General features: G+C 32.9%; 1 protein-coding gene across 2 annotated transcripts; it reads left to right on the top strand.

Annotated features, from left to right (window-relative positions):
- Positions 1-27,990: 27,990 nt before the first annotated feature.
- LOC148163795 (transcription factor BTF3-like) lies at positions 27,991-35,889 on the top strand. Of its 2 annotated transcripts, none has more exons than XM_088025655.1 (2): positions 27,991-27,999; positions 35,404-35,889. In XM_088025655.1, the coding sequence occupies exon 2, from the start codon at positions 35,404-35,406 to the stop codon at positions 35,887-35,889; it is 486 nt and encodes a 161-aa protein (XP_087881781.1). In that variant the 5' UTR covers positions 27,991-27,999. The 2 variants fall into 2 exon arrangements, with proteins under 2 accessions (XP_087881781.1, XP_087881780.1); XM_088025654.1 differs by lacking the exon at positions 27,991-27,999 and having other exon boundaries at positions 35,404-35,785; positions 35,843-35,889.
- Positions 35,890-72,089: the final 36,200 nt, after the last annotated feature.

Raw genomic sequence — 72,089 nt, 5'->3', positions numbered from 1 at the left:
TAATAATATGACATGAGACAATAAAGATTATAGTATGTGCACGTATTTCCCTATTATTCTTTCCTATCTACTTTAAGCTTGTTATACAAGCCATTACCAAAATGTGGAAGAATCCACCAGGGACAAATTACTATGTCATTATTATTTCCATTTATTAGTGGTTTCCTTGAGCATAATGTATGGTAGAGGAGAGTAATAGTTCTTAAAAGAACAAAAACTAGAATCCTCAAGTGAGTTTGAACATTTTCAGAAAATCTTTCATTTCAAATTTTCTGCTTTCCTCAATTAAGATTTCTTCCTTGTTAAAAAAAAAAGATTTCTTCCTTGTAGTTTATAAAATCCATGCTTATATATGTGACATTAACATCTGGCTTACCCGAAGTAAATAATAAAACACAATTGATTTATTTTATTTTAATATGTGACCAGCTTCTATTCAAGATGACAAAATTAAACAAACTATCATCTGCTAACAACTAAGTGAATTAAAACAATATCACGATGGATACCTGAATTATATACTTCAATTTTTCCACCAAAGCCCCTCCAATGCATTCTCCATACTGCTACTTAAGTGATGGTTCCAAAACACATGTCTAACATTTTGTTTTATTATTTTAAATATTGAATTGCTACCATAAATAGGACAAAATCTTAACTTTTTAGTGTTGTGTACAGATGCCTTCAGGACTTGCTGGTTTCTGCTTATCTTTCCTGCCTTAATGCAGGAGGCTTGTAGGAGGTTTACATGAGTCAGTGTGGCCGGTACATAATAGAGATGCATACACCTAAATTCCCTTTCATTGTAGACACTAGCCAATTTACAGCCTGGGGATGGGTACAGGAGGGGTCGTGGAAGGACTGCAGAGACCTTGAGGCTTAAGCCAACATATTCAGACGGGTCCATTCTTTTGGAGCTGCCGGATTCCTCACTACCATCCTGTACTGCTTCCTCAATCTCTCCTCCCAACCATATCCATCTATACTGACATTTTATTTTCCAGAGTTACTTCTTCCATTTTGAGCAGTAATATAAACATAGCATATTCTTTTGTGACATTTCCTCCATTCAAAATACTCCTTCTCCTTTGGATTCCTTTGCAAATCTCCTATTCAGTCTTCAAAACCTCCCTCTGATTTCATGGTGTTTCTAAAGTCTTCCCTCACGTCTTTCTTGCACACTAGGGTCACTCTGCTGCCATACATTGAACTTTATTCAATCATTCTTTTTATATCACCCCATTATTGAATTATGTTCTAGGTCTGTCTTTCTACTAGTCTGTGAACAACTTGGGGACAGGATAATGTCTTATTTATATATATTTTTTTCTTTGATATATATATAAATAATGTCTTATTTATATATATTTTAACACTTAATGTAGTAAAGCTAAGTGCATAAATCTAGTTGTTGAAGCTGAATTTAGAGGTGTATGTGTGTGTAGAATTAGTTAGGTATAAAAACTGAGGGGTCGGAAGGAGTGATGGTGGTGAACCAGTATGATTTATCAAATTTTCAATGAAAATAAAACAGAAAAGATAGAATAAAGACAATACTAAGTTAGCTGACAATAGTGTATGTTCTTGTGAATTAAAAATTTAGATAATTCAGACATTTAGTTGATCAAAGTACAGTGTTTTATTTTCCTAATTGCAATAACTATATTTGAGTAGTGATATATCTTGATACTTCAGTAAACCTGAATAAGGGAATGGCTAAAGAGTTAGGAAGATCTGACTCATGTTCCAAAATCTGTTTAGATGGATTATGCCAAATAAAAATCAAGGAAAAGTTTAAAACTCTTATGATGGAACATTTCCAGTCTTCCAATCTCAGACTAAACCTAGCTTTGTATTTAACACCTCTGTTCTTTGCTCAGTGTCAACCTATTTCTGGCAATCACTTATTCTGTCTTACTGAATTCTCTCTTCAAATATGAAATGCTTCCATGCACTCTTTTATTGCCATTCTATTACCTATGTTATCTTCTCAATTTGTATAATTGAACAGTATTCTTCCAATTTGCTTACTCAAAACTCCCTTAAAGAATGTGAAAAGCAATGTATATACTCACATAGTTTAAAGATGAAATTGTTCATCTCGTTTCAACAATTCTGAATTATAAAGATTGATATTTTAAAATCAAAACTGCTGCAACACAACTTAAATGTACGCAGTGAACTGCAAATACTATAACCACTTAACATCTACCACCATTTATTTAAATATCCATGTAAATACCTTCTTAGAAAATTAGAAATTTCAAATTGCTGGTTGAAATCATAGTTGTAGGTTTTGTATTTCTATTTTACTTTTCCAGAGAATTTTATCCTAATATATTTTTATACTTTAAAGTAAAAACTATGACACTACATCAAAAATTCATGATGTAATGTATGGTGACTAACATAACATAATAAAATAAAACTTAAAAAATTTTTCAAAAAAATTAAAAAATAAAAACTATGTACATTTAAAACAAACTATTTCTTGAGAGCATAAGTTCTTCATATGTTTGTGTGTATGTATATTCTTTGCACAGTTGTACTCATGTAGTCATCGTATAAGTAGCCTTTCAGTTAAACAGGCTATTCACTTAACTTTTCCACATTTGGCAACTTAATTGTGGAAAGGGGAAAGAGCATTCTGTAAATGATTGCCCTGTGATGAATAGCCACATGCTTTCCTTTGGCAGAAACCCTCAGCCTCATATTGTGCAGCATACTCTGGCACTCACATATACACACAGACATACAAGCTCAACACACACTAGAATCAATGTCTTTAAAAAAAAAAATCACTTCCTTCTGCAGTCTTCAGAGAATTCTACAAAGCCATATGTTCAGTTATGCACTGTGATAAGAGCTGTGGAAAGATTGAAAAAGCATGCCAAAATGTTAAATAGTAATCAGTTTAGTGATTCCATTTGTGATTTTGTTTTGAATAAATCTAAATTTAAAGCATTTTATTGGTAAAACAGACATGTCACTACAATTAAACAATATTCTTTAACATTGAGTATTTTAAACAGCAGGTGCATTATCACTTGCCTAAGCAGATTAGAAGTAATTTTTTTCACTTTAAAAGTTAAAATCATCTAAATGAATTCTAATAACTGATGTCAAATACAGAAAAAAAGTATCAGGAAAGGTAGTAGAATAAAATTATACTTTAATCTTATTAATAAAATGGATAAATGATTTCTAAATAACTGGAATTAGAGTCTATGTGGGATACGGAGTCTGTCTTCTTTGTTTTGCCTATGTATAACTTAATTTTTATACATATAAAAAAGTATAGGACTTTTAGAAAATGTAAAAATTCTAATATTACATTTAAATATACATTAATTTTCATAAATGGAAACAGACATGGTCTCTAATAATTTGAAAATAAGAAAAATGAGGTTGGTCTTTGACCAATATTATAAAGTCATTCCATAATTAATCAAAGCAGAACTATATAAAATCACTTTAAACAACAGGAATGACACACAGACCATAGATACCTATGAGAACAAGAGTGAATAAAATAGTAGCATCAATTAAAATATGTTAATCCACTGAGTGTACTGTTCCTGCTTGTATATATGAAGACAGTAACTGAGGCAAGGGGTTTCCAAATCTAGTCTACTAGAAATACCTCTTAGCTTAAAGAATGTGACAGACTTGTCCAAATAGTTCACAAAGCCATCTTATAAAAATGAAGGACTTTAACCAACAGTAGGATTGTAAAAATGTTTTTGTTCCTCACCTTGCCACTGTGATGCAAGCAATCATATCTATTTTAATTTTGATTTACAATGAGATTGAGTAGACTTTCATATATTTATTAATCTATTTGTTCTTTATATATCTTCAGCACATTCTTCTAAATTATTATTCTGAAATTATGTTTCCTTTAATTCTATTAGGTTTTTTTTAGATTTTATTTATTTCAGAGAGAGAGACAGAGATAGTGAGAGAGAGAGCACAAGTGGGGAGGAGAGGGAGAAGCAGGCTCCCCACAGAGCAGGGAGCCCGATGCAGGACTCCATCCCAGGACGCTGGAATCATGACCTGAGCCGAAGGCAGACGCTTAACCGACTGAGCCACCCAGGTGCCCTAATTCTATTAGTTTTGCCTTCTTTTTGATTTGTGAGAATGCTTTATATTGTCCCTGTATCAATCCATTGTGTGTTACATATTAGGAAAATATTTTTTTTTTCAATCTACCTTGTGCCTTTTAACTTCATTTATATTGTCTATTTCACAGGGAATATTTTTACTCCTTGAGGGTCTTATTCTTACTCAACAAAAAAAATCACCAAACAAATTTCTGATTATAATTTGGCTTTCCCATGTTGTTTTGTAATAAGAAGCATTTGACAGATGATACAAATATATTTCCTTCAGCAAATATTTTTTTTTCTTTAAATTAATACACTGCAATTCTGGTTTATATAAAATAAGCTAAGTTTGAACGTGGCTATTATGTGCATTCACCCTGGACAGAAGGAGCTATTGTGCCTGGGCATAAAAGTCATGATTCTAATTCTAAAACTTAGATGTTTACTCATTGGATTAAGGTGAAGTACTTAAAATCATATTGTGAGATCATATTGTGTAAAATCATATTGTGAGATCTCTTGATGAATGACTTTTCCTTGGCAACAACCCTCTGCTCATATTGTACACTACACTGTTCTTTAAAATCTTCTATAAACATTAATATGTTTAATAGGCATTCAGTGAATATTTACTCAATAAATTGTATTCAGATATGCTACTAAAATGCAAATCTAAGCTGAATAAGTATCTTTTCAAACATATGCAAAAAAGTCAAGGAATTATTTTATACTTTCATTCATCCATTTATTCATCCTTTGTAATCGTGCTGTCCGGTTTCAAATGTAATATAAACTTTCTTATCAAAGAATGACAACTAAGATTGCCTAGATATATAGTGATAAAGCAATGTAAAATTACAATGCACTAAAACAATATAGAACTGGATTAAAAAGACCCCATATAATTGCCAAATTGATCTCTGAACTTTCTAGAAACCATGGCAGGAAAAATCATAAATTCACTGGGTTATTACAAGCTTTCTTGGACTATTTTGGACACTGCTTATTGGCAAGAGCTCTGATTTAAGTATCAGAAAACCAGAAACAATATTTTAATTCTCATATTGTCAAACGATAAAATTCAACTCACTTTCATTAAGATTCAATTTGCTCAACTTTGTGGATAAATACACATAAAGTTGTCATGGAGATCAAATGAGCCAATACATCAAAAAGAGCTTTAGAGTCATAGGTAATTCTATTATTTCTGTCATGTGAGCTCTAAAAAGGTCTTCGAAATGTTTAACATAGTGTTTTAGACCAGAAGTTTGCCTTTAAATTGAGCTCAACTGCCTTTGTTTTATATGGTATGAAACAAAGGCTTAGAAACAGTATTGAAAGCTATAGTTTGGGTTATTTTCATTCACTTCATTTCCCCTCTAAATTATAATAGTGTCCTTAAATGAGACTCTGCATATTAAAACATAAAATTAAACCATATAAATCAAATTCATATCTATTAAACTACTTTCCATATTTTAAGTATTTTTCACTCCTTGTCATTATTAAGCGATCAAACAAAATCAGACCAATATGCACAGCAAGTTGTTAAATTAAAAATATGTGTAACTGTGAAACAGGTGACATATTACTTCCAAAACTGAAAATGCAGAAAGTTGATCAAAATAACCACAGATCAATTTTTAGATGTTTGCTTCATATTATAGAGAAAAAAGTTCTTTTCCAGTGCTATAAAATAACTGAAATTGCTGAATCTTTTGCTTTATTTCACAGCTAATTATTTTTTAATAATAGAATTCACTTGACATCTCCACCTCTCATCTCCTATTTCAACCTTATTAATGTGGCTTCTCATCACTCTGGCAAACTGCTACCTGGATAATTTACAATGACCTTGTAATTGGTAAATCAATTTGCATCTTCTCTGTCTTTATCGCTCTTGACTTCTATACAGTATTGGTCAGCATAGCCCTTGTCCTCTGTGACATTTTCCAGTCCAGGGATCTATAATGTTACAATTTTACACTCCTACACACACACACACAAAAAAAAAAAAAAAAAAAAAAAACCTCAGCATTTTCATTCCAAACTTTCATTTCAAAGTTTTTCTTCCTTTTTCTTTTTTCATAATGGAATCACAATCCAGGTCAGACAGCCTCAAAACACTGGAGACATCATCTGCTATTCATTCTACCTCATATGATCCATTTTTGATAAGACTTGACTACGATTTTATATACACTAACTAAAATCTATCTCTTTCCTACTTAATGTCCACCAATTCCAATTAAAAACAGACCAGAATTTTTTATGGTGGCTTACAAACTTCTACTCTACCTTGTTTCACTTTCTTTTGCCATTCTATCCCTTGCCATTCAAGCTGCAAGCATAGAAAGCTTCTGTCATTTGAAAGCACCAAGCTTCTGCATTTCTTCCTCAGTAAGGCTTTAGTAATGGTACCCTCTACCTGGAATGCTCTTTCCTTTTATTGTTGCATAACTGGCTGCTTATTTACCATCACATTCCATCTTCAATGTCATCTTCCTAGAGAACCTTTCCCTGACCAGTACAATTTAAAACACAAGATCCCCAAGAGTAGGAAACTTCTCTTTTTTAAAAAAAATCTCTCTGTTATTAGGTCCTAGGACAGCGCATGGCATGTATTTGGCATTAAATACTTTTTTTAAACAGTCAATGAATATTCTAATTCAGAAATATCTTCATTCATTGTTCCTCTCAACATACAGTAGCTCAGAGTATTGTTGCCATTTCCCTTGGAACACTAACTACCCTGGACTGCATTCTTCCAGATATGACCCCTCTGGTCATGGCCCTTCCATTGTAAGCAATCTGCATTGACTCTCCTCTTCTCAAAGAATGAGGTTCATATATGGCATTCCATGATTAGACTCATGCTTGTCTCTCTGGTGCAGTGTACCTTATAAATCCCCAGTCCTCTTCCCTGAAACCAAACTATCATAGATAGCTTGATAGATGGGACTTGTCTGTCTCTTGAACATATACTATATGTTTTGTCCTCCATGATTTTTATGTCTTACTTTCTAAATTCAGACTATTTCCAAACTCTTGCCAGCTAAAATCATACAGATGCTAGTGAGGCTCAGTTCAAATCCTATCCCTTTAAAAAAATATATTGCTCAATTTGAGTAGAATTAATGTCTCTCCTCTGTGAAAAACACAAAAATATTTTCCAAAAAGTATAAAATGAATGTCTTATATCAGTTGCCCACTTTCTTACCCCTACACAAGACTGCCAGCTTCATTAGTGAAGGAATAAACTCTCAGGACATATTTTTAATCCCTCTTTCATCTAACATAAGGTCTTTAACTGAAAGGTACTCAATGAATATACATTGCATAGATATTTGCATGTTTTAAATTTCATAATACTAGTATACTCTAAAATTTCAATTTATTAATTTTAGAAATTATTTCATAACTTATACAAATTGCCGAATAGAGAATAATTACTTAAAATTTTATCTGCCCTTTTATTTTTTTTTTTTTTTAATTTTTGAGAGAGAGCAGGGGTGACTGGCAGAGGAAGAGGGACAGAGAACCTTAAGCAGGATACACACTTAGCATGGAGCCCAACTCAGGGCTCCTTCTTATGACCCTGAGATTATGACCTGAGCTGAAATCAAGAGCTGGATGCTTCACTGACTGAGCCACCTAAGTGCCCCAGTTTGTTTGTTTTAATTATTCTCCTTAGGAAACAGAGCTGATTGAACTTGTCCACCTAAGTTCTTTGTGTTTCAATTAAAATTATAACTCTCTTTTGAAAGTATTTCTGTCTTTACTAGCTCTGAATATCCTGATGCTACTGAGATATAAACTGCCAAAAACACCACCAATTCATCAGTAATTCAGTATTTGTTATCCATAGGACAGTATCCTTATGCTTACCTTGGGATCCATAAAATTCAATTCTAAAAATGAGTGAAGAAAAAGTATACTTCTATCTCAAAAAAATTAAAATATCACATTGCACACACAGCAACTCATTGGGTCTGATATTGAACACTTTAAAATACTTTATTGTAAATACATACACATAATTATTTTATTTAAATTTTTAAATACAGTAATGCAAATTATGCAATCTTGAATAAATACATAGGTCATGCTTGGCAGTAATTCTAACAAAGGCTTTTTGTAGTGATTCAGACCCTAGTGTACAAAATACTTCTTTTCTTAAAAAAATAATTCAATTTTTCTGGTTATTGTCTATTTGAGAAGCTTTGGTTGGTTGCAGTTTTAGGATGTGTCATTCCTTAAATGAGATTTAAAAGTTTTATATATTGAGAGAACTACAAAGCATTCAGTATCTAATTTCTTCATCTCATCACTCTGAAATGTATTACCTGATGTCACATCTCTAACCAGTCACAACGAAATGTGACAAAGCAAGCACTGTTTAATGGTTCCATTTACAACAAGACTTTTATATCTATTCTATTTTTCTGTAATTTCATATGCCAAATGTCTTCTGTAGAATAAATTAGGTATTGAGCAAATGATCAGACACTTTAAAATGTACAATCTATTTTAAGATACTCTGAAGTCTTTTAGGGCAACAATTCTTTAAAAATTATAAAATAAAAGTTCATTTTCACTCTTGTCTCCCTTGCCTTTGGAGACATGTCTTGAAAGAAGTTGCTGTGGCCGATATCAAAGAGGTTATTGCCTATGTTCTCCTCTAGGATATTAATGGATTCCTGTCTCACATTGAGGTCTTTCATCCATTTTGAGTTTATCTTTGTGTATGGTGTAAAAGAATGGTTGAGTTTCTTTCTTCTGTATATAGCTGTCTAATTTTCCCAGCACCATTTATTGAAGAGACTGTCTTTTTTCCATTGCAAACTTTTTCCTGCTTTGTCGAAGATCATTTGACCATAGAGTTGAGGGTCCATATATGGGCTCTCTATTCTGTTCCATTGGTCTATGTGTCTGTTTTTGTCCCAGTACTATGCTGTCATGGTGATCACGACTTTGCAATATAGCTTGAAATCAGGCAACGTGAAATCAGGCAGCTTTGTTTTTCTTTTTCACAATTTCCTTGGTGATTCGGGGTCTTTTCTGGTTCCATACAAATTTTAGGATTGTTTGTTCCAGCACTTTGAAAAATGGCATTGGTATTTTGATCTGGATGGCGTTGAGGTGTAGATTGCTCTAGGCAGCACAGCCATTTTAACAATTTTAATTCTTCTGATCCATGAGTATGGAATGTTTTTCCATCTTTTTGTGTCTTCTTCAATTTCTTTCATAAGTGTTCTGTAGTTCCTAGAGTATAAATCCTTCACCTCTTTGGTTAGGTTTATTCCAAGGTATCTTATGGTTTTTGGTGCTGTTGTAAATGGAATTGATTCCCTAATTTCTCTTTCTACAATTACATTGTTAGTGTATAGGAAAGATAAAAAGCTTCTGCACAGCAAAGGAAACAGTCAACAAAACAAAGAGGCAACCCGCAGAATGGGAGAAGATATTTGCAAATGACACTACAGACGAAGCGCTGATTTCCAAGATCTGTAAAGAACTTCTCAAACTCAACATCCAAAAAACAAATAATCAAGTCAAAAAATGGGCAGAAGACATGAACAGACACTTCTCTGAAGAAGACATACAAATAGCTAACAGACACATGAAAAAATGTTCATCATCATTAGCCATCAGGGAAATTCAAATCGAAACCACATGGAGATACCACCTTACACCAGTTAGAATGGCAAAAATTGACAAGAAAAGAAGCAACAAATATTGGAGAGGTTGTGGAGAAAGGGGAACCCTCTTACACTGTTGGTGGGAATGCAAGTTGACACAGCCACTTTGCAAAACAGTGTGGAGGTTCCTCAAAAAATTAAAAATAGAGCTACCCTATGACCCAGCAATTGCACTCCTGGGCATTTACCCCAAAGATACAGATGTAGTGAAAAGAAGGACCACATGCACCCTAATGTTCATATGAGCAATGTCCACAATACCCAAACTGTGGAAAGAGCTGAGATGCTCTTCAATAGAGGATTGGATAAAGATGTGGTCCCATATATTCAATGGAATATTACTCAGCCATAAGAAAGGATGAATACCCAACTTTTGCATCCACTTGGATGGACCTGGAGGAGATCATGCTAAGTGAAGTAAGTCAAGCAGAGAAAGTCAATTATCATATGGTTTCACTTATTTGTGGAACATAAGGAAAAGCATGGAGGACATTAGGAGAAGGAAGGGAAAAATGAAATCAGAAAGGGAGATGAACCATGAGAGACTATGGACTCTGGGACAAACTGTGGGTTTCAGAGGGAAGGGGGCTGGAGGGATGGGTTGGCCCAGTGATGGGTATTAAGGAGAGCACATATTACATGGAGCACTGGGTGTTATACATAAACAATGAATCATGGAACATTACATCAAAAACTAATGATGTACTGTATGGTGACTAACATAATAAAAAAAAAAGAAAAGATAAAATGTTAATAAAAGAATGCTCTTTCAGATTATCTATGAAGGTTTTTTCTAATTGGAAAAATACAGGTTGTGAAACTAAGTCTTCTTCATTTTCTGTCCTTAAACAGAAAATGTCTTTATTTTTAGAATATTATGTACTGTTTATAGGACAAATTCAAAGGTAAAGCATAATAGAAATAAAATTTTGATTTTTTTAATGGGCACACCAATACAGCCACTACTATGAGGATAAGTACTGAGCCAAGTCCTGGGCTAATTACTTTTCATTCCTTGCTTTATTTAATACTTAAAATAACCCTGGAATAGAAATGTAGAGAAATTTAGTGTTTTACACAAATTCTGAAAATAAGTTGCAAAATATATACTTTAATATCTAAGACAGAGCTAATATGAACTCTTAACTCCTATAAAATTCTGCTTCTTCCTCCTTCAAACCAATATTCATATATGAATGTATTTCTCACACATTGCATCAACTTTTATACACATGCACACATACAACACACACACACACGATTCAATGTGGAAAACTTTACTTTTAAAAAATTGGGAAACCTACCAGTATGTGGAAGGGCTCTGTAAATTTTCAAAGATTTAAATTCACATATCTCTGAAAGAATAGTGATCTTTTTTCTTACACTATTCAGTACCAGATATCAGAAGAAATATTGATGATTTATGACCAAATTAACTCATACTTCATTCTCAACTCCTTTTAGAAAGCCATAGAAGAGTCAAGAATTAAGTGCTATCACTGTCAATATCCACCTATCCAAGTCAATATTTATTTGCTATGTTTTTGTTATTGAATATGCAGCATGCCAAAATGGTGTTTCAGGGAAATTTACTCTGGCTAAAGAAATTTATAATTTATTTAGGACGCAGATGTTTTGTTTTGTTTTTTTCCCCTTAATATGCATTGGTTACCCAAAATCTGTTTTTTTCTCATCTTTGCTTCTTAGTGTTTGAAATATTTATACTGGAAAGGAAATATACAAGTTGTACATATGTATTTTTTTAGGATATTAGTTGTTTTGTATAAGGTTTTAAACTTCTTCCTAGTTTTCCTTTTTACTACATGCATTGTGTAAGTAGTAAATGCAGTATTTGCTAAAGTGATACACATACACACACACATTTGTAAACATATTTACAGTTTTTCATCCTCATAGTTTAAACATTGGCAAGACAATACCAACTGAACAAGCTAATTCTCATTCACAGATCTGAAATTTAGTTAGAAAAAATATCCCCTATAATTATTAGGAGAAGAGATTTATTTTAACATAAAATGCTTGATATTTTATTACCTCTGAAAAGTCATAACCCCCCCGAATCTGACTTCAATGTTGACAATCCAATCATATTAAATTTTTAATGTGTATAGGTAAGGAAGCAAGGGACATATAGGTAAAGAATTTGCAAATTTAAATGTCCATTTAACAAATAATTTTTTAGTTGGTACTAGGAGTTACAATTGAAATAGAGAGCAAGATAGATGTGGTCTTTACCTCTGAGCACTTACAGTATAAAACAGAAAGCAAGCAATTGAAATATAAGTACAAAAAAAAAATGTGGAAATGATGTCAAAGTCAGAACAAGCTTAACGGAGGTGCTGTAGATTACAAAGGCCGGGTAAGGAAGATCAGACCTTCTCCCCAGATTTGCCTCCCTGTGAGGCTGAACTGAGCCAAGGATGTGAGCAGACAATGGGAAGAACTGTGACAGGAAAAAAACAAATAAACAAACTTTTTTTTTTTTTTTTGGAATGGCAAGTCATTACTCATCGACATAGACCATGTGGGTCTATGTACAGAATGCAGGAGAGAAAGGAAACATTTAGGAGTTCTTGTATCATTCAACATAAAATGACAGACTTATTTGCTGTTATCCGTTCCTCTTGCCTCATATTTTGCCTTAATGTATATGCACAGCTGTTGTTTCTGACCCGAGAGACTTTATATTCAGCCAATTAGTCTACGGTTTTTAAGGGGATTTTTTTTTCATAGTTGTCATTTGCCAAGCTTTTAAAGTAATAAGTTTAGTTGGAAACACATGTTGCTATTCCTCCTGGGATAATTTCTCAGGTAAATTAATATTGTATTGCAAAACAGTCTAAGATCTCTAATATAGCATTTAATAATCAAAATCTTTAGGTCGTTTGAAAATCATTACCTATTTCTTAATAATGTATTTTTAAATCTTATATAGGATTTTGCCTAGAATTTTAAAAATAAGTGACAGAGGAGAATTTTATTTTGCAAACTGCCACAAACTGTGTTATACTGGCATTTAGTATTTAATAAAAATGATTGCTTGGATTATTGGGGCTTTGGCTTAATTGTTAAATATTTCCTGCAGCTTTCACGAAATATCAGAAAATTATAATCAGAGGAAGGACCTGTGAATGAAGATTTTGGGGCCTAGAAAGTGTGCCACCTCACGAGGCAGTTTCTCACATGATTCTCTTACTTCCCAGCCTTCCTGCACACCTCTCTCCAGCCAAATTCCCACTACATGCCAATTTTAGTCATATCAGATATATACCTATACTAAAAATTGGAGGAAATATTATGAAAGGTTTAAAAGTTCAAGCTTAACTCATAATAGCATGAGTTTGATTTTATGTTCAAATTCTCATTTATCAGCACTCTGATTTTGTACAGTTTACTTAAAATTTTTAAGTTTAATTTTATTCAACTTTAAAGAATAATTTATAAAACTTACCTTAAAGTAAGGTTGATAATTAAAGGTACTAATTTAATGAGCTAGGATACATAAAAGCCTTAGTTCCTACTTCATACATGGTAAATTATCAAGAAACAATAATATTAACTGTTTTATTAACTGCTAGGGTATCTTTTGCCCCTACTAATTTCACTTTAAAAAATGCATCTGGGAAACTGAATCTCTTAAGTAGAAATAGGTGGTAATAAGTTATTCAAAAATTGAACTCTTACAATTCAGTAACAAAAAGACAAAAATACCCCAGTTAAATAATGGACAAGAAATCTGATAGACATTTCTCAAAAAAAATTCAAGTGGACAATAAGCACCTGAAAAGAAGTTCGACATCATTAGCCAACAAGGAAAAACGAATTGAAACCACAACGAGATACTACTTTATTCACATCCATCAGGATGACTACAGTCAAAATGACATGAAATGAAGGTTGTTGGCGAGGATGGAGAGTAGTTGGAACCATCATGCGCTGCTGGTAGGAATGTAAAATAATGTAACCCCTTTGATACAGTCTGGCAGGTCCTCAAAAGGTTCAACACAGAGTTACAGTTTTACCTAGATATTCCATTATCAAACAAACTAAAACATGTCCACACATAAACTTGTAAATGAAGTTCCAAAGGAGTATTAGAAGACTTTAGGGGTTCTTCGTGATCTTGTACTCAAACTGCACTTAATATTAGAGAACAGTAAACAGCCCTAGGGCAAAATAAAGGCTAACCAGGAGAAACTGCAATGCATGGAACTAGCACATGTACCCAACAGACTGAAGAGTCCTAGAAGATGCTACTCCTTTTCCCCTTCTCACTGGGTGTGTGTCTGCAAAGCAAAGTGATCTGGCTTTATGCAAATACTGGGGGCAATTAAATTGTGTTCTGAAGGATATTTTCTGACTTGAAACTGGTATTGTGTGAATTGGTAAATATGTCATTACCTGAAATTATAATGCCAAAATATCACTTCTAAAAACATTTTTTGAAGGTTTTGTTTTGTTTTGTTCTGTTTGTTTTGCCGACCCCCAAAATTGCTCTCAGAAACCATCAACCTCCTGACCAGAGTTGGCATTCCTATTCATAGGGGGTTGCAGGAAGTCTGAGGAGGAATGCAGAGGATTGTTGATAGTTAGATAAATGTTTACTTCCTGGGTCAGCCCTTTTCTTGAATTGGATTAGCTTCTAAATGGATTACTGAAAGACAGAAATTCATGGGAAAGTGATATTGACCTCCAAATATACAGAAACAGAATTCTATCTCCTGTTGCCAAATGTTTTTTTCCTTAAACAAAGATAAATCTATGTAGATGAATTTGTTTTCTCTATTTCAAACTCATTACATACTAGGTTATTTTAAATTAAAGACAACTATAGTCTATGGAACATTCAACACCTGTCGTTTCATACTGGCTGCTAGTACCACACTCTCCTTCTCAGCTTTATTCCAAAAGATTGTTTTAATTGGAGTGTATCCTTTGCTCCATTGGATCAAAATGTAAACAATGGAAAAAAAAAAAACAAAACTGTTGGCACTGGTTATGTTTCTCATTTCCCTCTAGTAAAAGCTATCTTTCCTTACATGATTGTGTGTTGACATCTGTTCTTTGGTGCTAAACAAGATAAATAATTATTTTCATGTGTTTGGTGAACATCCAGTATTTCCAGTAGTTTCATGATCATAACCTAAGTAATGTGAAAGAGGTACAACCTCAAACTGCAGTTTGTTGAAACTCCAAGCTTAATTAACTTTTTAAATAAAGAATTTCTACTTCCCCTTATAGATTCACAGTACTCCTTGTAGATTCCCAGTTATTTTAAAATCACTTTAGATTTGAAGAATTACCTAGAAAAATTAGTTTACTCATAAAATTGTTGCACTGATGATGAAATCTATTCCCTTATGTTTCCTAAATAACACAAAGCTGGTGTGAGAGTTACTGTTTTTCTGCTCTGTCTTGGGCTTCTGTGCTTTCTTCTCACTAAGCATCCAACCGAAGCTGTTTCTGTGCAAATCAACACATTTGGAGGAAATGTGTCTAGGCACATGAGCTTTTGTATTAATTCTATTTTTTCACCTAGTCTTTCATAAAGAGTCATGAAGGCCCCAACAGTGTATCCCAAATTTGAGATGAACTCAGCTCCACAAATTTAGGAAACTTTATAAAATGTAATGGACAGGTGTGGTTATTATTCAGGTCAAATGGAAGAATGTTCCAGAAGCAGTAGGACACTTGCCTCTCTTCCTCAATAAGTTTCTCAGCACCCTGAAATGATGCTGATATATTTTTGTCAAATTCCTGATAAAATGTGAGCCAATCAGGATCATAGTAACACATTAAGTACGAAAAATCACATTTCTACAGTTCATTCTTTTTTTTCCAAGTATATAAATGAAAATAGATGAGTTTTACATAGATTTGTTCTGAGACTACAATCTTAAAAGTATACACTTGATAGCATATAATTTACAAAGGAAGAAATGGTATATAGATCCTTTAAGGACTCTAAATCCTTGATTATAATAAGATAGACTGAAGTTGAAAGAAGCAAAGAAATAGGCTACCCATATTAGGGAAACTTAACCTTTTCTGATTGTCTTTATACTACACAAATGCTACCTAAGTATGTATGTTCTCTCCTCCCCTACCCTATTCCCTTTCTCCAAAGGATGGAGGCTGCTTATCCCCAGGCTCCAAAGTCCACCTATTTCCTCTTCTCTAGCCTCTAGTCAGTTTGCCAGTACATAAAATCCAAGTTTACCCACTACACAAAAATCACCAAGGTACTCTTTACCTATTGAAAAAGAAGTTAAGTTCTTCATTTTAATACTGCTTTATTCAGATCATTATATTACGTTTTATCTAATTCTATGACTAAAATAAGAGTCTCTACATCAATTTCAGGACTCTTCCTTGAGAGTGTGAGTGTGTGTGTATGTGTGTGTGTGTGTGTGTGCAAGCTTTGTTTTTTAAATTTTGATTTGTCTTGTAGTCCATCCTGTTTTCACAATTATTCATATAACCTGTGTTACTTGAGAAGTAAAACTAGAACATGCTTATGATCTGTGAAAATAATAATTAGAGTAGAGCTTCCACTTAAAATATAGTATTATTTTCATGTATCATTTTTTGTAACGATTTTCTATTTTCAAATTATTTATGATTTCTGCTCTGAGAAAGACAGAAAGATAGTATAACAACAAAATAAAATGTCAAAATACTTCCAGAATTACATATAGAATAAAATAATTAAATATTTCCATTAAAGCTTTTAGCATGAACAGGTCACAAATGGGCCAGAGCACTGAAAGCAAGATCTTTCTAGCTTCATTGGACTAATTAACAATATTTTATAGAAAGGAGCCTTTGTAATGACCCAAATGTGCAAATATGAAATTTGTTTCATCTGAATAAAAGTATAGGAGATGAAGTCTTTCTTTAAACTTTGCTTTATTAAATTCCTATTAAAGTTATATAATTTATGAATAACTCAGTATCTGCACATAAATTTGAATTTTTAAAATTTATATTTCTTTTTGGATGCCATTATCTTCACATAGGTTTTCACTTGATCTCAGTTTGAACTGGAAGCAAACATAGTGTCATTAACATTGTGAAAATGTTGGATGTTTTGAAGTATTTCCATTTCTGACCTCCATCTTTCTCTTCATTTTAAATTGACTCTTCTTCTCCAACTGGGTCATATAAAAAGGTCATCAAGTGTTTGTGGCTGGGGCAAAAAGGCTTTATGGCACCGAACAACTCAGGCCACAAAAGATAAAACCAGTGGATGGCAGAGAGAAGGAGCTCCTTTAAAGTCAACATTGAGGAGGAACTTGCCACTGCCCCTGTTTTAGCATTCCTATTGCTACTGGAACAAATTGTCACAAATTTAAGAACTTAAATCAACACAAATTTATTGTCTTATAGGTGTATAGGTTAGAAGAATTGCATGTATCCCACTGGACTAACATCAAAGTGTTGGGAAAGTATATTCCTTCCTGGAGACTCTAGGGAGGATTCTGTGTCCTTGCCTTTCAGCTTCAAGAGCTTGTCCAAGAGCTTGTCAGGAGTATGTCCTTGCCCATGGAATTCTTCCTCCAGAAGAAAGCCAACAAAGTTGAAAGCCCTCTCATGTTGCCATCTCTCTGGCTCTTTCACGGTTCCTTTTTCTACCTTTTTTTGGTGCAAAATGGTGGTTTTTTTTAAAGCATGGGGACAGGACCGGTGGGCAGGAAGAGTGGCTGCACCAGGGTGTTGAGGAGTGATGGTTTTATATACTCTGGAGTTGGGGGAAGTAAGGAAAAGACAGGTTTCAAAAGAACTTTCATACGCTGAAGAGGACTGACCTACAAGATAACTACAAGATACCAGAGGTCTTGCCATTGTCAAGTTAAGGCTGTTTTTCCCCTCTAGCAAGGTATTAACATTAAGACAGTTGGGAGATTCCTGGAAGAACGTCACGCATGTCCCACCCAGGAGCGGGGGGTGGGGGGAGGTTGCAGGGTGTCAGCTTATGCTTTGTCTTCAGCTAGCCTTCTGCTCCCTCATCATTTCCCCCCTGAACAATTTCGACCCTTAGATCTTTAAGGTTGTTGAAGGTGGAAGGTTACATCTTCTATAACTTCTTCCTGCTAAGTAGGGGCGTAGAGATGTCCCTACCTATGGGTCAATACTGGTCATTTGGGGAACATACAGGGGAGTTACAAGAGGGGAGATAGCTGAATCCAACGTGGTCAACATATATGAACCTCCTCGAGTAGAAGGGATCATCTGTTGTTGTGAAGTCACTGTAGGGATGGAGTCTCAGCACCAAGAGGAGAGATATTGAAAAAGACAATGCATTAAGATTAGCATGGCTATAAGAATGAGAAGTCCAATAAAGAGATCCTTAATAGTTTACTATAATTCTCCTCCAGTCCAGGAGTTTAAAGCAATCACTAAAGGAAAGAGAGATCAATTAAAGTCCCAGTTTGAGTATTAATGTCAGTTAGAAACCCATTAGTATTTTGTGATAATCTGGACTGCATACACAGCATTCTGTTTTTATGCTAATACAAGTTTCACCTCGTATAGCCGTTAAAACATCTAATGCCATTCTATTAAGTAAAACCACTTCACACATTTGTGTTACTTTAGTATTTAAGTCTATTTTGAGTATAATTTAGGGCTCTGACCACGTATGTATTAAGAGCTTCCATGTGCCAAACAGTATCCTCCAGTCTCAAAGAGGGAACAAAGATAGATGCTAGGTGGTTATACTAATGAGACACAGAATATGTTCACCATTGTTTTAAATTTGGAAGTTTAGCTGGGTTGGCAACAGTTTTAATAATGCGTCTGAGCATTCAGGCAAAACCCAAAGTACAGCAGCCTATCCAGCCTGGGGGAAGCTATGGACAAGTTAGAGTCACATAGCCATTAGGTCGCAATGGCTATCCTCTTTCTATTTTTAAAAACCTTTCTGATTACATTGGGCCCACCCAGACAATCCAGGATAATCTTCCCATCTGAAGATCAGCTGACTAACAATCTTAATTTCATCAACAAACTTACTCCCTTTTTGGCCCTGCAATTACCATATTTACTGGTTCTGAAGATTAGCACATAGTCATTGCTGGGGTCATTATTCCATCCATCATAGAACCTTTCCCATCAACCTCATGTTAAACTCTAATATTGGCTACAGTGATGGTGAAGGAAGGGATGAGGATGTTGATTAAGTTATTCACAAATTTTGGCTCTTATTGGGTAAGCCAATGATGTTCTAGGCAATAGAGATTCCAAAAAATGAAAATACACCCTGCTCTTGAGAGTTTGTGCTGTAGCCAAAGAAACGGTAATACAAACAATTGATTATAAAATAATTCACTAATTCAAGTATGCATTTTAATTGTGAATCAGAAGAGGTGTGAAGATGTTTTTAGAAAACCAAACAAAAATGAAATCTTAATTAAAGCAAACTTTGTAAAAAGCCTTACATTTAGAGAATGGCTTTGAAGTGAATTATATAACCATATTGTTTTGTCAGTTTACTAACAAGTTAATACCATTTGTTACTGAAGTTGCCCTTGATTTTCTTCACAGATCTTTCAAAGAGCATAGATTCACTTGATTATCATTTGGAGCTGTATCTGAAAAAATTATGATCTGACCACTCTCTTTACAGTTGGAATTTAAATAGAGCATGAAAGAATTATCTGCAATAATAGAAGTCTACTCACTAACCTCCCCATATAAAATAATACTGAGACATATATATGATAGAAGTAAAAGATGTTTAACTTATTTAGGGGGATAAAGAAGTTAATATAGTTAATATCTAAACGAGCATATTCTTCAACTTTCTCTGCCTACACCTACCTGAAGGTGCTTGGCAAGTGGGGTCTTAACAAGAGTAAAAGGGCAAAGCAGCCATCAGTAATTGTGAAGTGACACTCAGGTAGGGTCTGGATCATTGAGTACTGAAAGCCTTCACAGTATAAGAGTAACAGACAGTACATATTTCTGGAGGGAATTTACAAGTTCATATAAGAGAAGAAACAGAAAATCTAATGCTTATCTTTATAAGAAAAGAGGAGGAATTCTTAAGTAAAGTATATCTAATTACTAATTCTTATAGAGGTCAGGATGTCTTCTGATGAAGACAATTACCAAACCACAATTCACACTGGCTTCACAATATTATAAAAATATATGAATACACCGTATAGCTGGAGAGTTTAGAGACAAGGGGACATCTGTATTGGTTGATTCAACAATGTCATCATGTTTCTAATTATTCCTTTTGTACTGCCCCCTTCTCAGCCATCTACAGTGTCAAGAGTAGAATGTAGGGAGAGGGGCTATATACTATTTTTTTTCATGAGTAGCAGATAATAGAGTATAAATTTGCTCTACAAGGAACAAATGCCCTTGGTTTAATTCTGATTGACCTTGCCTTTATTGATTCCAGAGAAATGCAGAACACTGATAAGCCTTTTTTGTAATTGCATCCTTGAACAGAACTCTGTGTCAGGATTGATGGGATTACCTAGATTGGCTCAGATCATTGAACCTTATCCATGGAGCATGGTGTCAGTCCTGTTAAGGCCCATGAAACTTGCAGAGAACTCATCCACCAAATCAGAGTACCAAAAGCAAAAATAGAGCTAAAGCTGCTCAGAAATCAACTAGCAAATACTATCTACATTTTAAACCTTAAATATAATTTTTAACTGTATCCAGAAAGTAAAAATGTATAGTCTGTACCCTTATTGTAAAATGAGAAAATTAAACAGATCTAGGCCAGTGTGAAATATACTTGGTGACATTCATAGATAAAATGTACACATAAAAGTGAATGACATTGAGGGACTGAACTAAATACACTATGAGATGAAAACTAACTACAGGTGTTGAACACTTCTGGAGAATTCTACTCACATATTAGGAAACATCAATCTAAGACGCCTTTGCAAATAGAATAGCAATAGAGGAAAAACAGTATCACTTCATATAGATTTGTCAAAATCCTAAATTAAGTAATCTATGCTTAAAATTGAAAGGGTTATTGAGGTTATATTTCAGAAGAAGGCATATTCTCTCACTGCTTTAAAAGGTAATTATTAAAAATAATTGAATTCTGGTTTTAATTTTATTTAATGCATTTTATGTGATTATATATATTCTCAGTGCATATTTCAAGTTGAGATATATGAACTTCCATACTAACTGGACTATAATAGTATAAAAAGTAGAAAAGAAGATTTAGTTTCCCTAAGAATATTAATTTGAAGAAGCTTAAGATTGCAATTGGTAGCATAAACTAATATCAATATAGAAAAGTGAAAAATTAATAGAGATTTTTAAATGATTCCTGAAACTGAATTTCCTGAGATTCAATTTTCTATAATCTGATGCTATTGCTAAAGCTCAGTTCTACTGTCATCCAGATGGCAGTTGTCCCAAACATACACACATGTGAACACACACACACACACACACACACACACACACATACATATTTCTCTTTCTGTCTTCAAACTTTATCCTATTCAATTTTTCTGTTCAACTCTTGTCTGTTGTCTCTATAATAATGCTATATATCCCTGGGGCTTTGGAGCATGCTTCTGATAAAAGAATGGCAGATAGACAAAACTAACATGTCAAAAAGCCATCATTAGATCCAACATGAATACTTAATTTATTGGAAATATTCAGCATTTTCAAAAATTAATTCTGATAAAAGACCAAAAACTAAAAGGACTCTGTCAGCATTGTATTACAGTTCTTAGTCCTTGAATTACTGAAAATGTAAAATTTAGTATACAGAAATAGTATATTTCTTATCATTGAATTGCTTTAAAATGATATAAATAACAGACCTATCTCAAATTTCTACAAATTCAAATTTCCTCTCCCTCTCCCTCATTTTCCCTCTATCTCTGTCCCTCTTAGACATTATTCTGTCAGTCAATTAGGTTTTTCAATTCATTTATTCCAAAAATATTTAGGGAACATTCACTATGTTCCAAGACTATTCCATATTCTTGAGATAATAAAAATGACAATGGGCTTGATTCATGCTGAACATCTAGTTTCAAAAACAAGTAACTAAAATAAAATGTAATGGAACAAACCCAGAGTGCTATGGAAATAAATAGTAAAGGCCCCTGATGTAGTCTATAAGTGAGAAGATGTTTTTCACATAAGATGTAATCATTAAGATTAAAGAAAAGTTATTATTTGACTTCATGAAGTAAACAAACAAATAACTCTGAAGTGAGATTGCAGAGGATATAAATTTTGTGCAAGTTACTTATTTTATATCTCCACCTTTGTAATGAAGAGAGTGACATTACCAACTCCACAGAATTCTTGTAGGGACTAAATATGCTAATGAATGCATAGCACAAAGAAGTATGCTTGACATAGTAAGTGTCTAATAAACTTTAACCAGTATATTAATGTTATTATTAGTGTATTTAGCTACATATCCCTTTTAAGCTAGATGGACAAAGATCTAGGGAAACACATCTACACTACAATCCAAATTCTATGAGAGTGAACAAAGACAGGAAATTCTTTCATTCCATATATAGGAAAATTGTCCATGGTGGAAGAATTTACAGATAAAGAAGTACATTTCCAGAAGGAGAACAGAAGTGAATACTTTGCTTAGAGAGGTAATGGATAGGAAATTCTGATGTGATGTTCAATACATACTTCCTTCCAAATCTTCCCCCCAGGGCATTAGTCTGACAACCTTTCCCTAAATTTCAGCTTCACTCAGAATCTAGCATATAGACACAAGTGACTTGGGCCAAATCCCAACCATATTCTGGGACTCCCTATTGCTGTATTCTGTCTTTTTTCTCCCTTGAACTGATTCTCACCTCCTACCAACTAGGACATATGTTTCCTGATAGAAGGGGTTTTATGAGCTGTTTTAATGCTGTATCTAGTGTATCTGAAACAGTACCTGGCATATAGTACTTGTTCAATAAATATTTTTGAGTGAACTAAATATTACAGAATAGAACAAGGACATAGCAGGAGCTCAGTCATTAAAGTCCTCATCTATTTCCCACTATAGCATCTAAGACAGGACAATTAGGATTATTATATTTGGACATTGCAAGATATACCCAGATGAACCACTGAACCACTGAATTATTATTGATTATATTTTTATGTTTGTTAATTTACTTCATATATAAAAAAGAAATGAAGTAATTAAAAATAATTATAAGTCAAATGGTACAGCACATTTGAAAATATGTGTCAGAAAGTCATTATGGTTTATATTGCAGTGAAAATTCACAGAGCAGGAACACTCAGCATTTACCCATGATTTATATATATATTGATCTATTATGTCTAACTAGATGTTTATGGACCATGTAGGTAAACACACCTTTTCTGTTTAATTTTAATTTTTTAATTTTTTTTTTAAGAAAAGGAAAGGGAGAGGAGGGGGAGGGGCAAAGGGAGAGGGAGAGAGAGAATCTTAAGCAGGCTCCACACACAGCATGGAGCACAACACAGGGCTCCATCTCATAACCTTGAGATCAAGACCTGAGCCAAGAGCAAGAGTCAGATGCTTAACCAAATGAGCCACCCAGGTGCCCCTAAACACACCTGTTTTTATTTTTTTTATTTTATTTATTTATTTATTTATTTTAAGATTTTATTTATTTATTTGACAGAGAGAAAGACAGCGAGAGAGGGAACACAAGCAGGGGGAGCGGGAGAGGGAGAAGCAGGCTTCCCGCAGAGCAGGGAGCCCGATGCGGGGCTCGATCCCAGGACCCTGAGATCATGACCTGAGCCGAAGGCAGATGCTTAACGACTGAGCCACCCAGGTGGCCCCACACCTGTTTTTAAATATGAGAAAATTGTATGTATCTTCCTTCAAACACCTTGGCATGAATTATATGTTTTGGATAGTTTTACTTCCTTTACCGTAATTCATAACCTAAAGCCATATGGATAGACTATGAAATATGACTCAAATAAGAAAATATGAATATTTTACGGCCTTTTATTTTCTATGCGGTATTAAGATGTTATATTTGGCATAATTCTGTGTCCGACAATTCTGGTTATATGTTTCATGTTTTATTGATACTAAATTAATGTAGATATCAAGCTAGGATCCAAATCCTTTTAGGCAATAAGAATACTGCCAAGGGAAACTGAAGGTAACATTTTTCTTTTTGCTATAAAATCAAGGTTGTCCTAATAATGACATAGCAGTATCTTGTAGAGTAATTGAATATTGCTGTTTTTTCTCTTTTTCACCAATTCACAAACATATAAAAAGGCATATATGATATCTACAAGGAATATAGTAGGTATTCAATAAGTATTTTTGAAGGAAAAAACACAAGAAAAAGGAAGAAAAGGAAGGAAAAGAAGGAAGGAGGGAAGGGAAGAAAGAGGGGAAGAAGGAAGGAAGGAAGGCAGGCAAAAAGGAAGAAAAGAAGGGAGGAAGGAAGAAGGAAAGGGGGAAGGAAAAAGGGAAGAAAAGAAGGAAGAAAAGTGTGGAGGAAGAAAGAAAGGAAATCTGTGGAATGTGAAACTAGGTGCCAGTGCCATCAATTCTATCCCTAAATTGAGACCCTTGGTCTCCAAGCATCTACTTTATATTATTATACATACCATATCCCATATGGAACACATACCATACATCATCAGATCATAGGGACCTAACATTATACCATAATGAATCATTTTTACTGATTGAAAAACATATCTTCTGTTATAATTATTATGTTGTCTGATTAATCTTAAATATACCAATCTGAAATAAAGATATTTTTCACAAATCTCAGAGAAGCAACATATGATTTTACTACCAAAGAAATAGGCAAACACAATGCATTTGTTTTTAATAGTTTACTCCATTTTATTACTTACCGAACATTTTTTTGTTTTACCATCTATGAATGAAACTAAAGTGCAACAATTTCTCGAGCAGAATTTCATTGTAAATACTTTGTTTTTCCATAAAATTATTTACTATTACTTTAAGTGCTCCAATATTTACTTTTTACATAAGACATAAAAAAGCTCTTTAGTTTATAGTTTTTCCATTCCCCCAAAACCACTGTGTTACTAAAAACTTTCAGTTTCTTTTACCTAACAAAATACAATACCATAAGGTAAGCCTTTGGAATATTTCCAATTGAACATGTAACATTTAATGTTTATTGCTTTTTTAATATGTTTGTCAGAAGTGTCTGGGTGACTCGTCGGTTAAGCGTGTGACTCTTGATTTTGGCTCAGGTCATAATCTCAGGGTCGTGAGATTGAACCCTGTGTTGGGCTCTGTGCTGAGTGTGGAGCCTGCTTAAATTTCTCTCTCTCCCTCTCACTCTGTCCTCCCCCCTCCCTCTCAAAAAAATGTTTGTCAAATAACAGGGAATATCTCTACTGAAATAAATTTTCTTAGCATTTTCGATACTATAATATAACCTATTTTTCCACTTTGTTTAGGGATGAGAAAATCATCATAGGAGGAAATCTGTGTATTCATGGTACCATGACAAATCATTTATAACAAATTTTACTCTTCACTATAAAATGAAGAAATTTTGCCTCTGGGTCTGTACTAGCAACCTGACAATTTTGCCATCCGGGACTCCTATTATTCAAACTAGTAATTAGAACAAAACCTATCAAAATCATGCTTGATTGTCAGCTATCATCAAGTAGGTATTTAGATAGTGTGTAGTCTGAAAAAAATCTGGTATGTGATAGAGGATGCCAGGTGGAGAGAAAATCCTGTGATTCAGGAAATAGTCTCTGGATAGTATCTCTTTAGAATTGAAAGAAACTTCATAAAACATTTGCTCAAACACAACACTTGAACGGAGCCTAAATCAAAAAAATTTTTTTTTAAAGATTTTATTTATTTATTTGACAGAGACACAGCAAGAGAGGGAACCTAAGCAGGGGGAGTGGGAGAAGGAGAAGCAGGCTTCCCACGGAGCAGAGAGCTTGATGCAGAGCTCAATCCCAGGACCCTGGGATCATGACCCAAGCCCAAGGCAGATGCTTAATGATTGAGCCATGGAGGCGCCCCCTAAATCAAATTTAAAATTACCCAATTGTGTAATTGTTTATTTCCTTTTGCCAGATTATAATCTTCTTAATGGATAAAACAATGTTTCTTTCTTTCTATAGTAGCTACTATATAATCGGTTCTAAATGAAGTTAGGTAATAGATTTACACAGTATAATTTTTTTATTTATGTTATGTTAATCACCATACATTACATCATTAGTTTTTGATGTACTGTTCCATGATTCATTGTTTGTACACAACACCCAGTGCTCCACGCAGAACGTGCCCTCTTTAATACCCATCACCAGGCTAACCCATCCCCATCCCCCCCCACTCCCCTCCCCTCTAGAACCCTCAGTTTGTTTCTCAGTCATGGTTCGTCTCCCCCTCTAACTTCCCCCCTTCATTTTTCCCTTCCTACTATCTTCTTTTTTTTTTTTAACATATAATGTATTATTTGTTTCAGAGGTACAGGTCTGTGATTCATCAGTCTTACACAATTCACAGCGCTCACCATAGCACATACCCTCCCCAATGTCTATCACCCAGCCACCCCGTCCCTCCCACCCTACACAGTATAATTTAATATGAATCTATATTTAAGGTTATATTCATATTTCTAAAAATATCCAAGAAATGACTTAGTATGTCTTTCTGCCACACAATTTCAAAGGGTCTCAAAATCAGTCAAGCCCAAGGAAACTACGATAAAAACTCATTGGTAACGTGGGTATGATAACACCATAAGACTAAAATTCCATTTCATTTCGAATTCTTCTCATTTTTTTTCTTTCTTATATGATATACTCAAAATTTTTAAAAGATTTTACTTATTTATTCGAGAGAGAGAGAGCAGCGGGGAGGAGCAAAGGGAGAAGGACAAGCGGACTCCGTACTGAGCGCAGAGCCTGATGCAGGACTTAATCTCAGGACCCTGAGATCCGGACCTGAGCAGAAATCAAGTCAGATGCTTAACCGACTGAGCCTCCCAGGCAACCCTCAAGATTTTTTAATGTGTAGGGAACAAACCTTCCTTATGAGTAGTTCTCAGGTATCCTTGAAGCATTAACTGAAATTAATCTTGAAAAAGTTACCTCATTTGGTGGAAATTTTAAAGTGAAAATCTCAAATCATTGCTTAAAAAAGCAAAGAATTACCATTCTCAATGACAGTTTTACATTTTCTACTTCAAATTTTATAATAATGCAACACGAACTGTGTGAAGAATTCCAATTTGTAGAACTGTGTGGTTCATTTCAGTTACTCACTCACCCAGTCAGAAGACCTTTTTTCTTTTCCCTACCTTTTAGCAGTCAGGCAAGTTACCCTGGTGTCATTCTCTAGTGTCTACATCATCTTGATTACTATTATGTACCTTATCCTGAGTCACTCTTTACTTTATCAGTTCCCCATTGATAATCCTGCCTGATAGCTATTAAAACTAAAGGGCATAGCCTCTACCCTCAAGACACTTAGAGAAGCTGTATGTCCTTACATGCTAACGGCCAAAGCATTTGGGGGTCAATGGAATCTAAGGCTCTCTGGGTGCTGCTTACCAGTTTTTCCATCTTAGAAAACTTAGATCTGAGATTTTCAAATATTCATTTTTTGCTACTGTATGTCTCACATAGCTTATATATATATGTATGTATATGTATATATATATATATATATATATATAATTGTCTTCTTGGGGACCTTCTAGAAATTAGTCCTTTACTACCCCAAAGAACATGAAAGAATAATTTAAGATATGAATAGGTAAAATGTGGCACATGTTTTGGGATGACACAACAGGTTACCATACCTACAATATGCCATGGGAGGGAAATGAGTACAGATAGAAGTATAGATGGGACTGAAGGGTTAAATTTAAGTGGATGTATAAAGCATTTAATTCCATGTCACAGATTTGTAATTTACCTGGGATCACTAGAAACTTAGTTAATGGTGTTGATGTCTTATTTTTATTTCTCTCTTCTTATTTATTATGCTTTAGAAAGATGACAAAATAGATCTTTAGTAATACAAAAACAGTAGTAAATGAAAACTAATAGACAACACCCACTAATCCACATGAAAACTGATAAGGACCTAAACCAGAGAATTAACCATAATGATGGAAAAGTGAAAATAGGAAGGTAGAAAGAGTCAGGTTAATATCTTAACATCTGACTAGGTAACACCAACTCAGCTCTCAGTGAACACGAAAAGAAAACTGTAACAGGAATTTTACTAAGTAAAACTTATCTTCCTACCTATTTCAAATGGATTTAAGCTAGAGAACATTTAGCATAGATTGTTTGCTTTGAAAATGAAATAGAAACTCAAGATTTCCATACTGATACTACCTAAAAGAGACCAGAGGCCCTCACATCTCCCTTTCGTACCATGATTAGCCAGTAGGAAACAGTAACAGTTCTTTTTCTCAGTTCCAAACAGTTTTTATATTCTGCTCTAAACAGTTGAGTTTGTGGCTCTGTTAACCACATTTTTTCCTTTACAACCAATTCCTTAAGTTTTTCTAAGCGGGAATGTAGAGGGGGACTGTAATATGAGACAAAAGACTCCTTCCTGTTTACTTGTTATCCTTAATGGCATCGTCCAAGGATGCCTTCCCATGCCAGCTACACAGCTGGCTCCTACAGTCAAGTTTTCTCCATTCTCTTTGTGCCCAGCTGGGCAGCCTCTCTCCTCTGAAATCTGAGATCCAGCTCTGAGGGTCTCAATCTTTCTCCTCTGAGTTTCTGGAGCACCATCATCAGCCACCTTCCCCAGATTCTTGGTATCAGAACCATAAAGGCCCTACCTATCCCAAGCTTCCAAATGATTCTAGCAACCACAAACTCTCTCCCTTGTTCCCCCATTTCTAAAGATGGTAGTTGCTTGCTGAAGTTACTACATCTATATTACTTCAGTGTTCCCTTTAGATATTTTTCGTCTTCAGATATGTATATAACCAACCTTATATTAAAATCTGTTGATCCTTATGTATGCATCACAATATAAAAGTCACCAATCTCACCTAAATCTTGAATCTTAGGGGACCCCCTCATCTTTATCTTCTCAAAGAGATGAGCCCCAGCCACTCACTTAAATTGATTCCAGATATTTTATTCTTCAAAGAATTAATTTCTAACTAAACTGTTTCTCCACATTTTGTATTCTTTGGATTTGAATCTTCAATTGCTAAGATGGCTGTCATTTAGGAACAATTTTTTTTTGTCCTACTCTTTATTAGTCAGAGGACCAGGAGAAAATATACATATATACTCAAATGGTTCAACAAACGAGATTTTAATGACAAAACTGCTAGAAGATAATGAGAAAAACTAGATGAACTTGGTTTTGGCAATGACTTTTCAGATACAACACCAAAGGCATGCTTCATGAAAGAAAGAATTGATAAATTGAACTTCATTGTAATTAAAAATCTCTGCTCTATAAGACATTACTAAGAGAACAAAAAGTCAAGCCACAGATTGGGAACAAATTATTTATAAAAAAACATATCTGACAAAGGACTTGTAATCAAAATATAGAAAGAACTCCAAAGACTCAACAATAAGAACAAAAACGGCAATTACATATGGGCCAAACATTTGAACAGACACCTCACTAATGCAGGTAGCAGATCAAATAAGCATATGAAGCAAGGCTTATCGTAACATATCCTTAGTGAATTGCAAATCAAAATGAGATATTACTATATACCTAATAGAATGACTAAAATTCAAAACACTGACAACATCAATTTTCATTTACTGTTGGTAGGAATGCAAAATGGCACAGGCACTTTGGAAGGCAGTTTGGCAGTTTCTTACAAAGCTAAATATAATATTAGCACACAGCTCAACAATCACACTCATAGGTACCTACCCAAATGAGATGAAAACTCATGTCCACAAAAACAAACAAACAAAAAAAACAAAAAACAAAAAAAAACCCTTCACATGAATATTAGATCAGTTTTATTAATAATTGCCCCAAATATTGGAAAGAATGAAAAAAGTGTGATATATCAATACACTGGATAATTATTCTGTGATAAAAAGTAAATGAGCTATCAAGCCCCCAAAATAGAAGATTCTTAATGCATATTGCTAAGTAAAAGAAGGCAACCTAAAAAGGCTCATACTGTATGATTTCATGTATGACATTCTGGAAAAGGCACAGTTAAATAATCAATGGTTGACAGTGTTTCAGGGGAGGAAGGAAAGGATAAATAGGTAGAGCACAGGGCATTTTTAGGGCAGTGAAATTATTCTGTATGATTCTGTAAATGTGGATACATAAAATTATGTATTTGTCCAAAGCCATAGAATTGTAAAACACAAAGAATAAACTACTGTAAACTATGAAATTTAATTAATAATTACGTATCAATATTGGTTCATCAATTGTAACTACACTAATACAAGAAGTTAGTAATAGGAAAAACTATGTGTTGGTGAAGAGGCAGAACTGGGAACTCTTGAAGTTGTATGTGCAATTTTTCAGAAAACTTAAAACTTCTCTAAAACATAAGGCCTGTTAAGAAATAGACTTACAAATGAATCTTCTATGACTTATTGAATACTGAATGAACTAAACTGAATTAAATGACTTTGTATTAATTTTCTTAATTTGCAAACCACTTAGGATAATTGGAGACATTCATGTTTCACAAACCTTAGGGTTGGATTTGCTAATCTACATGATCTGGTATTCATCAGATTTTAGTTAATGGGAAATGGTTTACATTAAATTGGTTGTTTCTGGTTTTAGTCACTTTTACAACAAGTACTAATGAAGTATCAGTATAAACTATAATAACACAGACGAGTACATTTTAATAAATGCTTTACGTATTTCAAAATCACAAATTTATTAATTTGGAGGAATTTCAAATGCCTGTAAGAGATATATACACAACTTAAGATATATTGATATAATAAAACATGTAAAACAGACAAATACTATACTGTAGACCTGAAAGTTGGAGACAAGAATCATAGATTATGAGTCAAATACTCAACTATTAAGTAGTTATTTGTACTTTGTTAACATCCAATCTCTAGGTCTCATTTCCTGATTTGCAAAATGAGAATATTTGTATATATGATCTTTATTTCTTTATTTTTAATTTTATTATGTTATGTCAGTCTTTAATTGTCTTTATGAATTTAAATTGTGTGTGTGTTCATAATATAGTATTACTGATTTGAGACAGACATGTTATAATCACCCTTCATCAAATGACAGTTGTTTCCTGCTCTTCAAGGTGCCTAATTAGCCAAAAGAAGATTACTAAGTGACATAATATTTTATGTATTTATTTATTTTATGTGTCTCTTTTGGGAGTTTATTATGTAATTAGTGTTTGAGATTTTTGGCATAAGGGGTTTCTCAGTTTCATATTCAGTATGTTTATGGTGATTTTAAGTAGTAAGAGACAAGTTAGTTTACATTTTACTAGCTATGGAAATAACATTATAAGCACTCTGAAGTAAGTGCTAACACTTGTCCTTGACAAGTTCTCTACTGATAAAACACATAGTAGTATCTTGCCTCTGTTCTTCAAGAACATAAAATGCTTCCCTTGAGTTTTCAATGAAAATCAAAACATCTTCTATGTTTTGGTGCCAAAAGCACATGTAATTGGCTCCTTGACAGATTTTAGATTTCAATTTCTTCAAAAATCAACATTTGACTATACCATATAGATTTTGATATTATGCAGCTTTTGCAGCTCAGGACATCTGGGCTACTGGATGGGTTATTCACCTTTCTCACCACTGTTATTACTCTTTTATCCTATGCAGTGTATGTAAGCTCCTCCCTTTGGTAAGATATTTAAATCATTTCTGATATATCCACACTTTAGTATCTGGGTTTCTCACTTGGTCTCATCCCTCCCTTTTGTATTCCTCCTATGACTTCTTTTCAATCTATTTGAGCCAATACAGCCCAAGTTATAGGACTTCACCTTCATGGTACCTAACTGTAACCACTCTCTTGACATCACCACCAAATACTTCACCCTGTTCTCTTCCCACCACTCCTACTACACTCTACCCTATCCTTTAATTCACTCTGCAATTGCTTTCCCTGGTTCTAGGAATCTGGGTTACTGAACTTGCTGGAAAGGACACAAAAGGGCATTGATAATTCTTTAGAACATATGGTCTCTAAATTCACATGATTTATTTAACTCAGCAATCTGTTTACTTGTCCTTAAGCATCCCCTGTCTATAGTCCATTCTTTTTCTTGTACTGGTTTTCATATTTAATACTCCAGCTCCCAGATGTCAGTGCAAAACTATCTTTACACACAAAGACAAAAATATTCACATGAACTAGAGTCAAAAGAAAATGTCTTCATGAAAAGATATTTAACATCACTCATCAGCAGAGAAATGCAAATCAAAACTACAATGAAATAGCACCTCACACCTGTTAGAATGGCTAAAATTAACCATACAAGAAATAACAGATGTTGGCAAGGATGTGGAGAAAGGGGAACTCTTTTCCACTGTTGATGGGAATGCAAAATGGTGCAGCCACTCGGGAAAACACTATGGAGTTTCCTCAGAAAGTTAAAAGTAGAACTAGAACTGGGTATTAAAGGGGGCACGTATTGAATGGAGCACTGGGTGTTATATGCAAACAATGAATCATGGAACACTACATCAAAAACTAATGATGTAATGTATGGTGATTAACATAACATAATAAAATAAAATAAAAAATAGAACTGCTCTATGATCTAGCAATTGCACTACTAGGTATCTACCCAAAGGATACAAAAATACTGCAAAGGAGCACATTTGCCCCAAAGTTTATATCAGCATTATCAACAATAGCCAAATTATAGAGAAAGCCCAAATGTTCATCGACTGATGAATGGGTAAGTAAGTGGTGGTGTGTATACACATACACATACACAATATATATATACTACACACACACACACACACACACACACACACACACAATGGAATGTTATTCAGCCATCAAAAAGAATAAAATCTTGCCATTTGCAAGGACATGGATAGAGCTAGAGAGTATAATGCTAAGGGAAATAAATAAGTCAGAGAAAGATAAATATGAGATACCAGTTGCATATGGAATTCAAGAAACGTAACAGATGAACATAGGGGGACAAAAAAGATAGAGGCAAACATAAAAAAGACTCTTAACTATAGAGAACAAACTGAGGGTTGCTGGAGGGGAGGAGTGTGGGGGATGGGTTAAAAGGGTGATAGGTATTAAGGAGGCCATTTGTTGTGATGAGCACTGGGTGTTGTATTTAAGTGATGAATCAATAAATTCTACTTCTGAAACTAATATTACACTCTTTGTTAACTAACTGGAATTTAAATAAAAATGTGAAACTAAAAAAGTAAAAATCAATAAAAATAAAAAATAATAAAATGTTTTCAAGCAAAAAAAAAAAAGAAAGAAAATGTCTTGAGTATGGACATAACACTAAGGAATCCTTCCACAATAACTGACTGAGAATCAATTCATCTTTACTTAATTGCATAACTGCTTTAATGTCAGGGATGTGAAAATCATTGTTTCAAAAATGAAAAAAGATCCCATTTATAGATAATTCTATTATGTTAAAATATTCCTTCTAATGAAAATAAAATTAATATAATATTTGTGTAATTGTATTCTGACTTTAAATTGATTTGCTTTAATTGTTTTTCTTTCTTTTTTTTAATTTTTTATTGTTATGTTAATCACCATATATTACATCATTAGTTTTTGATGCAGTGGCTTTAATTGTTTTTCAACTTTTGAGGATTAACAACTTACTTTACTTCTACAATTTTACTGTGCTTCCAAAACTTTTTCAACTTTTTTGGGTGGTTGATTGGTTTTGTTTGTTTCTTTTCTAGGTGCTTTGAGATCATGATTTTTCTAGGGTTAACAGTAAGAGGCTACAGGAGAGAAAGTCAACAAACAAAAAAACCAATCTTACTTAAATTTAAATGCATTCAAATCTGGACTTTGTATTAATTTGAAAAGAAATGCTAATTCAGATATTCATAAGAATAGAATTATATTCCAGTTTATTAAAGAGATATGTCTGTTACTGGAATTTACTACTAATAAAATCTTCCTTTTCACGAAAATACTATTTATACATTAAAACTACATCCCCAAAACAAAACATAAATTGAATTCTTGGAGAATATAAAACAATCTATATTAATTGATAAGACAGTGTATCCTCACTTAAGCTGTAACTGCCCTTTGCTTGTGTAAGCAAAATTTAAAAGTAGCCTGACCATTATAAAATGTTTTTCAATTAAAAGTCGTCTGCAGTATGTAACAAACTGTCCAGATATGCACAAGATTACTTCAGGTGGTAAAGGTGACCTCAGAAAGGAGCTCTGTGATATGATTAAATATATGTTGCTCAAGGTCAAAATGAATATACTGTTACATAAGAGAAACGAAGGTAAAATATAAAAGTAGACTGGAGCACTTGCAGAGAAATAATAATTCAAGCTTTTACTCCTAAAAGCGATAGAACTTGGATTGGTGGGAGAAAAAAGGTACTGCATATCGTGAAAAGTGGAATAATGTGGTCTGAGAAATAGTTGTGATGCATCTCAAGGACACGGAGAAGATTGCTCCAGTTAAAGGCCTGGTGGTTCTAATTCAGAAAAAAAAGATGATTATAAAATTGTATAATTACCAACATTTGTGTAGTGCCTTTGGTTTCAAAGTGCTTTTGCCTACATTTATCACAGCTGATTCTCAAAATGACCTTGTTCAATAAGTATTGAACCCTGCTCGAATTTATACAAAAACTATATAAGAGAGATTAAGAGTCTTGGGGCACCTGGGTGGCTCAGTTACTTAAACATCTGACTCTTGATTTCAGCCCAAGTCATGATCTCAGGGTCGTGAGATTGAGCCCCCACATCGGCCTCCATGCTGGGTGTGGAGCCTGCGAAAGATTCTCTTTCCCTCTCCTTCTGCCCCTCCCCACCCCCACATGTGCACATGCACTCTCTCTCTAATAAAGAAAAATAAAAATAAAGAATCTTATTGGTAAATCCATGGTGCTGTGTATGTAACACACTAATATAACTAAACCTTTCAAGTAAATTTGAGGAGTTGGAAGTTTTTTTTGGAAAATACAGCACTAAGATAAATAGGCTCTTGTAACGAATTCACAAAAATTACAATTGGTTAACTAAATTATTGCAATTTCGAGAGCATTTTTTCCACCCAAAATCAATCCTAATATTAACATATAACCCTACTTCTTAGAGATATGACATATAATTTCTTCCATTAAAAATAATAATCCTAAAACTTCTTAAACAAATGTTCTACATTTAAAGTAACTTATGACAGGTTCCTTTTTCTCTTTTATGGTTTTCCACAGAAGTAAGCTTTGTGATTTTAAATTTATATTTATCTGTTAGAAGAAAGGAATTTGAGCTGCCATCTTGCGTCCCCGCGTGTGTGCACCTAATCTCAGCTGGTCTGCCCGAGACCCCCTGAGCGCCAACCCTATTCCCCCGCGCGGTCCCATTTCCGCTCCAACAAGATGAAAGAAACTCTCATGAACCAGGAGAAACTCGCCAAACTGCAAGCACAAGCGCGCATTGGTGGGAAAGGAACTGCTTGCGGAAAGAAGGTGGTTCATAGAACGGCTACAGCAGATGATAAAAAACTTCAGTTCTCCTTAAAGAAGTTAGGGGTAAACAATAACTCTGGTATTGAAGAAGTGAATATGTTCACAAACCAAGGAACAGTGATCTATTTTAACAACCCCAAAGTTCAGGCATCACTGGCAGCGAACACTTTCACCATTACAGGCCATCCTGAGACAAAGCATCTGACAGAAATGCTACCCAGTATCTTAAACCAACTTGGTGCAGACAGTCTGACTAGTTTAAGAAGACTGGCTGAAGCTCTGCCCAAACAATCTGTGGATGGAAAAGCACCACTTGCTACCGGAGAGGATGATGATGATGAAGTTCTAGATCTTGTGGAGAATTTTGATGAAGCTTCCAAGAATGAAGCAAACTAAATTGAGTCAACTTCTGAAGAACATAAAACTTGAAGAAGTTACTGGGAGCTGCTATTTTATATTATGACTGCTTTTTAAAATTTTGTTCATGGATCTGATAAAATCTAGATCTCTAATATTTTTAAGCCCAAGCCCCTTGGACACTGCAGCTCTTTTCAGTTTTTGCTTATACACAATTCATTCCTTGCAGCTAATTAAGCTGAAGAAGCCTGGGAATAAAGTTTGAAACAAGGTTAATAAAAAAAAAAAAAGAAGAAGAAGAAGAAAGGAATTTAGTCATAATAATATAGAAATTCTTTTCTCAAAAAATTTGGTCAAAGAAGTCATGTTATAACAAGCAGTACTATAAATAGCATAAAGGATCTTTGGAAGTTAGGACTACCAAAATCTTTGATTTTTAAACTGAATCTGAACTTAGTTATAGAGGGTTTGAAAAATGTCATATCTTTAATATTCTTATATATCTACACACAAAAATATTTATGCAATGCCTTATTGAGTGCTATATAATTTTGAAAGTAATATATGGAAAGTCAGCCAAAGTAGAAAGAACTTGGTATCATGAAGGTCAAAATGGTGTCTGCGAAAATGACTTTTTGAATATAAAAGAATACTTGTCTATTTTAGTAATAAAAACCATTGCTAGACATTTCTGGACTTGTTCACTACTGAGATGTAGAAAGAGTGAATAACTTATTTCAAGTTCTAAACAATTCAAGTTCTCTCTTGGTGAGATTTGTTATTTTTCTAGGTTGAATGGTAGTTACAAGCCAAGAACTCTACAGATAGTTCCTTAAAAATTGTGTAAGTATTTAAGACCATTCTTTGGTGTTTTTCTTTCTCTGTATTCAGCATAATTCATAATATAAAAAGCTTCTATCATTCTAGGAACTAAGCTATTCCTTTAGGGAATATGGATATAGTTGGATGTCTAACCATAATAGTATATCCCAACAATTTTTTATGAATAATATACTAAATAATATCTTACTAACCTGAAAGTATATTCTTTTATTTTGAAAATTGAAAAAAATTTACATCCATATTCATTTTCATTAAATAAATGCAAAATTTATATGACTTCCATCATTTAAAAAAAAAAAAAGCATGTGTTAACTTCTCACTTCTCATTTTGCTACACCTGGAGATCCAAATGGAGAACTTTCACCATAGAGACAACTATAAAACCTCAGCATGTTAGAAAATAACCTGAAGTAACCAGATATGAACAGAAGCATACCAACTCTGGAAAATACCAACAGAAGCACACCAAGCTTAGAGAAGAGAGACAATATGAAGTTAGTTCCCCATTTCTGTGGCTTTTCACCTGAAACTAACTGCATCTAAGCACTGGTGGAAAAGCTACAGTGTTTCTGGTTGAGGGAACCAGAAAACTGTTGGTAGAAGACTATCACCAACATGAGTGGGGGAATCCCAGAAAGAAAAGAACCAGAGAATGGATACCCAAATATCCACTGACATTTCTTAACTGACCTCAGAGCCATGGAACCAACTCAGAGTAGCTCACCTAAAGGGATAAGATCTGAATTGACCCTGAAACTGTCATTTGTGAAACAAGAATTTGCAGTTGAAGCACAGGCAAAGAAATCTGGTGTGCAAAGGAAACACTAACCATCAGAGATATAACCCAAAAGCTATACAATTTAACAATCACAATTGTAATGCCCAGGATACAATCCCAAACCACCTGATGTATGAACAACCAACAATATAGAATGTATTCCTAAGAGAAAAGAAAATAAAAAAGTCTGAACTTGAGACAAGCCACATACTCAAACTAACAGATAAATATTTTAAGCAGTTATTATTCCTATCCTCAATGATGTAAAAACAAAATATGTTCACTAGATAAATGAAAAATAGGAAGTCTCTGGAGAAAGAAAAATGATTTAAAAAATTCTGGATGGAAGTGTAAAATACAATATCTGAAAGAAAAAAATAATCACTGAGTAGACTTGACAACCAATGAAAAATAATGACTAAGTGAACTACAAAACAGAGCAATAGAAATTAACAAGGCAAGTAATAGAGAGAAAAGATACTGGAAGGAAAAAAAGAACCTCATCAAATTTTTACATAGTATAAAATAGACCAACATATATGTAATTGAAATACCAGGAAAATTGAGAGAGATCAAAGCAGAAAAAAAAATTCAAAGAAATAGCAAAATTGTTCTAAATTTGAAAAAAGATATAAACATACAAATACATGATGTTCCGCAAATAACAAGCCAAACAAACACTAGAGAAGAGTTTCCAAGACCATAGTCAAACACCTGAAAATCAAAGATTCAAAGAAACTCTTGAAATCAGCTAACAGATAATGACATATTCAGTGGAACAATGATTTGATCAATGGCTGGCTTCTTATCAGAATGATGGAGGCCTAGAGAGAGTGAAGCAGTATCTTTAAGTGATAAAAATTAAGATATCATCACAGTATTCTTTATCTAACAAAAATAAAGGTATTTTCAAATAAAAGTAAACTATGAGAATTCGTATCCCTCGTACCAGCACTATAAAAATGTTTAAAGAAGTTCATCAGGATCTATGAAAATAATGCTAGATGGAAATCAGATCCACAGGAAAAAATGAAGAACATAAAAAGTAAAAACCCCAACAAATGAAAAATAGTATCTCTTCTTCGAGTTTTTTCTTAATTTAGTTTATAAGTCACATACTCATTTAAAATTAAAAAAAAAAAAAACCAGCAAGTATTAGAAAGGATATGTATATGTTCCTATATATCTTTTTGGTTAAGATTCTTTAGATATTTTGTCCTTTGTTTTTTTGTTTTTTATTTTGTTATTTGTTTTATTGTTGAATTTCAAGAGTTCATTATATATTCTAGATATAAATACTATGTCAGATAGGTGATTTGCAAGTCTTTTTTCTCTCAGTCTGTGACTTGTATTTTCATATTAACAACAATTTATTTCACAAATCAAGATTTTTGATTTGTCTATTTATTTGCTTTTTTTTTTTGCCTGTTTGTTTTTGCTATGTGACAAAAAATCACATATGCTTGAAAACTAAAAGCGTAGACATGTAACTTGTTTATTAATCAAACTCAGTACATCCTAATAATTCTTACTATTATTATTACTATTAAATAATCCATTAAGATGGTGGTATTTATTGAATTTTGTTTTCATATTTACTCATTTTCTTCATGTAGGAAAGAATGTTCCTATATACAATTTGTTAGCTATATGACTGGTCATATAGCCCCAAGACATAGTTTTCTTCTATAAAATGTGCATAATATTAATCTTAATTTTTTGTGGTTCTTAAAGGCAATTGAGAAAGTGAAAGTTATTTCTAATTATAAAGCATTATAAATGAAAGGTATTATTATAACTGCTGTGATTACATCATCATGTGGGAGATTTATAGCTAAGGAAAATGGTGAGATGTTATTGTCCCTACATTTAACTCTTCAGACTGACTAATCAGGTGAAAAGCTATACTCCTAAAAATGGCATAATTTTCCTGGTTAGAAACTTAATATTTGATCCACGTTTCTCCTCACAACCACTTATTGCTTTATGATTTCAGAATATATTTTTGAAGCAGTGTAAATTCTTCACATGGAATAAATACTTAGGCTTGGGGAAAGAATGGGAAAAAGAAAAATCACAATCTGCTACACTAGTTTGAGTAGGTATTAGAGAATTGAAACAGAAAGTCATTAAAGGTGTCAGTTTTCATTTCAGCCATACATAATTTCATAATACAATAGTAAATGAGATTTAAAATATATTATTTTTTATTAAATTATGGCCTTAAAACTCCTCTGAATAATACTAAGGAAAGATAATTTAAGAATTCGAAACTAAAAATTTACTTAGAAAGGCAGAACTCATTCCAGCTAACCTCTGAATGATCAGAACTTGTGGCTTGACAAATTGTCCCAAAGCCAGCCAGAGTTTAAGAGAGCCAACCTCACAACTTGCCAATGGATTCTGCTGTTTAAAAAAATATATACAGGGTTTCCAAAAGCTAAATAGAAGTCTATTCATAATAACTATTCTTATATCACCATTTTAGTCTTGATGACTCACAGGTGTAGGAACCTTATTTTGGATCTTGAACCTCCTGATTCCATGCTTGGAAAAGGGGCTGCTGTTCAAAATATTTGAGCTGATGATGCTCAAAACATGTAAGAAGAAACTTAAGACTCAGTGGTAGGACAAGATCAGTAAGAACACTCAGAGAATTTCAATATTAATGAAAGAAATATTTAATTTTTAAAAGCATTTCCATAACAAATTATTAGAGCTATCATACCTAAAATTACAGCAAGAGAATTGCATAGGCAGCCAGTGTTTTGTAAATCTACTAAATGGCAATGTTATATTCACTCTTTTTTATGTGAAATCTTCTTTTAGAGACCCAATTTAAAAAGCATTTGCAAGATAAAAAGATGTATATGCAATAACAACACCAAGTAAATTTAGTTACATTACGCCACAAAATGTCAACACTGGAAAAAGTTATGAAAGTGGTGGGAAGTAGTTGAGGAACATTTAAGTTTAACAGAAAAGATTCATATTTATGCCTGTCTTTGTTGTCTTTTGAACAGCAAAATAAAATTGAAATCTAAAAAAAAAATCTTAGATTCCTTTTGGATAACTCATAATTATTTCAAAATCTTCTTGGTCCTATTCTCATTCCCCAGCCACTGTGATAGCAATAGTTTTATAAAGACTCTGACTAGCTTCATGTTGACATAATTGGATATTACCTCACCCTAAGCAAGCTATATACCCCTGCTTCCTGCTCTGGAGTTTCCCTGAAACTGTAACGGGGACATACATGAGAATTTGCCCAATATTCACTTATGTTCAAATCAGAAATAGGCAGTAATCAAAACCCATGGAGCCACCTTTGGCCAATGAGGAATGAGAACAGATTGATGAATATATCCTTGTTTTGGTCTCTCAGATGGACATCTCTGAGATGAATTCCATAAAGCCTCCTACAAGATCCTCAGGAGATAAAACACCAGCTGTTTATAGTATTGGTCAAATCCATATAAGATCCTTGTGTTGGCTTTTCAACCTTTCTCATTTCACTGACCATGTCCAGCACTTTTGTTTGGAGATCTTATTTTCTGAAGATTTTCTTTGAGGGAAATTTAGGCAAAGATGGGTACTATTCCTATTCTTTGTGCCTTAGGGGTATGGGGTGGGGAAACTGATCATCATCAACAACTGATCAAGTTGCTCACCAGCAAGCATAAAAAAGAACCAAATTCCTAATTACAATACAGTAATTCAGTTTATTTTACAATACAAATCTTGTACTATAAAATGACAGACCTAGATATGGTAGAAATTGTTAAAGTACTACATTGATTGCTTATGATCCTAAAACTTCTCTGTAAAAAGAGATTTATGTTTAAAAAATGTTATATACAAAGTTAGCAATTTCTTTTAAATGAGATTTATACTATGTCTTCTCTAAAAGAGACTTATATCAAATTGTTTTAAAAAGGCAATTCTTTAGGGCACTGAATGATTCAGTTTTCAAAATGTTCATTTTTAGCAGCTGTTTTCAAAAACATGTCTATTGTATGAAGTAAAGAATTCCTTGTCTGCCTTATAATGGCATCATTAGTCCACAGTAAAATTTCTTGTTATGTCACGTTAATCCTTCATTTAGATAGCTATAGGTATATTTTGACAAATTTACATTATTGTAAAATATCATGTATTTTTCTCTGTAAAATGTACCTACTTTGAGTAAATAGAATAAAAATTATAAATTAAGAAACTAGATACTAGGAATTTGAATAGTTAAAGGGAGATATTCTACATCTTCATGTTACTATAGAATTATTTCAGGTCTTGGCCTCACTATTGCAATTATTTTTTTAAGTTTAAATTACCATGGGGACACAATTACTACTTTTTATTGATTAAAAGACTGTCGGTCTACCATAAAATGATAGCCAGTAAAATTTTCTGTGGTGCAATTGTGTCTATTTAAGCGCTGGCTCGATATATTCGAAGGAAAACAGGAAGAACAAAACTTCTTCTATATCATTCATTCTCACATATTCTCCCTCTCTCTCCTCAGCATATGAAAACTGAAGACACTGGAAAACCACAGGGGAAAATGTATTCACCAATGGAGGATTTTCTCTCTATAAATAACATTTCAGTGGTGGTCAAAGGAAAGCTTAGGAGAAAAGGAAAAAGATATAACAACATGTGCATATTGCTTGGAAAGAAATATACAAAGTAACAGATTCTGTCAAATCAATTTATATTTCAAATCAAAAACTTAAGGAAAACCTCAGTCTGAACCTCAATCAGCACACAGTACTATTACAAAATATTCATCATATCATGGTAGCCATGGTCTCAGAGGAAAGATAAATAATTTTCCCATGTGTTTAGGTTACTTACGAAAGAACTGCAGAACTATCTTCTTTGTCAACATGCATTGTTGCCAAAAACAACACAATAATAGCAGATGTGCTTTGGTATAATATGAGTATTCTTTTACTGGAATAGACAGTGTCCTTTTTAGCTTATAGGACATATCCTGTCTGAATATTAATTGCTAAAATTTTATATGTATCTTTGGAGTCATTTGTAATAAAATTATCTATTTTTTATAACTTGGGGTATTTTTTTTGTTATTTCAATTCTTGTGTATATTGTGGTGGAATCTCCAAAGGAATTTATTTGTGTAAATTCAAAGATTAAAAAAGAAAAAAGAAGACAAAGAGAGAAGGAAGGGAAGGAGGGAGGGAGGAAGGAAAGAAGAAAAGAAGATCTTAAAAGCAAAGTAAATAAGCCCAATTCCCTTATATTTAATTATTCATGAGACACTATGATGTGTCAAGCAGATAAGAAAGGCCAGCACAAGAAGACCTTGAAAGTACTGTCTTGTCAATTGCACTGATGTTGAAAAAAATAATCCATAGACATACAATGTGGAGGGGAAAAGGTCAGCAGTTACAAGGATGAAGATTGATTCAAGTATTTCTCCTCCAGAACTTTGAAAAATTAATTATTTTCTATGGAACTTATTTTTAGCTTGTTCTGTTGAGAATCATTTTATGTCAGTCTTTTTTTTCCCCACAATTTTTAGTAGCTAGTAAGGATAACTAATATTTTATATATTTTTCTCTGATTTTTGTTATATTTATGCATGTTTTACATTTGTTCTAATGTATGCTCCTTAATAAGCTTAATCTAACCATATTTGACAGAAACATGGATATAAAAGTGAATATAAATTTCTATTTTGTAAAATATGGCAGATTAAATACCATAGGTGACATTCACATTAAGCAGCTAAAAATTCCACATAAGATGTGGAAATTTCATTTTAAATGCAGTGCCATGCTATCAAGAATACAGGAGGACAGTGAAGCCAAACTTAAAGTGAAAAAGGGGATCTTTGAAATAAGCAAATTCAGAATTCAGAAGTTGGCTTTCCATTTAGAGGGTTTCTGCTAAACCTTGATCATTTTAAATTTGGATTTGAAAAATATGTGGGGGGCACAGGGGCTAGGAGGAGCTAAGGTAAACAACAAGAGAGCTAAGGCTTCCCTAGGGTTAAATGACTAATAGAAGACCCTAATATAACAACTGGATCACAAAGGCCAAGAAATAGTTCTATTAATAGGTAAAGAAAACAATGAGGTCTGACAATCTCAAATGAATCTTGGCTTTCTGAAAGGGAATATAAATCTATCTTAAAAGAATTGTAATCACTGTACAGATCTCATTTAGCCATAAAAACCAACTACACCAAATCTGGTTGTACCACTAAATCTCTAGAAAGTATTTCACTTTAAATTGTTCTTAAGATCAGAGGGGGAGATGAACCATGAGAGACGATGGACTCTGAAAAACAGAGAGTTCTAGAGGGTAGGGGGGTGGGGGGATGGGTTAGCCTGGTGATGGGTATTAAAGAGGGCACGTTCTGCATGGAGCACTGGGTGTTATACGCAAACAATGAATCATGGAACACTACATCAAAAACTAATGATGTAATGTATGGTGATTAACATAACATGATAATAATTAAAAAAAGACTGTAGTAACCCATATGCCCGTCAAAGGTAAAAGAAAATCTTCTCTGAAGTTATCAAAGATTCTCACAGTTAAAACACAATGGAAATAAAGCAAATCACAACGTATAAACAGAACCATGCTACTATAACCAAGAGATACCAGACAGCAAAATAGACTTGTAGGTACATTAGAATTATCAAATACAGATTACTAAATAAACATATTTGCTCTTTTTAAAAATAAGAGTGGCTTTAGAAAAAAGCAAGGATAGGGCGCCTGGGTGGCTCAGTTGGTTAAGCGACTGCCTTTGGCTCAGGTCATGATCCTGGAGTCCCGGGATCGAGTCCCGCATCGGGCTCCCTGCTCAGCAGGGAGTCTGCTTCTCCCTCTGACCCTCTTCCTTCTCATGCTTTCTATCTCTCATTCTCTCTCTCAAATAAATAAATAAAATCTTTAAAAAAAAAAAAAGAAAAAAGCAAGGATAGGTAACTATGAACATATTCAAGCAGTTATGGAAAAGATCATATAAAAGTCATATAAAAATATATATACCCATACACACATTCATGATTTTAAATTAGAGAAGGACACAAACCAATAGAAATTATACTAATAAGTTCTACACTTCTAATATTAAGAACATCTATTCATTAAGGATATCATAAAGAGAGTGAAAAGATAAGCCACAGACTGGGGAAAAGATCGTTGCCGCAAATATCTAACAAAGATATGTAAAAAGAATATGATTTATATATATATATATATGGACATGTATATATATCTGAATACATACACATGAATATGACATATATGTACTATATCTTGTACATGCATAAGAATATATATATATGTGTATATATATATATTCCACACATTTTTAGAACAAAGACAAACAACCCAAAGGGAAATGTATAAGCTCTCCCAGTGGTACTTGAGAACTATAAATGCCAAAAATTATGTGAAAATTGTTTAATTTATAATCAGAAGTAGGAAAAAAATACATTTCCATTTAAACCTAATAGATTAGTGAAAGTTAAAAAAGAAAAAAAGCCTAAATATATAAATAGTTGGTAAGCATGCGGAAGAGAGAAGTGCAGTTGAAAAATAATTTGACAATATCTTATTTTAAGCAATTTTTTTTTCAGACATATAACCTGGAGAAGAAGGGTCTTAATTTGTATACCAGGAGCATATATGAGAATTTTTATGGTTAACACTGTAGCAGCAAAGAATAAGAGGAATTATCAAAAGGAAAAAGCACACACACATGCACACACTATGGTTTATTCAAGAAGTAGAATGGAGTAGAATAAATTTACTTTAGCTAATTCACCAACATGAATCTCATCATACTATTAAGGGGGAACTCAGAGAAGAAAACATAATATTATAATTATACAATTTGTATAAATTTTCAAATAAACTACAGAAATTAATATAATCTATAATCTGGTGTAAAAAAATTCACATGGTAAAATTAGCTTTTAACCAGAAGATATCAAATTCAGGGAGATGGTAACCTCTGGCAAAGGGTATGTATTTGTATGAGAGTTATGTGCACTCTCAAGTTGAATAACTGCTACAATGGGGTTTAAATTATTGTCTTACTTTACACCCTCCACATATATTAGCAAAATTGGAGGTGTTCGGCATTTAATGAAAATCAGATAAGATATTGTTATAAAAATATAGTATAAAAATAAAATAAGTGATAATAACTACATAAAAATTATTCTGTGAAGACTACTTGGAGAAGTTTCTATTAATACAAAAATTTGTTGAAAATCCTCTGTGAATCAATATCATTTCATCCCATTAATGCTGTGCATTTATAATAGATAAATAGCCCCTTTCGATGTTGGTCATGAAATAGCTTATGATCAAATTTGTGGCTCATTTGTTTTAGATAGATAGAGATGATAGATATAGAAAATGATAGATAGTTGATAGATGATAGATCGATATAGTTGATAGATTATAGGTAAGAGATAGACAGTTGACAGATGATAGATAATAGATGATATAGTTGATAGACAGATGATAGATGATAGACGGATAGATGATACAGAGATATCTAATGGCCATTATAAATGGCCCTATTACTTCACAATTTTCTACACTTCTCTTTTTTATTTTCTCACCCAAATTTTGCCATTCTTATTTGCTGTTATAACTCTCAAATTTCTTTCTGCATAAATTTGGAAGTAAACAAAAAACAAATAAAAACATGAATATTTATGAAACATTTCCTAATCATACATGCTATTTTCACATAGTTTCATGTCACTATGATAAACCTCAGAAAAACTGCACATAGTATATATTATTGATATGTATAGGAAATAGTAGACATCACATTATATACTCAAGGCATTCACAGAAGTATTCTGTAGTTTTATAAAAAGAGAAGCAGGCAACAGGAATTTATCTTTAAATAATTGACCATTTTTTTCTTATAACAGAATGCACATATTCTTTATGCATAGCTAACAAAATCATTATTTTCTAAAGCACATAATATGGCAAGACTGTACTACACAACATTCTAAGAAAAAAAAATAATGCAACTTGAAATTCTAAGCCAAAGAAGTGGAAAACAGGGAATAGGAAGATGCCATTTTAAATAGTGAAGTAATAACTTCTGCAAAACACAGTATTTTATAATCTGTTAACAATGAAGGAAAGCATTTGTTTTATGTAGGGGAAAAAAAGGACTCAGCCTTGTACCAGTCATTTTTTAGTGATCTTGTAAGTCTAACTTGGCAAATTAACCTCTGTTGTGTTTTCCATTGTTTTATTTATTTTATAATTGTTATTGTTTTTCTTTCTTGTGTGTCTTAGTTTTAAAATTCTGATCTTATGTTTGATGGTTGGTACTTTATTTGTGGATATTTGGGGAGTCACTGTTTAAAGATGTTTTATGCTTATGAATAGTTTTATTCATTTCTAACAGGTAACTAGCATCGTTATATAATCCTACATTCCTATTTATTTATTAAAATAATTTTTGGCTTATTCCTTTAAAGAAAAAAAAACAATGCAACTTGAAATTCTAAACCAAAGAAGGCTTAGAATTCTAAACCTTAGAAGGCTTATTGCTTAGGGCTATTTACTTTCTTGTACTCTCTGTTAAGTATATCACATCATCTGCTCAATGAAAAAGTGGTAAATGTCTAGATAATTGAATAGTGACCTTCCTGTTAGAATTATTCCCTCTTGTATTTTAAAGATACAATTTTAAGATAAAAAAAGAATAAGGTGCATCTTTCCTTTGTCCTTCTATACTTTGTGATGGCTGCTATGGTTTAGATGGTAAAAATATATGTTATGTGGTTTATATATTCCTAATTACTTTGGATATTTTTTATCTGTAAAATATGATAGATATCAAGAGACTGATCATGTTCAATGCAGTCACACAATTAATGTTTCAAAACTGATTAATAGTGATGAGACAAAGAATGTTCTTAAAATGAACTGAATTGTACTTCTGCTTGGAGTTTAAATAAGTAGAAGCACAAGTATATAATAAAAGCAATCTCAATGCATTTATTTAAGAAAGAGTTGTAGTTTTCTTACCTTATCGATACATTTTTATAATCTTCCGTAGTGAAAACAACCCAGCTAATGGTATAACTTTAAGGGGCGCCTGGGTTGCTCAGTCAGTGTAAGACTCTTGATTTCAGCTCAGGTCACAAGACTGAGCCCAGTATCAGGCTCTCTGCTAGGCATGGAGCCTATTTATGATTCTCTCTCCCTTTGCCCTTCCCCTCCCTCACCACTCGCACTCTCTCTCTCTATCTCTGAAAAAAAAAAAAAAAGAAGTATTTCCAGGAGGTAGTTGATCAAAGAATTTTAATAGAGTTGGGCAGTCTATGAACCATGAAAAAAGTCTTTTGAAAAAAGAACCATTCTACCTCTGGGTTTGTAATGCACTCAATATATGCTCAAACTGGTTCAATACAGACCTTCACATTGATTTATATAGAATTAGAACATAGCTTTAATGGAAAACATTATTTTTCAATAGCAGATTATATAATCAAATGAAACTAAAGGAGATTAACTAATGAATTGCTTGCTACAGTTTGACTCAAATTCTGTAGAAGAAAATAGACTTTTATGCTTATAAATAAGCTGTAACAAATGCTAACAACTTTTAAAATCTTTCAACACAAAATGCAAATTACTGTAGAGTTTTTTCAATAACTACAAAATTGAAATCATACAGTGTTTTTTCATTTATATTCCTGAGGCTTTAGGCTCATTTAAACTAAAAAATGTGTGATGCCAAATACAATTTCTATTAATTTTTAGGCTCATGTGTATTTTGTTAGAAATTTAAATCTATCTACATTTCAGATTCATTTATAATTGTCTAATTAAAAAGTTGCTTCATAAAGCCTTTTTGACACCAAGGAGACTCAAGAGCCTTCTAAAATCATCATTTATAAATCACATCATCCTCCTGTAAATGAAGCTAACTTGTTTGTGTGTTAAAGAAAAAAATTCAGCCTAAATATGAATGTATACTAACCACCATTTAAAACAGTATTTTAAATCAGGGAAAAGTACATTTACTCTCCAGTTTTTCCCATAAAATGAAATTTTAAAAATATTTACCATGTGTCTTATTTTAGGCACATCATAAAATTCATTTAGAGTCTAAGAAAAAATTAAGAAACAATTGCAAGTTATTTTACACAACACAGAAGCATGTATCAAAATCAAGGGATCCAAGAACCAAGAAAGAAGAGATCCTTTACATTTTGTAAGCGACTAAGTGGTTTTTGTATCATATAGCAGTCAAACTTCTTATCCTAATCCTTATATACTGACCCAAACAAATTAATATAGATAAATAATTAACGAAGATAAATAAAAATATATATCCTAGAGTAACATCTTTCAAGGAAATAAGTTATCTGCTAATTTTTTCCATAGTACTTGTCCTTAACTCTATGTGTATATTTAGACCACAATTTTATATACTAGCATAAAAAAATATGCTTCCTTAAAAGCATTTTTATGATGTATATATTTCCACATAAAGAGATTTTTAAAATAATTCTCCCTATAAATTAAGGTTTTACACAGTGATATTATGTTTATATATGTGGAAATTAGTTTAATAAGCCTTTGACTTTTTGTGCAGCAAATTTTTGTTAGAACTATATAGTAAAATAATGAGTATAAAATGACACTTTTTCTATCTCCTAATTCCTTTTTTCATACACATAAATACACATATGATCCCCCAGAAGTGCACACAGTATACTGCAGATGAAGCCATTTTGAGGAATAAAGTGCACTCTCATTAATTTTGCATCCTTTTCAATATTTACAACAAGCATGTATGCATTTATTGCTTGTTTATATTTATTTATATGAGTCACATGGTCAATGATTATCAATTAAAAATAGTTAAAGATAGTTGAATAGTTCACTAAACTATTAAATAGTTAAATAGTTAACTTTTCACGTCTAGATGAGGCATACTATGTTATTATCCACTGTATGATTCCCATAGCTTTATTATGGAAACTAGTCATTATTTCTTTCTTCGGTGGGTTAAAAAACAAAACAACAACAACAAAAAAACCTTTACTGAAAAACCAATAGTGTAATAACAGTAATCTAAAATGCAAAATACTCATACTTCCGTCAATAAAAATCAGTGTATTTATTTTTCCATTTAAGCTTCTAGTTCTTATTCATTTGCCTATTTAATATATATTTGTCAAAGTATGACAAAATTTGATGCTCTACATTTTTATTTAAAATAAAATGAGGCATTTTCTAAAATATACATATATACACATAAAATATTCTTACATGCATATGTAGAATTTTTCAAATCTTATTTTCTAGAATAATATACTATTAAGTACATCATGAGTGTTCTTCCACAATACCTACAGATCATTTTAACGGAACTATAGTACTCCATAGTGTGGTTATAATAAAGTGTATTCATCTTTTTTTTTTAAGATTTTATTTATTTTTCAACAGAGAGAGAGACAGCGAGAGAGGGAACACAAGCAGGGGGAGTGGGAGAGGGAGAAGCAGGCTTCCCGCTGAGCTGGGAGCCCGATGCGGGACTCGATCCCAGGACCCTGGGAACATGACCTGAGCTGAAGGCAGACGCTTAACCAACTGAGCCACCCAGGCGCCCCCATACTTAATTAGTCTTAATGATTCTTCGGTTTCCATGTTTATTTATTCATCTAAGTCCTGCATGTCTCTACATTCAGTTAAAAATAAAGTTATATATGATGGAATGACTGCTATGTTTACAATGTTAAGACACTTAGAAACGTACCACTTTACAATTCTAAAATGTCCTTCAAAAAAAACCTCATAATATTCAAAAACTCTTTTATGTGATAGTTAAATATAGTCCTAATTATTTTATTTTTTAAAAGAAAAATATAGTGATAAACACTTTTTTACTCCAAGTGAAAACAAAACAAAACAAAACAAACAAAACAAAATGTGAGGGAGCATGAAAGAGAAAGCCAAAGGAAGATAGTAGAAACTGACTCAAGTTCATTAGTAATAATTTTAGTTTATGTCTACTATCTTGCTCTTTGTTTTCTGTTTGTCACATCTGATTTTTCTTTCCTTCCTTGGTACTTGCCTCTTTTTCATTAATCAAGTATTTTTAATAATCAATTTTATTTGTTGGTTGGCTCTCTTTACTTTTTTTTATTTCAGTGGTTAATTTTGAGATAAAACATGCACACTTAACTGATCACAGTCTATAGATAATATTTTGCCACCTCACATAAAACATGACATTTTCAGCTACAAAATACAATTTAAACTCATTGCTGATGCTATTGTGGTTAAATATTTTACATCGTAAAATTTAACTCACCATACAATATTTTAATTTTCGCATTTAACTATTGTCTTGTTAATAAATTAAGAGAAAAAGAAAGACTGCCTTTTATATCTACACACAAGATTAAGATACTTGGTGCTCTTTTTCTTTTCTGTAGATTTGAGGTTCCATCTAGTGTCATTCCCTGTGGCATTTTTAAAATCTAGTACAATCTGCTACTGATGACTTTCCTCATATTTAATTCATAAGAAATGTGTGTTTTTTACTCTTATTCTTGAAGACTATTTTCATGGGATATAGAATATTAAGTTGACAATTGTTTTCTTTTTGGCATTTTAAAGCTGTCAGACCATAATCTTCTGGCCTCCATTTATTCATCACACCTGTATTACTTTTCTTTTTATTTGTTTATCATTTGTGTTATTTGTCTTGCAGCATTTGTGATTTCCTCTTTTTTTATTTTTGGTTAACTTAAAGTTGAAGCAACTTAAACTACTAGCTTGCTTTTCTTTATTTTTCCTATATGGTTTGCTGATCTTCAATATGTAAATGAGGATGTTTTTGGCTCATGAGAAATTTTTGGACATTAGTTCTTCAAACATATTTTTATGTCCTATTCTTCCTTTTCCTTCCTTCTAGAACTCACATTACACATACACTAAAACACTAAATATTGTCTCTCATGTCTTTGAGTTTCAGCCTTTTTTGTTGTTTTTCAGTCATTTTTCCCACTCTGTTCTTCAACAAAATGGATGTTTTACATTTGTTTCTATTTAGTTTTACTGATCTTTTATTTTGATGTCTCCAACTGCTATTTAGAAAATCCAAGAAATTTTTTACTTCATATATTTTCCATTCTAAAATTTCCCTTTGGGTGCTTTAGTTTTTTGAGTTTTTGTTTGTTTTGTTTTTAATAGTATCCATTTCCTTACTTGTATTCTTTTTGCTCATTATGCATACTTGTTCCTTTAGACACAGAACACACTTCCTGGAGCTATTTTAAAGTCCTTCTCTGTTAACTTCAATACCTGAGTCATCTCCAAGTCTGTTTCTACTGATCACTTTTTTTTTTTATAACAGTCACACATGCATATATGCTCTGGGAGCATGGCTAGTCCTTCGCTTATTTTAGGGTGGACATTATGCATGTATATTATAGAGCCCAGACTAAGCTGTTTTCTTTAATGGTGTTAAGTTACCAGAGGAGCCTTGATTAATCTTGTTAGAGTTCCTTTTACTGTTTGTTAGGGCTGGTGTGCTTCTCTTTTATCTTCTCTTTTGTCTTAAACTCATGTTGTCACCCTTACTCTAGGTTATGGTCTTTACTCCTAAGTGTAGCCTTCCTGGAGGTACTCAAGAAGTCTTTTCATGCAGACTGACACAGAACGCAAATATCCTAGCCCCTGCATGAATGCTGGTATTTCTGGTCGGCTCTCAGCCACACAGTGGCATGCTTTGAGCGTACTCATCACAGCCAGCATGAGAGACACAGGAGAAATCCCCATGGAGAACTGTGGAGAAGATTTCCCCCCCGATCTGGATAGCTGCCTCCTTGTAGATGAATTGCCCAACAAATATTAGCATTTAGGAAGCTCTGAACTCTATTTTCCTCATCAGTCAGTGTTGACACTAGTGATGTCAACCTCTCTATGCTATGGTCTATAAAGTCCTTGTAGCCTAAAAAGTAGGGTCACCGCAGGACCTTCATGTGTTTTTATTCTCTCAATTTTTACAGACCATTGCTGGCTGTCCAATGCCTGAAAACAATTGCCTCGTATACCTTTTTTTTTTTTTTAAGATTTTATTCATTTATTTGAGAGAGAGAGAGAGAGCATGAGAGCGGGGAGAGTCAGAGGGAGAAGCAGACTTCCCGCTGAGCAGGGAGCCCAATGTGGGACTCGATCCAGGGACTCCAGGATCATGACCTGAGCTGAAGGCAGTTGCTTAACCAACTGAGTCATCCAGGCGCCCCACAATTGCCTCATATATCTTATCCACTTTTATTTTATTTATTATTTTTTTTAAGATTTTTAATTTTTTATTTGACAGAGACAGAGCACAGGCAGGGGGAGCACCAGGCAGAGGGAGAGGGAGAACCAGGCTTCCTGCTGAGCAGGGAGCCCAATGCGGTGCTCAATCCCAGGGCCCTGAGATCATGACCTGAGACGAAGGCAGACGCTTAACCGTCTGGGCCACCCAGGTGCCCCTCTTATCCACTTTTAAACTTGTTTCTCATGAGAAAACAATTCTGGTAGCACTCTATTGCCAAAAGCAAATTTTGATCATATACAAATCAATTTGTAAATTCAATAAAATGTCCATGAATTTTTTAAAATTATAAAATCTATGAGAAAGAAAAAATATCACATTAACAAGAGCATTATATTAAAGTAGAAGAAAGATTTTATGTTAAACTAAATGGTAATCAAAATATAGTTCCCATGGGAAAAGAAACAAAGAGCACTTAAAAAAAAAGTTCAGAAGTGGATAATTTTAACAAAAATTTAATGTATGGTAAATTTAATATTTTAATTGAAGTGTAAAAGAGAATATGGTTAATAGATGGTACTATAATTAGCTCTGACTCTGAGAGAAAAGAATTCAAACAATTTACTGGTAAGATTCAACTCACTAAGAATAAATATAAAATGATTTATTCCTCCAAACACATTCTTCAACCATACTCTACTGAATGTCCTTTTTCTATATCCTAATAATAGCTTTGGTAAATTTTGTAAAGTTCTGGTTACTTTCTTGCATTAACACTAACATCATAAAACTAACCAAATATAAAAAGGCAATTTTTAGACATCCTAGGAAGTTTTAAAAAGGTATAAGAGGATCTTGAAAAATTACTATTGCATGATGATAATATTGCAGATTTGGAGAAAATGTTTTTTGTTGTTGTTGTTGTTGTTTTTAGGTTAATATTGATTACTCGTGGCTAAAATTGTGCAATGTCTGGATTTTCTTTGAAATACATATCCATAATATGGTGGATTAAAGGTGGGTGCACACATAGGGAAACATTAATAGTTGCTGATAACTAGGTACAAAGCATAAGTTGGGGATAAATGTTCTCTATATTTCTACATGTTTATTATGTACCTATTACTTAAGTGGTGTATTATTGACTCTATGTCTTAAGTGCTTTATTTTTTTGTGTTTGGGAAATTTTATCATAAAATGTTAAGGTGCAAGAAATCAGTGTTGCCTCATTAAAAAAAAAAAAAAGGTGTAGGCATCTGATTATAGCTCCAACATGTAGAGAGATTGGAAATTGTCACGCCCATACTTAACAACAACAAAAAACCTAAACAAACAGGAAATCAATGACTTTTCACTGACCCATCAGAGAACTAAAGTCACAGGGCAAACGACCATCCAAAATCTATCAAGCCAGGTGAGTATGCAGAGCAGTGAACTTGTAGGAGGTCTTAAAATTGTAATTTTGAGATCCCTGGAGGCTGAGTTTGTCCAAACGAGAGAAACTCTTACTATTGCATGCTGCAGTCATGGGAGAGTACACACATTTTCATCGGTTTTACCCAAACAAACAATGGCAGATTCTAATGGTGAAGAGCCAAGAGAGATCCCATGTTGGCTTTTGCATTTGTGGGGAAAAGAGTAACTGTTGTGAAAAACACTCAGAACTTTCTCAGTAACAGTGGCCTACCTTCAAGAAGAAAAGATTTTATAGCTTTAGCCACTTTGAGATAGAGCATTTCTTGACTCTAGTTCCCTCTAACCTTGTTTCACTTAAAGTAGAGGGGCAGGATGGTAGAGAGAATACACGTAAACACTCAAAACACATGGGAAACACTTATGATAGTTTTAGCCCAGGGGCACTGGTTCTCTAAAAGGTAAAATCTAATCACAGGATTTTAGAAAGCTTATCACTCACATCTTATCACCATATCACCCTCCGATATAAGGGTATAAGGGATTATAAGACAAAGGAACCAAAAGATGCAGATTCTAAGGAAGAGTTTACAGGAATGACCATAGGCAACAGGAAAGATAAAAACAAGGACATGAGAGGAATTTGAAGCTTCTGGCATTTGCAACTATAGAAACCATTAAACAGATCCTAACCTGTATCCAAATTAATATAAAAGTATATACACACACACAAAAGAAAGAAACAAAATCAATCTAACAAAGTGTCAGAACTGGACTTAGATATGAAACAGATATTGGAATTACCAAATAGGGAATTTAAAATAATTATGATTGATATTTTAAGTGCTCTAGTGGAAAAAGTAGATGACATGAAGAACAGATAGGAACTATACACAGAATAGAAATGCTAAGACTCAAAATGAAATAGAAAAATCGAAAACACTGAAAAGGAAACTAGAAATGCTTTTGATGAGCTCAGTAGTGGATTCGATATGGCTGAAAAAAGAATGAGTGAGAATGAAAATAGTTAATTAGAAATTTCCCAAAAATAATGCAAAAAGAAAAGAATTAAAAATAAAACAGATCAGACACATGAGAAATGCAAAACATTCCTGGATTCCAAAAGATATGGAATACGTGTAACTGAATAGAATCCAGAAATATACCCTCACCTATATGGTCAAGTGATGTTTAAAAAGGATACCAAGACCATTCAATGGAGAAAGGGAAATGTTTTCAACAAATAGTGCTGGGAATACTGGATATCCACAGGCAAAAAAAATGAAGTCAGACCTTTATCTAAAACCATACACAAAATTAACTCAAAATGGATTAAGTACCTGCATGTAAGACCTAATCCTAAAAACCTAAAAGACCTAAAATGTAAGACCTTTTTCTTCTTTAGGAGAAAAGATAGGACAAAAGCATGACATTAGATTTGGCAATAATTTCTGGGACATGAAACCAAAGGTATAGGTAACAAAAGAATGTATACATATACATATGAGATTATCCACAGAGTAAAAAATAAAACTGCACAATGGGAGAAATTATTTGCAAATCAAACATCTAATAAGGGATTAATATCCAGAATATATAGAGAACTCTAAAACTTAACAACAATAAAAATGACCCAATTCAAAAAAGGGCAAAGGACTTGAATAAACATTTCTTCAAAGATACATGAATAGCCAATAGGCACATGAAAAGATGTTCAACATAATAAGCAAATGAAAAGTACAATGAGACAGCACCTCACATACGTTAAAATAGCTACTATCAAAAAAAGCAAACAAACACCTAAAACAGAAAGCAACAAGTGTTGGAAAGGATGTGGAAAAACTGGAAACTTTGTATATTGTTAGTGTGAATGTAAAATGGTATAGTGCCTGTGGAAATATTATAATGGTTCCTCAAAAAGTTAAAAATAGAACTACCCTACAATCCAGCCATTGCACTACTAGGTATTTACTCAAAGGATACAAAAACACTAATTCAAAGGGACACATGTAGCCCAATGTTTATAGAAGCATTATAAACAATAGCCAAATTATGGATAGAGTCCAAATGTCCATCAACTGATGAATGGATAAAGAAGTTGTGGTGTGTATATATATATATATATATATATATATATATATATATGCGATGGAATATTACTCAGCCATCAAAGAGAATGAAATATTGCCATTTGCAAAGACATGGATGGAGCTAGAGAGTATTATGTTAAGTAAGTCAGCCAGAGAAAGACAAATACCATATGATTTCACTCAAATGTGTAACCGAAGAAACAAAACAGATGAACACAGGGGAGATAAAAGAGAAAGAGAAGCAAACCATAAAACAGACTCTTAACTATAGAGAATAAACTGAGGGTTGCTGGAGGGGAGGCAGATGAGGGGATGGGCTAAATGGGTGATGGGTATTACGGAGGACACTTGTGATGGGCACTGAGTGTTATTATAGGTAAGTGATGAATCATTAAATTCTACTCCTGAAATATTACACTATATGTTAACTAATTAGAATTTAAATAAAAAATGAAAAAATAAATAAATATAGATTTACTGTACGATTCAGCAATTCCACTTCTGGATATATATACTCAAAAAAACTGAAAGCAGAGGAGTAAAGCGGTATTTGTATATCCATGTTTATAGGAGCATTATTCACAATAGCTAATACATGAAAGCAATGCAAGTATCTGTTCACAACTAAATGGCTAAACAAAATATGGTACATGCATACAGTAGAATCTCATTCAGTTTTGAAAAGGAAGGAAATTCTGACATATATGACAATATGGTTGAAGCTTGAGGACATTATGCTAAGTGAAATCAGCCAATCACAAAAAGACAAATACTTCATGATTCCACTTAACATGAGGTGCTAAGAGTAGTCAAAATCATAAGGACAGAACATATAATGGTGGTTGCCACAGGCCATGGGGAGGGGAAAATGGAGACTCTGTATTCTTTAAGGAATGTATTCTTTAAGGAATACAGAGTTTCAGTTTTATAAGATGGAAAGTGTTGTGGAGATGGAAGGTGGTGACAGTTGAAGGACAATGTAAATGTATTTGATACCATTGAACTGTACACTTAAAAAGGTTAAGATAGCAAATGTTATATATTATACAACAAAAAAGTAGAGAAATGACCCAATAAAAACATTTTAGTTAATTAAAAAACAAAAAACAAAAAAAAGACTAAAGGGACAAAAAATATATACCATGACAATAATAGTCAAAAGAAGTCTGTAGTAGCTATACATAAAGGGAAAATTTTTTCCAAGAAGTAATCCTTATTGTGTGTACCTAACAATAGACTGTCAAACTACATGAGGCAAAACTGATAAAACTGCAAGAAAATAATAGGCAAATCCACCATTATATTTGAGTACTTCAGTGTTCTTCTTTCAGTAATTGATAGATCAAGCAGACAGGAAATAAGTAAGGATATAGTTGACCTGAAAAGTGCTATCAATCAAATTGATTAAACTGGCATTGACAGAATACTTCATTAAATAGAATGTAGAATACACTGTTCTCAAGAATTCATGCAGCATTCAGAAAATAGGCACATTTTGGGCCACAAAACACACCCTAACATATTCAAAATAATAGAAACCATATAAAGTATGTTTTCAGACCACATAAAACTAAACTAGAAATTAATAACAGAAAGACAGCTGAAATATGCCAAAATATTAGGAGGATTAAACAACATACTTCTTGAAAAAATATGAGCCAAAGAAAAAATACCAATAGAAATTTTAAAATATTCTGAATTCATAGTAAACTTTTTGATAGAACAATTTGTACAATTTTTCAAAATTTATGGAGTGTGGTAAAAGCAGTGAGTGAATTCTTAGGATAAAAATTGAAGCATTAAAAATATTAGAAAAGAAGAAAGATCCAAAATCAAAAACCAAGACTCCATTCTAGGATATTTTAGGAAATAAAAAAGAGCAATTTTAGACTAAAACAAGCAGAAAAAAGAAATAAAGGAGAAATCAATAAAATTAATAAAAATAAAATCAATAAAATTAAAACAGGAAAGAATAGACAAAATCAATGGAATCAAAGCCAGTTATTTAAAAAGAACAATAAAAGAACAATAAAAACAATAAAAAGAACAATGAATTGATAAACCTCTAGCTAAGCTTACCAAGAAAAATGGAGAAAAGAAGCAATTAAAAATATCAGAAATGAAAGAGAAACTACTGATCCCACGGACATTAGAAAGATAATAGAATTCTATGAACCATCACTATCCACAAATTTGACAACTTAGATGAAATGTATAAATTCTTTGAAAGACAGTATATTCTCTATAGAAACTCACAGAAAGAGAAATAGGTAATTTGCATAAGCCTTTAACAATTAGGAAATTTTATCAGTAATTAATAAACTTCCAAAAAGAAAGCACAAAGACCGGATGATGTTACTGACCAATTTTACTAAACATTTAAGAAAGAAATTATACCAGTATTCTACAATCTCCCCCAGCAAAGAGAAGAACAGGGAGCACTTTTTTTTAATGTTTTTTATTTAAATTCTAGTTAGTTAATATACAGTGTAATATTAGTTTCAGGTGTACAATATAGTGATTCAAGATCTCCATACAACACCCAGTGCTCATCACAGCAAGTGCACTCCTTAATCCCCGACACCTGTTTCACCCATCCCCCACCTCCCCTCCCGTAACCATCAGTTTGTTCTCTATAGTTAAGAGCCTGTTTCTAAGTTTGTCTCTCTCTCACCCTTTCTCTCTCTCTTTTTTTCACAGTTGCTTTTACATTTTTCTTTCCTTTTTTCTTTCTTTCTTTCTTTTATTTATTTATTTATTTATTTTAAAGGGGGAGGTGCAGAGGAAGAGGGAGAGAAATTGAAGCAGGTTCCATGCCCAGCACGTGAGCCCCACATTAGGCTCAATCCCACAACGCTGAGATCATGACCCTGAAATCAAGAGTCAGACATCAAACCAAATGAACCACCCAGGCACCCCTCTTTTTTTTTATTTCAAGTTTTTATTTAAATTCCAGTTAGCTAACATATAGCGTAAAATTGTTTCAGTAGAATTTTGTGATACTTAACATACACTACCCAGTGCTCATCGTGCAACAAGTGCCCTCCTTAATACCCATTTAGCCCATCCCCTGCCCACGTCCCCTCCAACAACCCTCAGTTTATTCTCTATAGTTAAGAGTCTGTTTTATGGTTTGCCTCTCTTTTTTTTCCCTTTCCTCCTTTCTTTTGCTTCTTGAATTCCATATCTGAGTAAAATCATATGGTATTTGTCTTTCCATGACTGACTTCTTTCGACTACCATAGTGCTCTCCAGCTATATCCACGTCTTTGCAAATGGCAAGATTTCATTCTTTTTGACAGTTGAGTGATATTCCATTTTATGTATGTGTGTGTGTGTATATACATACATATATATATATATATATATATATATATATATATATATATATATACCACCTCTTCTTTATCCATTCATCAGTCAATGGATACTTGGGCTGCTTCCACAATTTGGTTATTGCTGATAATGCTGATATACACATCGGGGTGCATATATTCCTCTGAATTAGTATTTTTGGATTCTTTGGGTAAATATCGGGTAGTGCAATTGCTAGACTGTAGGGTAGTTATATTTGTAATTTTTTGAGGAAGCTCCATATTGTTTTCCAGCATGGCTGCACAAGTTTGCATCCCCACGAAAAGTGCAAGACGACGGTTCCCCTTTCCCCATGCCCTCATCCACACATGTTCTTTTTTGTGTTGTTGGTTTTAGCCATTCTGACAAGTATGAAGTGATATTTCACTGTGGTTTTGATTTGTATTTCCCTGATGGTCAGTGATGTTCAGCACCTTTTCTTGTGTCTGCTGGCCATCTATATGTCTTCTTCAGAAAAATGTCTATTCATGTCTTCTGCCCATTTTTAATTAGATTGTTTTTGAATGTTGAGTTTTATAAGTCCTTTATATTTTTAGATACTAATCCTTTATCAAATATGTCATTCGCAAATATCCTCTCCCATTCCATAAATTGCCTTTTAGAAGTGTTGATTATTTCCTTCACTGTGCAGAAGCTTTTTATTTTGATGTATTCCCAATAGTTTATTTTTGCTTTTGTTTCCTTGCCTCAGGAAACATATCTAGAAATAAGTTGCTATGGCTGATGTCAAAGAGATTACTGTCGGTGTTCTCCTCTAGGATTTTTATGGTTTCAGGTCTCACATTTAGATCTTTCATTCATTTTGAATTTCTTTTTATGTATGGTATTAAGAAAGTGGTCTAGTTTCATACTTAGCATGTGGCTGTCCAGTTTTCCCCACACCATTTGAGAAGAGACTTTTTCCCATTGGATATTCTTTCCTGCTTTGTTGAAGATTAATTGACCACATAGTTGTGGGTTCATTTCTGGGTATTCCATTCTGTTCTATTGATCTACACGTCCATTTCTGTGCCAGTACTATATTCTTTTGATCACTACAGCTTTGTAATGCAACTTGAAGTCTGGAATTGTGATGCTTCCAGCTTTGCTTTGCTTTTTCAATGTTGCTTTGGCTATTTGGTGTCCCTTGTGGTTCCATACAAATTTTAGGATTGTTTGTTCTAGCTCTCTGAAAAATGCTGTTGGTATTTTGATAGGGATTACATTAAATGTATAGATGCTTTGGGTAATATAGACATTTTAACAATATTTGTTCTTCTAATCCATGAGCATGGAAAGTTTTGCCATTTCTTTGTGTCCTCTTCAATTTCTTTCATCTGTGTTTTATAGTTTTCAGAGTATAGGTCTTTCACCTTTTTGATTAAGTTTATTCCTAGGCACCTTATTGTTTTGGTGCAATTGTAAATGGAATTGATTCCTTAATTTCCCTTTCTACTGCTTCATTATTGGTGTCTAGAAATGCAACAGATTTCTGTACATTGATTTTATATACTCTGACTTTATTACTAATTTGTGTATCAGTTTTAGCAATTTTTTGGTGGAGTCTTTCACATTTTTTAAATAGAGTATCATGTCATTTGCAAATAGTGAAAGTTTTACTTCTTCCTTACCAATTTGTATGCCTTTTATTTCTTTTTGTTGTCTGATTGCTGTGGGTAGGACTTCCATTACTAGGTCAAATAAAAGTGGTGAGAGTGTAAATCACAAGGAGATAGTTTCTAACCTATTTTATGAAGTTAGCATTACCCTAATAACAAAACATGATTAATAACAAGAAACAAAAACCAAGTCTGGTATCTCATGAATATAGGTGTAAAAAAACCTCTGCAAACTGAATACAAAAATGTATAAAAAGACTTTTATACTATAATCAAATTTATTCTAGTTATGCAAGGCAGATTTAACATTCAAAAATAAATGTAATCCACCATTTTCAAGAAGGTAAAGAAAAAATGTAAGGACATATTAATTAATACTGGAATGCTAAATGCTGCCATCCCAGTTTTTCTTTAATTCTAAAACTGTCCTAAAATATAAAAGTTGTGGGGCACTAGGTGGCTCAGTTGGTTAAGCATCTGCCTTTGACCCAGGTCATGATCCTGGGATCCTGGGATCCAACTCCACCTGTTTTTCCCTCTCCCTCTGCCACCCTCCCGAGTGTGCTCTCTCTCTCTCTGTCAAATAAATAAAATCTTAAAAAAAATAAAATAAAATATAAAAGTTGTTATGGGCTGAATTATGCACCCCTCCCCACTCATATGGTGAACTCCTAACCTCCAAGTGCGGCAGAACGTGACTATTATCTGGAGATACAGCCCTTAAAGAGGCAATTACATTTAAATTAGGTCATTAAGGTATGGCCTAATCTAATCTGACTAATGTCCATGTAAAAGGAGGGCCATTTGGACACAGACACAAAAGGAAGCCAGGTGCAGACACAGGGAAAGAGGGCCATCTGTGAGCCAAGAAGAGAAGCCTCGGGAGAAACCAACCTTGCCAACATCTAGATCTTGGACTTCTAGTCTCCAGAGCTGCGGGGAGTCTATTTAAGCCACCAGTCTGTGGTATTTGTTATGGCAGCCCTAGCAAGCCCAATTCAGTTTAAAAAAATACAACATTCAGGTCAAATCTCATCTTACTCTGTTTTTAATTCTATCTATTGCTGATGTCCTGGCCTCATATGGCTGTCTTTGTGTACATGATATACATAGGACCTTTTTTTTTTCCTTTATTGATCTCATTAATGATTTTGATTCCTGTTCAGTGTGTGTGTGTATGTGTGTATGGTTTCTAAACCCAGTGATTTTTGTCTGTTTATCAAACATGTATATATTTTAAACAAAAAATCCTTTGACAACCCTGAAGATTTTCTATGCCCATTTTCTGAGTATAATTTTTCCTTCAGCATTTATAAGCATATAAAATGATCATTATGTTCAATCATTTTAGTATAAAAGCTCTATGAGATGAAAGAGTTTGTTTTTTCTCTGTTTTATCTATAGTACCCATATCAGTGTCTGGGCAGGTTGGATGCCCAGTTAGTATTAGCTCTATTTTTGAATAAATATCTAAGCTTATATTGATATCTACAATATAGTTGCCAAATACTCCTCACTCATGATATGTCATAATATATCTGCTAATGCCTGAATATAGTGATCTAATTGTAAGTACTAAAAGTTTATATTGACTTTCTTAAGGTAATTTTTTAATGTAAAAAGCATAACTGATTTTCTCTTAATCTCACATCCCTATGGTATCAAGTCTCATCCTCCAGGAATACATTTAAACTGAAACAAACAAAAAACTCTTAATTTCTACACAATGTTTTATTAAGAATGTTTGGCTTGAGAAAGTATGACTATATGCACTCTTTTTTCTTTCCATTTGAACAGTTGTCTTTCATTCTGCATGTGTGTGTGTGTTTTGTTTTGTTTTGTTTTTGAGAGAGGGAGAGATCATGAGAGTGGTGGGGGGGATGGGCAGAGGGAGAGGGAGAGAAAGAATCTCAAGCAAGCTCCACACCCAGGACAGAGCCCAACAATGAGCTTGATCTCACAGCCCTGAGATCATGACCTGAGCTGAAATCAAGAGTTGGATGCTTAACCGACTGAGTCACCCAGGAGCCCCAATTCTATGTGTTTTCTTTATAGCCCTTACTTTTTTAAATATATCACTAAGAATAAATGTCCAAAATTTTGCTCTGTCTTCAGTGGAATATTTTCCATTAAGTCACTAAACCAAAATCAGTTTGACTATGTCCATATTTATTACGGCTACTTTGTCCTATAGTTTGTGAAATTCAAATAACACAAAAGTTTTTAATTACAATGCTTATTATAAATCATAAAAAAAAAAGTGTCCTAAAAAGAGAAGTGGTAGGGAATAGACAAAGTGTGAGAATTTTACATATGTTCATTGAGAGATAGTTCACTTTGGTTCAGAACACTGAGTTTAAAGCAGACAAGGGTGATCCTACATTGAAAAAAGATATTTTCTTTCCTACTCCAGCTATTTTTTGTTCTTTCTTTCTTCTTTTTAGAGAGGGACAGAGAGAGAGAAATAATCTTTTTTTTAAATTTTATTTATTTATTTAACTGACAGAGAGAGAGAGAGACAGCTAGAGAAAGAACACAAGCAGGAGGAGTGGGAGAAGGAGAAACAGGCTTCCCGCCAAGCAGGGAGCCCGATGCGGGGCTCGATCCCAAGACCCTGGGATCATGACCTGAGCTGAAGGCAGCTAGCTGCTTAACCAACGGAACCACCCAGGTGCCCCGAGAAATAATCTTAAGCAGGTTCTATGCCTAGTGTGGAGCCCAACACGGGGCTCAATGTCACAACACTGGAATCATGACCTGAGCTGAAATCAGTAGTTGGGTACTTAATGGACTGAGCTACCCAGGCACCCCCCCAGCTATTTTATTTACATTCATCAACTTACTGAGCCTCTTAGAACATAGGTTACATATATAAATAAAATGGGATACTTGTTCTTAAAGTACTTCTAACTACAAAAACTTTCAAAATAAAATGTATTCCCAGAGAACTAAATACTAGTGGACAAGAAAAAAAGTAGACATGTAACTGAAAGATACTATAATTGAGGTATAGAATAATCTATAGCATGATGGGGGGAGGTACCTGTATTAAAGATAATTGTTGAAGAATGGTTAGATTTTTTCCAATGTACAGATGGAAGGGAAAATCAGAAGGAGTTAACGTGTACAAATATAGGAAGATGAGGAACAGTATATTACATGACGACTACTGACAGTAATTCATTACTTTTGGCCTGTAAGTTACATGTGACATCACATGTCTGTGCCAGGTAGATACAGAGATAGTTCGTCAGGAGCCTGACACACAATGCTCGGAACTATGAAGGATATGAACTTTGTGCTGAAAGATGAGAACTTGTGTGCAAGTAAGAAGTTGGGGGAGGTAACAGAGGGTAAGCCTTACATTAAATGAAAGTGTTTTTTAAAAAAAATGGCCTCAAATGGTGCCACTCAGAGTTCCCAAAACAGTGCTCAATACATAATCTAATTGCAGTTTCAACCTCTCCCCAAAATACAATGTTAACCAGGATTTTTTCAATCCTTGCCAATGGGTCTGCCACCTGGGTCCTCTCCACTCAGTAAAGAAACAAAGTAATGTGCATGATAAAACACCTTGTTTTTCCCATAGAAAGCAGGGTCACCGGGAGCAATTCTTTTCTTTTGTTAATAACTTTCTAGTCCCCACTCTCCCTCTATAAAACCTTCCATTTTGTACAACTCCTTGAAGTGCCTATTTGCAATGGAATGCTGCTCGATTCATAAATTATTTAATAACACCAATTAGATCTTCAAATTTACTTGAACAAAAAGCAACCAGAAATTCTTATACTGATGTAATTGTAGAAATATCAGACACATTTTCTTCAATCAAATAAACTAAGGTATTTGAACTTCTCTATTCATTAAAATATCAATGATTTTCATATATTTGGATTATATCCTTTATGAAAAAATTGAAATAGTTTTTATTACTAACTTACCCTAGATGTTTAAATCACTCACTTTTTAAGTCTCTGTTTAATATAAATTTATCTATGATAGGAGCTCATACATGGTAAGCAAGTTTTTTAATTTGACTTGTAAATTCATAAAAGGCATATAATAGGTTTTCTAGTACCTGGAAACTTTTGAATATCTATGTAATATGCATACTGTTTTTTTTTTTTTTTTTTACAAAAACAATAAGGCTATAGGGAGTGAATTAGGGATTTAAAGGATCTTAATGCTTCCACACTAGTCAAGAAATGTACAAATTTATAGAATAAAGTGAAATCAAAGATAGTAAGCTGATTATCATATTGATGGTATAGTCAATCTCCTATGGCAAATATTGTTTACAATTTTAAGAAAATAAATACATTGAAGTTATCTATAACCAAATATTATTAAATTCAATTTTCCTTAATAAAAATTTATAATCCCAGGATTATAAGTAAATTTAAGTCTTGGAACTATGAAAACCAACTATCAATATCATAGGATTTTTGTTTATTCTTTAAACCAAAAAGGTTTAAATAGAGACTTTATGATGATGAGATACAAAGTAAGCATGTGTTAATTTTCAGTTTTTTGGTAACTACTATGTAAGTAATGGCTAACCTTTTTAAAATATCTAAATGAATCTAAAGACTAGTTGAATGATATTTCAGCAAACTATCATTTTATTCTTTTCAAATTTGCTTGCTAAAGGACCAACTGAGGAGACATATAGTTTTATTCCACATTATGCAAGAAATAATCATTAATCCAAATTTATAAAAGTGGAATCTGAGGTTTAGAAAGACTAAATTTAATTTCTCAAAACTATAAAACTGATCAGCTGAGTATAGATTTACAATCAAGTCTCTGTTCACTTTCCTAATGGTGAGAATAGAAATATTTGATGCCATTTATGGTGAATGAATGTGGATTTCTTAATGGTGATAAGAGCAATATTTGATACCATTCATTTCATTACATAAATTATAGTACAAAAATACCAAAAGAGTAATAATGGTATTGATATTAGCACTTCTTTAAAATTTCTTAGTATTTTTTTCAATTTAATCCATCCAAACTAAAATAACACAATTGGGTTTTTTGCTTCAATTTAAATTAATACTGTACAGTTTCTAATCCCCATCTAGGAAGTTTATATAAGTTTTACTTCACATTTTAAAGTAACACCTTTTTCTGTAAACACTAAATTTGCTAACTTGAGAGGACTAATAAACTGGTTAGTTTAATCCTCAAAGGGTTTTTTTTAAATGCTCCTATTACAGAAGAAAACAGAGTTTGAGATTTCACTCTCTCTTTCCACACTTTCAAAGCACGTAACAATTTTTACATAGTTCAGTTTGACAGACAGTCCCTTCTAACAAACAGGTGTTTCAAGGTCAGAGCTATGGATTGTTGGCAGAAATGTGAGGGGCAGTCCACAGAATACCAGCCAACACGTACTTGGCTTCTTTCTGTCCCTTGGTTTCACCAGCACTAATTTCATTCACTGATAATTTTACAAAAGTGAAATTATGACTGCCTCTGGAAAGCTTTTATAAATGCTTTAAATAAGTTTATTTCTTCTTCTTTTCCATTTTACACGCTAGCATTGCAAATGGAGATTTCTCCTAAGTGAATAGTCTTTCAAAGCACATCAATCAGTGATTGAACTTACCAACATTAAAAAATCCATTTATGACATAGGCTTGGCAGATTTTCTGGTCTCCAGTTAAAAGCAATCCTCCCACTTAAAACCACCTTTTTTTTTACTGTAAGCCTACCTAAAAATGTAACATTTAGGGCGCCTGGGTGGCTCAGTTGGTTAAGTGACTGCCTTCGGCTCAGGTCATGATACCGGAGTCCCGGGATCGAGTCCCGCATCGGGCTCCCTGCTCAGTAAGGAGCCTGCTTCTCCCTCTGACCCTACCCCCCCCATGTACTCTCTCTCTCATTCTCGCTCTCTCAAATAAATAAATAAATCTTTAAAAAAAATAAATAAATAAAAATGTAACATTTATATTATTTTGTATTTTGGGGAAGGGGGGACTAATAGCATTTAAAAACTTATCAATTTGCTAAAATGTTCAGACAGGGCTGAAGTATGAAAATGGTGGCTTGTAATGGCATGGGCATATCTTTTATATTCAGGGGATTTTAAGAAAAATAAATAGCATATTACTTCCTTGATTTCACACCTAAGACAATTCACTTCCCATTCACCTTTCATAGTGCAGAATTTTAAAAATTGGGATAGAGGGAGAAAGAAAATCAACACATGTAAGATTTTTTGCGTAAGTCTTGGATGTAAATATGCTGCTTTCTAATGATTACTATATAATAAATCAAAATTCTCAGAAGTATAGAAATGCTAAAACATCATTGTCTTTTTAAATTAATTATGTGCAAATTTCTTTAGCTTTTGCTAAACAGCTGTCAGAGTGGAAAAAATAGATCAATTTATTTTTGGAAATAAAAAGTTTTAAGAAATTATAGTTTTAAGCTCTATCTATAGGTTGTATGGAAATAGATGTAAATTTTAGTAAGTCAAATTAAACAATGCTATGAATTATCAATTCTCTTGAAATAAGCCAAATCACATTTACTACATTTAATAATTAATTTGTACTGTTTTATATTCTTTATATTGCCATTATAATTTTTACAATTTTCTCTATTGTGAATATACTATAAAATTTTAAAAACTGAGAAATGTTTGTTTCATTATGATTTATATATATTAAAATGCAATCATGTAATATGTGTATACATATGATGATGGTTATATAAATTATGAATGTATAAATCACTGTTTTTTAATATCTGATGTTATATTTGCAGCTCTATCTGAATACTTATGTAATTAGTATCTTTATACATAAAACTTTATTGCAATTCTGATTATTGTCTTTGTAAAAATTTTCTGAGGATTCATAGTAAATTATTTGAACACTTTGAGTGTCTTGAGACTTTAAATAAGGATTTTTGAAAGCCTTACCAATTTATAATTCTACAATAGCATGCTGAGAATTCCATTTCAAATTCACTGGAAAATATTTATTGTATATTTAATGTTTATTTTGTGGGTTGAAGTCCAACCGTCCTTTTATTGACATTTACTGTAATACTAGTGACGTTCATATTCTCAGAATTTCTCAAATTTTCTTTGAAATATTTAATGTCCTATGCCAAATCTTATTGATATCACCTTTATTAATATGCAAGAGCTCTCTGATTTTATAGATGGTAACATTTCATTTGTCATATTCATTTAATATTTTTTATTTAGCTCTTCATATATTTTCAATGTCTAGAAATATTAACTGTGAGTTGAAATTATCATTTCCCAGTCTTTCTTACTGCCTATTTAAATTGCCAGAAAGTCTATGCCCATTTAATGAATATTTCATATAAAATATTTAATTATACTCAAATAAATTAATGTCATTGTGTTTAATTCATATTTAAGATAAAATTTAATCCTTTCAAATTTTAATTAAATTTTATTTAATTAAATTTTATTTCTGATATTTGTATAAGATGTGATGGCAGATATATTTTTACCAAAACTTAATCAACTATTCTACAATTTATGTTATTATTTATTAAATTATACTTTGTTTCCCTACATTTCTTCTCTGACACTTTACATTATTTCTCTACAGAACATTCTAGTATATCTTGGGCAAGTTCTCTACCATCATTTTTGTATCAAAATTCTCTATTTTCATTCATTTTCTTCTAAATGAATTTAGCTTTATTTTTTTTTAAAGATTTCATTTCTTTATTTGAGAGAGAGAGAGAGAGAGAGAGAGAGAGACTAAGCGGGGGGAGGGGCAGAGGGAGAAAAACAAGCAGACTCCATGCTGAGCACAGAGCCTGACATGGGGCTCAGCCCTAGATCATGACCTAAGCCAAAAACAGACACTTAACCAACTGAGCCACCCAGGTGCCCCTATTTTCTTCCAAATGAATTTTTAAAAAACGTGATTTTTAAGAAAAAAATATTTTAATTGAAATTATATCATATGTATGTTAATTGAGAAAAATTATTTTCAATAATGAATTCTTGGACCATAAGTAGAGTATCTTTCTGCATTTGTTAAATAAATGTTCAGATTTTTAGTATATTTTGTACTTTTCTCCATAGAGATTTTTCATAGTTGCATCCATTCTTAAGTTGTCTGATACGTTTTGACACCTGTATACAACAATGTGACCCTTAAACCAATCAAATACAGGACACCCTAAAATTTCTCTTGAAACTCTGCAGCTCCCTCACCACCTACCCTGCCACTCCAGGCAGAAATTCATATAATTTGTAACACTATAGATTCATTTTTCCTGTTCTAAACCATCATATCAACAGAAACCTATATTGTTACTTTTTGGTGACTGGACTCTGTTATTTAGCACAATTTTGTTGAGATTCATCCATGGTAATGTGTGTATCTCCAACTATTCCTTTATGTTGCTGGTTAGTCCACTGTATGAATATACTATAATTTATTTATCCATTTACCAGTACAGGGATATTTGAATGTGTAAGATTGTGACTGTTAGGAATAAAGCTATTATGAATAATCATGTAAGTTTTTTTCTGGCACCATGTTTTAATTTTTGCTAAATACCTAGGAGTGAATTCCTGGGTCATAGTGTAAATATGTGTCCAACTTTACATAGCTTGCTAAACTCTTTTCCAAAGCAGCTGCATCATTTTATACCCCCACCCTCACTGTATTAGACTACCATTTACTGCAATATTCACCAAGACTTGTAGACAATCTCCTAGGTATCATGGTATCTAATTTTACTGTGCATATCCCTAATGACTAAGGTTGTTGAACATTTTTTTCATGTTTTTGATATCAATATGTTATTTGGTGAAATGTCTGTTAAAATCTTTTGCTTTGTTTTTATTGGATTGTTTTCTTCTGAGTTACTTCTTAATCAAATGTTTGAGTTGACTATTATGAAATATTGGCCTAGAATTTTCTTTGTGAGAAATAATGTCATATTTAATTTATTTAATAAATATAAACTTTCAGATATTCTAAATATTCTTGGGAAACATTTTAAGAAATTTGTTGATATTATGTAAAGTTAAATTTATTGTCATATCTTTCCCCAAAATACTTGTATAAACTTTCTAATAACTGGAGGATCTGTTTCATTCATATTAGTAATTTATATTTTCTCTCTAGCCAGTGATATCTCAAATGAACCAGTTTTTTACTGATTTACCTTTGGTTTGATTGTTTTCTATTTCACATGATTTTACTCTTCTACTTACTTTGTGTTAGTTCTTTCTTTAAAACAATCAATTTATAAGCTTTATTTTTAAACATTTTTCAAAGATAAAAAATGCAAAATTTTAAGTACTGCTGTAGCTGCATCCCACAAAATTTTATTCTTTCCTTCATTACTCATTTCTAAATACTTTTTAAATTGTCACTTTTATTTAATAGATGACTACAAGTGTCATAGTTAATTTCCAATATTTGTAAATTTTCTAGGTACTTTAAAAATAGATTTCTAATACATTTCCATCCTGACCAAATAACATACTTTTTATGATTCCAATCATTTTTTCTTGAGACATGTTTCACAGTTCAGTGTATTCATCTTAATGAATGTCCCATGTACACTGAAACTGAATATGTATTCTATAGTTATCATGAGGGCCAAGATTTATATATGTCAGTTAGGACAAGCTGATTGATAGTCTTTTATTGTAAGTCTCCTAATAAATTTTTCTATCTCTTTATCAATTTCTGGGAGAGTAGTGCTTAAATCTACAAAGGTAATAAGTATTTATTTGAACGTATTTAGATACACACACACCTACATACACACACATATATACACACATACAGAGAAGGAAAGAGAGAGTATGGGTATGAATTTAACATATATTAAGAGAATAATTTTAAATGTTTTTTCTGGGTTAATAAAATCTATTGAGAAAAAGAAAATATATTTTATTATCTGAAACAATATATCATGGTAATTGTTTTTCATGTAAAACTGAAAAATGCTGACATGAAATCTCAGCTTATATATATCATTAAATATAATATTTGACAAGTAATAAATTGCTTTTCTCAACATTTGGTTAATTAAAATTGTCTATTTCTTAATATTCATAAATCTTAGCTTTTTAGAAATCTTACATTTTAATGTATGTGTACATTGGTATTTTATTTTATACTTTAATCAACATATTTTATGTGGGTAAATAACCTGTCACATTCCTATTTTGTACATTTTTGTTTCTTTTAGTCAATAGAATTTATTTTTTAATACAGACTGATTTCTATATTAATTTTACAGTAATTTTTATTTTTGTGTTTGGTTTATAGCCCCACCCTGTTTTATTTTGTTTAAGTTTACTTAAGAATCTGCCATCAGGTCACTCATTCTATTGGCTTTCTAGTATAATAAAGTTAGAGTTATTTTCATTTTTGTGTATTAAAAATCATTTAGCAAAAACCAAGTCAATGACATGTTTAGAAACTTGTGATTTAATAATTTGTGCTTCAGTAAACAAATACATATTATTAATGCACTTTTATTTTTAATAATGAATGCACATTTATGTTTTTCAATCAACATTTTACCTACAAAATTATATTCTATCTTATTAGAATGTAACTCCTAACTTGGCAATAATCCCAGTTCTTTGCTTTTATGAATCTGGTCTCTATCATCCTTACCCTACTGTGCCTTCTCTGACAGCCAGAAATACAAGGTAGATTTAGCAGCCTGTTTTAAACCTCTGGAATCTGTTTTTCTAAGCACAAGAAAGATCATCTATGCTCCCCTCCCCCCCCCAGTAAATTCCTGCAAGTTCTTTGATTAATTGGTTGGCTCATAGGTTGATCTATGTAATG

This window comes from Eumetopias jubatus, unplaced genomic scaffold (genome assembly GCF_037043125.1).
Source record: "Eumetopias jubatus isolate StellerSeaLion01/CBP00866 unplaced genomic scaffold, mEumJub1_p1.0 scaffold_8, whole genome shotgun sequence".
In the NCBI taxonomy this organism is placed as follows: Eukaryota; Metazoa; Chordata; class Mammalia; order Carnivora; family Otariidae; genus Eumetopias; species Eumetopias jubatus.
Note: the sequence above shows the minus strand (reverse complement) of the source record. Positions and strands in the feature narration are given on the sequence as shown.

Coding starts and splice junctions, on each gene's coding strand:
- LOC148163795 (XM_088025655.1), top strand. CDS start 35,404: ATGAAAGAAACTCTCATGAACCAGGAGAAACTCGCCAAACTGCAAGCA.